The 72,089-nt window shown below is 35.3% G+C and overlaps 2 protein-coding genes and 1 pseudogene across 3 annotated transcripts; all 3 read left to right on the top strand.

Moving 5' to 3' along the window:
* The first annotated feature begins 15,893 nt into the window (after positions 1 to 15,893).
* On the top strand, positions 15,894 to 20,317 carry LOC142615189 (SPX domain-containing protein 3). Its single transcript, XM_075787890.1, has 3 exons — positions 15,894 to 16,277; positions 19,485 to 19,650; positions 19,777 to 20,317. Exons 1-3 carry the CDS (start codon positions 16,032 to 16,034, stop codon positions 20,142 to 20,144), a joined length of 780 nt encoding a protein of 259 aa, XP_075644005.1. The 5' UTR covers positions 15,894 to 16,031; the 3' UTR covers positions 20,145 to 20,317.
* A 6,515-nt stretch (positions 20,318 to 26,832) lies between these two features.
* LOC142617484 (serine/threonine-protein kinase BIK1-like) lies at positions 26,833 to 30,988 on the top strand. 2 transcript variants are annotated; one of them, XM_075790368.1, is made up of 7 exons: positions 26,833 to 27,220; positions 27,357 to 27,895; positions 27,999 to 28,143; positions 28,656 to 28,783; positions 28,923 to 29,046; positions 29,558 to 30,264; positions 30,867 to 30,988. In XM_075790368.1, exons 2-6 carry the CDS (start codon positions 27,671 to 27,673, stop codon positions 29,932 to 29,934), a joined length of 999 nt encoding a protein of 332 aa, XP_075646483.1. In that variant the 5' UTR covers positions 26,833 to 27,220; positions 27,357 to 27,670; the 3' UTR covers positions 29,935 to 30,264; positions 30,867 to 30,988. The 2 variants fall into 2 exon arrangements, with proteins under 2 accessions (XP_075646483.1, XP_075646484.1); XM_075790369.1 differs by lacking the exon at positions 28,923 to 29,046 and having other exon boundaries at positions 28,656 to 28,724.
* Positions 30,989 to 51,751: 20,763 nt separating this feature from the next.
* On the top strand, positions 51,752 to 55,391 carry LOC142616584 (ABC transporter F family member 4-like; annotated as a pseudogene).
* Positions 55,392 to 72,089: the final 16,698 nt, after the last annotated feature.

The raw sequence follows: 72,089 nt of genomic DNA, 5'->3' as shown, positions 1-72,089 counted from the left end.
AGGCAAACATCCACCAACAAAATTGGCAGCAATGGCTACTTCATCCAATTCAATTATTGCACAAGATCAACCTTGGCTTGCAGACAGTGCAGCCATTGATCATGTCACCTTCAGCCTTAATCATCTCTCTTTTCCAAAACCTTACAATTGATAGGAGCATCTAACAGTGGGGAATGGGCAAAACCTACCAATCTCACATATAAGTAATTCACTTATTCCTTCACAAAATTATGTCATTCATCTTAACAATGTCCTAAGAGTTCCTTCCATTGCTTCTAATATTGCATTTGTCTACAAACTATGTCAAGATAACAATTATTGGTGTTATTTTGATCAAAATATCTTATCTATCTAGGCTTTGGCCATAGGGAAAGTGCTCTACAAGGGCAAGAGTGAAGGTGGGGTGTATCCAATTTACCCTCACAAAGCATCTTAGTTGCTTCTTTCTCCTAAACTCTACAACTCAGTTTTCACACACAATCCTAGTTGACTTCTATGGCAGAGTAGGCTTGGGCATCCTTGTTCTTAGTTTACTTTTTCCCAATAAATCTTTGTCTGTTAGTGTATGCCTCTTGTAAATACTTGTACACATTGTCTTTATGGCAAGATGCATAAGCTTCCTTTTCCTGTTTCTAAATTTGTTGCAACTTCACCTTTTGAGCTTGTTCACACAGATCTATGGGGTCCTGCACCTCAAAATTTTGTTAATAGCTTCAAATATTATGTACTCTTTGTTGATCATTTCTCTCGTATTACTTGGTTATTTTTGCTAAAGTACAAATTTGAGCTTTATTCTAAGTTTCCATTTTTTAAACTATGGTTGAAAATCAATTCTCAACCACCATCAACACTTTAAGATCTGATGGTGGGGGTGAATATACCTCAAAAGAAATCACTTCTTATCTTGCATCTCATGGGATTACTCATCAACTTTCATGTCCGTAGACTCCTCAACAGAATGGCCTAGTAGAGAGGAAACACAAACATTTGATAGAAACCACCATTACACTCCTTTCCCAAGCTTCTTTACCCTCTTAGTACTGGTCCTTTGCTGTTCAAACTGCTGTGAGTCTTATTAATCTTCTTCCCACAACTACTCTTGGTCTTGTCTCACCTTGTTACAATTTGTATGGTCACCATCCAAATTTGATGCATCTCAAAGTCTTTGGTTGTGCTTGCTATCCCTTGCTTAGACCTTACACACATCACAAACTAGAAAATAGGACTAAAGAATGTCTTTTCTTTGGTTATTCTATTGTTTCCAAAGGTTATTTGTGTCTAGACTTCACCACTAATCACTTGTATACTTCTAGACATGTTTTATTCAGTGTATCTAAATTTCCCTTTATGTCTTTTAATGCCTCAAAATCTGCTACTAACATTTCACAGCCTTCACATGATACTTGGTTCTCTAATCTCCTCTATCTTCACTCTACCAATCTACCTTCTCTGCTGGGTCCTTATAGGCCCCACTTCTAGTCATCCAATTAGCTCACTCCAATCTGACACCACTGTTGCTCCTCCTAGTCCTATACTCCATCCTGATACAGCTCCTATTCACTCATCCAACCTTGATACCTCTCCCATATAGCCTCCATTTACTACCTTCTCACAGACCATTCCAACACCTTATAGCCCTATATCCATAGACAATGTTATCACTATCCTATCTCTTGCCACCAATACACACCCTATGACAACAAGATCCAAAAATGGTATTACCAAACCTAAGCTTTGTTAGAAGGCCATGCTTGACTACACATACACTGAACCTCCATCCTATAAAATAGCCTCCCAATATCCTCAATGGATTAAAGCCATGGATGATGAACTTGTTGCCTTACAGAGGCAACAAACTTGGTCCTTGGTTCCTGCTAAACCTGGTGTGAATTTGGTTGGATGCAACTGGTTCTATAAGCTGTAGTTGCACAATGATGGCACCATTGCTCGATATAAAGCAAGATTGGTTGCCAAAGGGTTTCATCAACAGGCTGTGATTGATTATACTGAGACTTTTAGTCTAATAGTGAAACCAGCAATTGTCAGATTGATTTTTTCTATTGCAGTGAGCTTCAGATGGCCTCCTAGACAGTTGGATATTTTAAATGCTTTTCTTCATGATATTCTTCAAGAGGAAGTGTATATGCAACAACCACAGGGTTATGTTGATTCTAGATTTCCCTAGCTCGTTTGCAGATTGCATGAGTCTCTCTATGGTCTCAAACAGGCCCCTAGAGCTTGGTTTGAACGTTTTACTTCTCAGCTTCTTCATCTGGGCTTCATTGCCTTTTTGGAAGATTCATCCCTCTTCATCTATCACAATTCTCACATCACCATCTATCTCCTTGTCTATGGATGATATTATTATTACTAGGAATGATTTTCCTTAGATTCCACATCTGGTTATAGCTCTGAGACATTCCTTTGAATTGAAAGATCTTGGTGCTGTTTCCTATTTTTCTAGGATCCATATTGTGCCTTCTAAGTTTGGTCTCACTTTATGTCAGTCTAAGTGTGCCTCTGACATTCTCCACAGATTTCACATGGAGAATGCAAAGCCTACTAAGACACCTTCCTGTTCTTCCACCAGACTTACCCCTTACAATGGCACTTGCTTACTTGACCCATCTAAGTACAGAAGCATGGTTAGGGCATTGCAATACCTGACTTTCACTTGTCCTAATTTGGCCTTTAGTGTTAGTCAGTTGTGTCAGTTTATGCAATGTCCTACCACTGCTCATTTGGAGGCTGCAAAGCGTGTCCTACTCTATGTTAGAGGTACTTTACACTTTGGCATCCATCTCTCTCTAGGTCCCCTTACTCTATCAGCCTTCTCAAATGCGGACTGGGCTAGAGACCTTTCTGATAGGAAATTCATGACAGGTTTGTTGATCTTCCTTGGTTCCAATCCCATTTCATGGTCCTCCAAAAATAGTCCACTGTTTCTCGTTCTTCCACAGAGGCTGAATATTGTGCTTTGGCCTCAACAACTACTGAGTTGTCCTAGCTTCATACCTTGTTCAAGGAGCTTTATTTGTTCCTTCATCACATTCTAGTCCTTTGGTGTGATAATATCTCAGCTATTTCCTTGGCTTCAAATCTAGTTTTTCATTCCAGGACCAAGCACATTGAGGTTGATTATCATTTTGTCTGAGAAAAGGTTGTAAGGCGTGATTTGGGAGTTAAGTTCATTTATGGTAAGGATAATTATGCTGATATTCTCACTAAGCCTTTACCTGGGCCTCCCTTTATCTTTTTTCGTGGCAAACTCTTGGCTGATTCAGCCTCGCGTTTGAGGGGGATGTTGAGACTAAGACTCAATCACAGTCTAAATCACAGCCTACAGTCAAACTAAAGCTACTTCCCAATTCTACACCAACGGCTAGTTAACGGCTACTTTAATTCAAAGCTTAAAACAGAGACCTTCAGAAGACCCCGTTTGGTTTAATGATCTTATGCCATGCTGTTACTCCTGGAGCCTTAGAGGTAGTTATGTTTAGGCAGGAAAGTCTGTTGTAATGCTTAACAGATTTCCCTGATTTGAGAGATTAGTTCCGTGATTTAAGGAACTATAATTATACAGTTATTAGATCCAGTCTCATTGTATGTATATAATCATCTTGTACATTGTATTGATTAAGCAAAGTATTATCTTCCAAAACTCTCTCTCTCTCTGTGTGTGTGTTCTTCATTTCGTTCTTGTAAATCTGAATTACTTGCTTCATTTTAATATTTAAGCTTTGCTTAGCTTTTCTTCAGGAATAAGCATGCATTGCGTTCCCCCCCCCCCCCCCCCCCTTGTTTTTTTGAATAAATATCTAAAGGTTTTTTTTTTTTTAGGGGGGAATAAGGAAGTACATAAACCAAGATACAACATCAACAAGTAACTCTGATCTCTTCAAAATAGCCAGGACTTCACATCTTTTCGCTTCCCTAAAAACGTGCTTGACTTCTGTGTGAGGGATCATTCATAGTGAATACTTGCAATCACCCCCTTAGCAATATCTCTACTTTAATCTCTTTTAGCAGGCCTTTTATAAACTTGCACAACAAAAACCTCAATTCGATCCGCAACCTCGATTCTGTCGTCATGATCATCACACAAACATCTAATGGAGTTTTTGGCTGTTCTCATTTTCATCAACTTATAGAAATACATATTTTGGTCTCAATGTTGTGCCTTTTTTCAATTTTAAGAAGTACATACCTGTGACATGCTACACAGGATGGAGGAACACACTCACCTGAGCTAAATCTCTAACTCAACTTTGTCGGAACACTTCGTATTTTTCCCATTTAGTTTTGCTTTGCATACGGGAAAGACAGCAAAAGAAGATGTCAAAATTGGATTATTTTGTCAGAAACCATCGTAAAAATAAGTTAGAGAAGGAACTCGGTTTCATGGACCGATGAAAAAGCTTTCTCAAATCTCAAGCCCATTTTTCTAATCTCACCCCACTTCAGAGTTAGGCCAATTCCTGCTATTTTACACAGCATTGTTGGTCTTGCTTAAAGGCCCACATAGCTCCTTAGCCAGCCCAGCCTTTTAACCAATCTCTGACTCAATTCCATTTGCTACATCAAAAGTAGCCCAAATAACTTCCTTATCTTTATCATTCATTTCCTCTTGCATCTAGGCTCTTTCAATCCACCTTACTATTTAAAGAAGAGTCACTCTAGATGTATGCACGACACGATGAGACATTTGGCTTCTGAAAATAAAATTGACAAATTGATTTATCAGGCATTAAACTATATCTAAGGTAATTATAATAGGGTAATCATTGTCTGACGGAAGTCACGGAGTGATCAACACCTTCTCTATCCATAATTAAATCCGTGAACTCTTTTTTGTTCGAGATCTGATTTAATCCATCCTTAACTTAGAAGACAACAAACACTTTTTAACCTTAATTAGCAATAAAATCAAATAAGCATAGATTACCAACAACTTTTCTTTAGAATTCTAGTGATTAGTGGTAACTTTCTGCTTCTATCCCTTTGCCCATCTTTTACCCCAAGAATGCAAGGAATAGCCATATAATAGATCGCATTGCTAGCTTAGGGAATAAGATTGAGCATTCATTTTGATGAACAACTTTCACGATGAAATCAAATCCCATGTAAATAGTAGGTGATGACTGGTAATTGCATTCATTCTCCACATACTCTTTCTTGGTAAATCATTCTGCACATTCAAAACTTGAGTTCAAAACCTATCATCTTACTCGAAGCAAAATTAGGTGGATGAATGCTACTTGTATTCATTCTCCACATTCAAACTTGAGTTTAAATCTTATCATATTAGTGGCAGAATTGGGACTTTTTTAGCGGTATTTGTAAGGAAGGAACTTCCAATTTGATACATTGGAAAGGTGTTTGACAAGTAAGAAAAAAAAAAATTATTTTAGTGCTGAGTCAATCCCTAAAACAAATAAACTTTGAACTAGTTTTTCTTGAATAGTTCTGTTTAGACAAAATAAAGGGTAAACTTTGAACTAGTTTAAAAGCTTATGTACGATTAAATTTTCATAATTGGTTTCCAAAACCTAAAATAAAGATTACATACAGATATAAATATAATTCAAACTTAATTTAGACATTGTTAGAGTCTCTTTTTGGGTCGCTAGCTGTGCGTTAACTATTGAAGAGATGGTTTTGCATTTGAATTTCGAGGTTTGAAATATATTTGGTAATTAATAAATTTATGCATCATTTATAGTATTTTAATCGATTTCTTAGAGTACCAATGTCATAAATATCTTGATAAAACAAATCCTTTGGACCTTTGCATGCTAAATTGGCTAGATTAGATAGGGACATATGCAAATGGTTTTGAAACGTACTAAATTTCTTATAGTAATTATAATAATCTTGTGTGAAGTATAAGATGTTTTGTATTCACGTACCCATTATGTATGTGGATTCTAGTTAGTTCAACTAGTAAAGTTTCTGATGGTTAAATAAGATATATGAAATTCAATCCCTTCTTATAACAAAAACCGATTACTGTTTTGGTCTAATGATAAAAAAACTACTATTAGAAGCAAACACCATAGGTTGAAACTCTTAAAAAAAAAAGTACTCATTATGCAAACACTATGGTGTACAGATTGAGATCTTAGAGTATTACACCTGATGCAATTGCTATGAACTTGCAGACATAGACATTGGACCCTGCTAAAATTCTGTGAAACTCTTCATGAGTTTTCATCGTAAAATCTTGTCTTGATGCTGCGTGGTTAAACGTGAGCCCCTAGATAAATTAAGACCCAACACCACTAGGTGATGAATTGTATTATATTTAATAATATGTTTGGGTACGTGAATAATGTGATCTTGATGGTGGCACTGGCTTATATATTTAATAAGTTGTTTGGGTTTCACAAACAATGCTAGAATTTTCAATGTATTTATTTAATCGTAAGCTCACCAAAATTCCTAAACTTTAAAAGATGTTTACCAGATAAAAATCAGATGTGTTTTTAATCAAACTATAAGTCTCATCTCATCCCATACTTGTCACTCACTCACTCTTGATGCATGAATGACTTGATGAGACCTTGAGCTTTTTGAACATGAAGCTCACAATTTGACTTATTTGGCATTTAAAAGAGTGTATGAAAATAGTTATAATAGGATAATTGTCGTTTGATAGAAGTCGTGGAGTGCCTAAGATCCTCTCTTTACAAAACTAAATTCCCAAACTTAGTTTTTTGTTCAAGACCCAATTTTATCCTTCCTTAGGTTAGAGCTTAGAGGATAACAAATACTTTGAGCTTAATTTTAGTAATAGAACTAAATAAATATAGGTGACTAATCATACTTAAGAATTCTGATGATTGGTGAAAGCTCTTTGTTTTTATCTCTTTGTCAACCATTTATCCCATGCATGAAAGGAGTGTCCACAAAATAGTTTCACATACAAGAACAAGCATCGCTAGCCTAAGCGATCGAGCTGTCAATGACTCAAAAATCCCAATGTCGAGAATAGTTGTTTAAGAGAAAGGAGGATAAGATTGAGCATTAGTGACTTTCACAATGATATTATATCAAATATAGTAGGTGATGAATGGTAATTGCATTCACTCTCCACATTCTAAACTTGAGTTCAATACCTATCTTCTTAGCAGCAGAATTAGGTGGATAAATGGTAATTGCATACATGATTTCATTCTCCACTTTCAACACTTGAGTTCGAATCTTATCCTAATAGTGGCAGAATTAGGATTTTGTTAGGGGGTATTAGTAAAGAAAGAACTTCCAATTTGACACATTGGAAAGGTGTATGACAAACAAGCGACCCAAAAAGAATTTGATTAGTTTGGTAACAAATTAATTATTAAAACAAATAAACTTTGAAGTAGTTTAAAAGTTTGTGTAGATTAATACTTAATAATTAATTTCTAAATCCTAAAAATAAAGATTACATACTGCTATAACTATAGTTCAAACCTTTTTTTAGTTATTATTTTATAATCTAGTTCAAACTTAATTTATATATTGTTGGAGTTTTTTGTGTGTGTGTGTGTGTGTGTGTGTGTGTGTGTGGCCATGTGTTAACTATTGAAGAGATGGTTTTGTTGGGTCTGGGTTCACTTAGGTGAACAAAGTTTTTGTTCAAATTATAGAAATCCTTCAAACTCCTCATATATTTTTATATTAAGTGTGAATTTTGAAAATCTAACTGTTGGATTGTATGTTTTTATTATATCCTTAATGCCTGAAAATTTTCAAGAAGATTAAAGATTAATTGCTATGTCTTCAAACAAATGTTAAAATTTCAAATTTTTGTAATCTAAAATTGTGTATAAAAAATAAGTTTATTGATTAAATAGTAAATAACATCTGATTTGAACGAAACTTGATATGCATGTTAAAAATATAAGGAACATGAAATTTAATGATTAGATTTTAAAATTCACACTAGAAAAGAGATATATAAGCAGTTTGAAAAGTATCTCTCCAAACTAGTTTAGAGAGAAACTTTATTTCATTTAGGGTATCAAGCCCAAAACTCACATCAAATTGTGGATGATATGTTGTGAATAGGGATACTTGAAAGATAAATTAATCGATTTGAGGTGCATTTCCTGAACTCATGGTTTTCAAACTCGAACCGTTCACATAATCGAAAAATAGAGAGGTTCAAGGTTTTTAATGTCAGACCACGGTTGAATCGTGATAATGTCATAATTAATTTAGTAATTAATTAAAATACAAATAAAGGTATATTAAATTTGTAAATATTAGCAAAATTGACTAAAAATATCTTAAAATTATGAAATAGACTTTCAAATAAATTTTCATGATATTATAAGGTTAATAGAAAATAATAGAACATAAATAAGCATGAAAAAAACTTGTATAATTATCCTTCAAGTAGAAATTTTTTTGATTAAATAAAAAAAAAAGATTATTGTGGGTACTCAGGATTTTCACCTCTCAGGCCAAGGACTTTTTGCCTTGTAACCTTGTTTGGCTTGACACCTTGTATCCCACATCGAAGAGAACTCCTCCCACTTTCTCACTTAATAACTGATGGTACACTCCTCTCTTCGGCTCAGGCTTATAAGTGAGAAAGTGGGAGGAGTTCTCTTCGATGTGGGATACAAGGTGTCAAGCCAAACAAGGTTACAAGGCAAAAAACCCTTGGCCCGAGAGGTGAAAATCCTGAGTACCCACAATAAAAGGAAACTTCTTTTTGTGGGTACCTGGTATTTTCACCTCGGACTAAGGGCTGGCCTTGTAGTCATGCTGGCTTGACAACCTTTGTCCCACATCGAGAACATCTCCCTCCACTTTCTCACCTATAAGCTTGCGTCATGGTGAGGAGTGTACTATCAGTTATTTTAGTAAATTCCCATGAAAATAAATTTTTCTTAAATCACAAGTAAATTTAGCAAAGAAAACAAATTTAGTAATATTTAATAAATTCAGAGAAGTGATATAATAAGTCGAAAAATTATAAATAATGTTAGTGTAAAATAAATGTAATGATAGATCATTATTAACCACAAGGAATCTAAGGGTATGTTTGGTAATTGTTTTTCCCTTTATTTTCTGCTTCCAAAAACAATTTTCTATTTTTGAGACTAAAAAACTTATTGGCAACCGAAAATGGACAGAAAACAAAAACTGTTCTCAAAACTCAATTTGTGAAGGAAACTGAAAAGGTTGTTTTCATTTTCTAATTTTTAAAAGTCAATGAAAAAGCGCATTTAATTTAATGAATTTGTCTCATTTAATGAGTTAGCATTAGAGTTCAAATCCTAGTAACAACATATTTTAGTATTTTCTATTTTTTTCTTCAAAAAACTATCTTTTTACTTTCAACTAACCAAACATGTTTTTGATTGCAAAAATACAAGAAAATTGTTTTTTCTTTATATTTTCAAAAACAAGTTTTTGAAAATAGAAAACAAAATTGTTACTAAACATAACCTAAATGGTGTGTTGGTTACAATGCAAGTCTTGATTCTTAATTGGCAGTGAGATCTTAGGTTCTACACCCCAAGGAACCCAATTCTCTATTTTTAAGAATAAAACTAGTTCATAGCTCATAGTTCAGATAGTTTTTTGAGTCAAATCGTAGTTCAAAGGGTCTAGTCCGTGTTTGAAAACCTTGCCTATAGTTTAGACAGTTTTTTGAGTCAAATCGCAATTCAAAGGGTCTGGTCCGTGTTTGAAAACCTTGCCTAAGCTTGAGAGGGAGAATAGCCTTCTTGAGTTAATTTTGCTTATTTCTAATTAATGCATTCAATATACATAAATAGCCAAGGATGACATTCTCAAAAAAAAAAACCAAGGATGAGATAACCTTATCAACAAATCTTAAAATCATGGAACTAATCCTATTCTAAAACATAGGAATTAATTTGAATAGAAATAAATAACAATGATTATCTATTTAGGATGCCTTATTCTATCACTAAACTAAATTCAAATAAATTATCCAGTACTCGGGTCATAACATTCCCTTCCCCTTCAAGATGAATCTTGTCCTCACAATTTTGAAACATGGAAATCTATGATTGCTTGAACCATATTTTTCTCCCTCAATTGGAGAAAATTCTACCTCAAATTTTGAAGTATTGAGGGATGAGAATTTGGATATTTGATACTTGTGCCTATATGTAGTAGATTAAGATGAGTATTATGATTTGATTTCAATTTTTATTTAAATTATAATAGTTGTGATAACATTTATCTTATCACTAGTATTTATGTATGTAGGAATTATAAATGAAGCAAGTAGAAAATTAACAAAAAAAATTTCTATTTTCTCTCTCAAGTTAAGGAGATTGGTCATCTCAAATTGATTAACAATCTGTTTAAGTTTAGAAATTTATCTCAATTCACAACAGTTGTTATCAGAACATTTTAATCTGCATCCCCATAAAAAAAAGCCACCAAAAAAAATCTCTCAAATCCACCCTTGTCATCATTGAAACCCGCTTCCCACCGGTACCATAATCAACTCACAACCAAAAAGAAATCACCATGTTTCTTTTTTTTTTCCACAAGGTCATCTCCTTCAAACCAACCTTTTTTCTAACTTGACCCATTACTTCCAAAACTTCACCCAGCCCACTTGCCAAAAAAAAAAAAAACAATTCTTTGTAAAAATCAATCTTTGCATCAAGCTCAAAGTTATTCAGGTCTAGCCCAAATCAAAGCTTCAATTGTAATAAAAAAGAAAGAACAATATCAAAGCATGTCAACCAAATGTTAGAGATTCTCTATGACATGTCCAAAAACATACCAAGGAGGGAAGCAAGGATGCAAGATTTGTGGGATCAAATGATAGAGGTCTTAGATGAACAATCCAATGTAATTTTGGAAATCAAATAACAATCAAAAGTGCAAGGATCCCATGAAATTTTGGAGAATCAAAGTGAAGTACTCCAAGCATCACCAATGATTAATATGATTAGAGAATAATATGTTGGAGGATGCACCCATTATACAAACTGTGTTTGAAGATCAAAGGATCAGTGACGTAGAAAAGATAAATCAAAGGGATTTTCTTGTGATTTCGAATTAATCTACCTCAGTCTCACACATTGACTTTATCATTTTCAATGAGTTCAAGGATGTTGGAGGCATGCATTTTATCTTCTTGGTGCTCACAAAAGTAGTTGAAAAATTGGAAATCCAATGTAATTTTGGAAATCAAATAACAATCAAAAGTACAAGGATCCCATGAAATTTTGGAGAATCAAAGTGATGTACTCTAAGCATCACCAAAATTTTCCACATACAAGAACAAGCATTACTAGCTTGAGGGATTGAGACTGTCACAAATCCCGATGTCAACAATAGTTCTTAAGAGAAAGGAGCATAAGATTGAGAATTCACTTTGATCGGTGACTTTCACAATAAAATTAAGAGAAATGTTAACAAGCATCGAAGGTGCAAAAAAGACAAAAAAAAAAAAAAATAGTCAAAAAAAGTTACAAAAGGCACCAAGTGGTACTTATAAAGCTGAAAAAAATGAGATAAAGTTGTAAAAAAACCAAAAAAAAAAAATTGTCAAAAAAATTTCAAAAAAGTTGTTAACGAGCACCTTGCAATGCCCGTTGACACAACCCTAAAATTAAACTCCATGTAGTAGGTGATGAATGGTAACTGCATTCAAAATTAAACTCCATGTAGTAGGTGATGAATGGTAATTGCATTCATGATTTTATTCTCCACTTTCAAAACTTGAGTTTGAATTCTAATAATGCCATAATTAGGATTTTTTTGGGGGTAATTGTAAAGAATGAACTTCTAATTTGATACATTGGAAAGGTGTTTGACAAACTAATTAGTTTGGTGTTGAATTGATCATTAAAACAAATAAAATTTGAAATAGTTAAAAAGTTTCTGTAGATTAAAATTTTTGTAATTAGTTTCTAAAACCTAAAAAATAAAAATTACAAACATAAGTATAGTTCAAACTAAAGTTTTTGATAATCTGGTTGAAACTTAATTTATAGGGTAAATAGCAAATTACACCCCTAAAGTTTGATGGTGTTTAGATTTTACACTCTGAAGTTTCAAAATTTGGATTTATCCCCTGAAATTTGGAGGTGTTTGGATTTTACACCCTGACGTTTCAAAATTTGAATTTTAACTCCTAAAGTTTGGGATGCTTGAATTTTACACCTCAAATTTTGAAACTTTAACGTGTAAAATTCAAACATTCCCAAACTTTAGGGAGTAAAATCTAAACACTCCTAAAATTTAAGGGGGTTAAATCTAAATTCTGAAACGTTAAGGTTTAAAATCTAAACACCTCAAAATTACAAGGGGTAAATTTCAGATTTTGAAATTTCAAGTTGTAAAATCCAAACACCCCATAATTTAGGTGTGTGATTTACAATTTATATATTCAATATGTTAACGATGGTTTTGTTGGATCCAGGTTCATTTAGTGTGTATTTGGCTTCAACTTAAAAAACCAACTTATTTTGCTAAAACTGAAAACTTTTTACTGAAAGAACTATAGATAAAGGTAAAAGTTAGCTACCCATGAATAGTATCAAAAAGTGCAGTAAAACCCTTGAATAGTAGCAAAAATAAGCTGAATAGTAAAATAAGCTGGCAAAATTAATAATAAAAAGGAATGAACAATGTCAAAGCATGTCAACCAAATATTAGATATCCTCAAAGACATGTCCAAAAACATATCAAGGATGGAAGCAAGGATGAAAGGTTTGTGGGATCAAATGATAGTGGTCTTAGATAAATAATCCAATGTAATTTTGCAAATCAAATAACAATTAAAAGTGTAAGGATCCCATGAAATTTTGGAGAATTAGAGTGATGTACTCTAAGCATCACCCATGATTAATATGATTAGAGAGTAATATGTTGGAGGATGCACTTGTTATACAAATTGCGTTTTAAGATTAAAGGGCCAGTGACATAGAAAAGATAGATTAAAGGGATTTTCTTATGATTTCGATTAAGTCTACCCCAATCTCACACATTGACTTTATCATTTTCAATGAGTTCAAGGATGTTGGAAGCAATGCATTTATTGTCTTGGTGCTCATAAAAGTAGTTGAAAATTGGCAATCCAATGTAATTTTGAAAATCAAAGAACAATCAAAAGTACAAGGATCCCATGAAATATTGGAGAATCAAAGTGATGTACTCCAAGCATCACCAAATATTTCCACATACAAGAACAAGCATCACTAGCCTGAGGGATTGAGATAGTCACAAATCCTGATGTCGACAATTGTTCTGAAGAGAAAGGAGCATAAGATTGAGAATTTGCTTTGATCAGTGACTTTCACAATAAAATTAAATTCCATGTAGTATGTGCTGAATGGTTATTGCATTCAAAATTAAATCCTATGTAGTAGGTAATGAATGGTAATTGCATTCATGATTTTATTCTCCACTTTCAAAACTTGAGTTTGAATTCCAACAGTGGCTTAATTAGGTTTTTTTTACGGGTATTTGTAAAGAATGAACTTCTAATTTGATACATTGGAAAGGTGCTTGACAAATTGATTAGTTTGGTGTTGAATTAATCATTAAAACAAATACATTTTGAACTAGTTAAAAAGTTTTTGTAGAATAAAATTTTTGTAATTAGTTTCTAAAGCCTAAAATATAAAGATTACAACCAGTTATAACTATGGTTCGAACTAATATTTTTGATAATCTAGTTCAAACTTAATATATAAGGTAAATTGCAAATTACACCTCTAACGTTTTAGGATGTTTGGATTTTACACTTTGAAATTTTAGAATTTGAAATTGATGCCCTGAAATTTGGGGGTACTTTGGATTTTATATCTTGACATTTCAAAATTTGAATTCTATCTCCTAAGTTTGGGATGTTTGAATTTTACACTCCAAATTCTGAAACTTTTGAGTGTAAAATCCAAACACCTCTAAAATCTAGAGAGTAAAATTCAAATTCTGAAACATTAGGGTTTAAAATCTAACACTCCAAATTTTAGGAGCATAATTTGCAACTTACCCTAATTTATGCATTCAATATGTTAACCATGATTTGTTGGATCCGGGTTCATTGAGGGTGTCAAACCCAAAACCCAAAAGAACATAAAAAAGAAAAAGAAAATTGGTTTAGTGGTAAAATAATACTGACCTCATTAGTAAAAAAGTTATAGTAAATTAACACTAGTTTTAAATTAAGGTGGAATGGAACAAGATGCAGGTAGTAAAATTCAAATTCTGAAATGTTAGGGTTTAAAATTTAACACTCGAAATTTTAGGGACATAATTTGCAATTTACCCTAATTTATACCTTCAATATGTTAGCCATGATTTGTTGGATCCGGGTTCATTTAGGGTGTCAAACCCAAAACCCAAAAGAAGAATATAAAAAAGAAAAAGAAAATTGGTTTAGTGGTAAAATAATACTGACCTCTTAGCAAAATAATTATAGTAAATTAACACTAGTTTTAAATTAAGGTGGAATGGAACAATATGAATTTACCTGAAAGATTTGCAGGTAATTAGAATATTCGTGAGTGTGATAAGGAAGAAAGAGTATGATACCAGCACACTAAATTGGTGGATACTCTTTGTTGTTTCTGAGTTAGGTTATTGTTTTATATTGCTTAGTTAGTCGAAGACTTGAAGTATCATATTTCATATTATTTCTTCTGTAAACGAAGTTCCTTCTGCCGCCCAAAAAAATTAAAAAATGTAAAAGAAAAAAAAGAAAAAGAAAACGTATTTGATCGTTAACTAAGAAAAAGTACCTTAATCCAACGGTTGGCATTGACTGCTATCTGGGTCCACTACAAGAGTATAAGGCATTTCGTGGGAATTGAAAATCACATATTCCCTCTCTAATCCTGTTTATTTATTCCCCTAATCTTGTTTTACCAAAAAAAAAAAAAAGATCCCATTTGAAAAATATACCAATTTTAATACAAGAATAACTTCATTGTAATAAAAAAAAGGGTCGGCTTAATGTGTGTCCTAATGACACATATTAAGCAATTTATTTTTAAAAATATTTTCTCGAAAATTGAAAAAATTGTCAATACTTTTTCAATATTCAAGAAAATATTTTCAAAAATAATTAATTATTGTGTGCTCTTAGGGCACACATTAGAAAAAAAATTTAAAAAAAATATTTTTTTTTTGAAAATTTTGAAATCATCTCAACCATTCAATTGCTGTGAACAAATAGGGCGCCCTTTAAGATCAATGGTGTGCAATAAAGAGTAGCTGGGCCCATTCTACAAATTCTGGAGCATTTCCTAGGAGTTCAAAAATCACATATTCCCTAATTTGGTTTGCTCTTTCTCTACTTTTCCAAAGTCACATTAATGGGTACCATACTATTTTCAATCTCTATGCTATGCTATGGGTCTCGGGTGTGTGATTCTTAGTAGATTCCTAGAATCATCCTTTTTTTCTCTCACATCTCTCTATTCCCCATTTGTTGTACAATTCTACCGTCACAAGCATTCTCTCACCGCACGCATTTTAATGACAATTCTCAATTATGGGACCAACTTAACACACCGTACGGCCCCACTAGAAACCATTATTAAGCTCACCTTCGTGTAAAACTAGAACAAACCCATGTCCCCCATTTCCCTTAATAATCAAAACCATAAATATAATATCAAAAAAAAAAAAAAATCAACCATAAATATATATAGTAGTAGTACCTATTATAAATTAAAAGTGTTTTTTATTGTTTTTTCTTCTTTTTTTATTTTTTTTTTTAAACCTTGGTCTTAAGTATGACCATACAGTAATCGAATATGCTCAAGAATTCTCTTACTTCAACGACTCGTTTATGCCTTTTCTAACCGCCACTTCATCACGCCAAGCATATGCTCTCTAATATTCTAGTAATCTTTTGCTCATAAAACCCCCTCTTCACCATTTTTCATCACCCATTCATTACACTCTCTTCTTTTTCACAAACCCCAAAATTTCAATCTTTATTGGGTCTCTATTTTTTTTTTTTTTGGAGTGGTGTTGTTGCTTTTGAAAAAAAAAAAAAACACACACACACTTTCATAAGTGTTGCACCGATGAAGTTTGGGAAAAGATTGAAGCAACAAATTCAAGAAACGTTGCCGGGTTGGAGGGACAAGTTCTTGTCGTACAAGGAATTGAAGAAGCTTGTCCGATCGATTTCTTCGGCTCCGACATTGTTGAATGGTTCCTTCGAATATGGGAGGGCTGAGGAAGAGTTTGTGTACTTGTTAAACAATGAGATCGAGAAGTTCAATGCTTTCTTCATGGAACAAGAAGAGGATTTTGTTATCCGAAATAAGGTATTGTTTTTTTTTTTTCGTCTTTCTCCTCCAAACACTAAAACAAAAGTGATAAAAAAAAACTAGTTCATTTCTATAGGTTAGTAAATGGGTATTAGTGTAACCAAACATGTTGTCAGCATTATTTTTTTTTTACTTTTAAAAAAAAAACTATTTCACATTTTTATGTTTTTATTTGTTTAATTTGTTATTTTTCTTGAAAAAATAGTTTGGGGTGAGTTGACTGAGTTTACTCACCACTAAAGCGGAGGTGACTCAGTTGCAGTGGTGAGGGGGAGGGAATTTTAGAGTCACGGGCCAATAGTTGAAAAGTTTGGTGTACCCACAAATGTGGGTCCCACTTTGGAGGTCCATTTTCTTAGCTTGTGATTGGGAGATGGGAAACGATACCTATGTGGGGGTGTGTGGCGTGCGTATTAGGAAAAGATATCCCAAGTATTTTCCCCACTAATCACCTCACTTATATATGTCTAATAGAATTTATGCATTTAGGGAACAAATTCGGGATTAGGGAATTATTTTTTGATGAAGATAATAAAGGAATTCAAGATTTTTTTTTCTTTTTATGGAAAATATTTTGTGGGTTCTAAATTTCTAATGATTTGGACGGAAAGCTAATGATTTGGACAATGGTTTACAAATGTTACAAAATACAAATACATGATGAAATTTAGTGTGACAAGTATTTACATTTTAATCACCAAATTATTGATTTAGTGTGTCAAATCACTTGTTATTTGACTATTTCTTACTCTTCTTTGCTTTCTTTCTGCGATAAATACAAAGGGTATGGAAGCTTTTGATTTTGAAACATGATCCTCTTAATGACCTTAGAATGTTTAGGAAAATATTAAAAACGATAGAGAATTAACAAGAAAAAAAAGAAACATGCATGCATACTTGAAACTATTCAAGAATAAATTCATAATTTGGGAATTATATAACGTAAGAGATAACAAGGTATTTAGTATTATTCGAAAATATGATGTTGAAACTTCAGGAAAATCGTAATAATTTTGATGTTCCATGAGTTTTTGAGAAAAGATAAAAATCAATTATTACTTCGAGTGTGACAGCTAGTTCAAACAAAAAGAATAAAAGTTTTTTTTTTAAAAGAATATGTTGTGAGCTGTGACTAACTATACTTTTTTTATTTTTTATTTTTTATTTTTTCCTTTTGTTTTGGCTAGAATAAGAACTTGTGACTAAGCTTACTTTTTTGCTTTAAAAAAAAAACTAAATTTGATGTTCATTTCTAATACTAATGGATTAGTTTTCAAAGTCGTGTCATCCAAACTTATCAACTTCCCAGTTCCTACACTAGACTTTTTTTGTTTAATAGAGACTAGAACATAGCTTTTGAAGTGATTAGACCACTATTAGGTTCTGTGCAAATAGGTCCAAAACCTCTAGATTTCAATTGCTTCGATTTTATTGGATGTCCCGAAGTAACCAATATCAGAGGATGTAATAGTCACTTTCTGTTTTGTTGGTTTTTTTTTTTTTTAAATGATTTTATTAACGCGTGCCCTAAGAGCACACAACAACATATCATATTCGAAAGAAGTTTTATTGAAATTGAAAAAAATTTACAATTTTTTTAATTTTTCATAAAATATTTATAAAAATAGATTTGAATATTTTATAAAAATAGATCCGGCATACATTAACTGGACATTTTTTTAAAAAATATTAAGAATAATTTAAACAAGAAAGACAATGTTGTGACCATTATCATTGGTTTAGAATTGACATCAAAATCAGTAATTTATAATGTGTGGAAATCGATATCTTGCATTGGAACTCGTAGTAAATTTGTGCCCAAAAAAGTGGGTTTGTCTATAATTTTAAAAAGAATTGGTTGTTTCGAAAAGACAAAAATGTTCTGATTCTAATATGCTACAATTAGTGCATTTTACACAGTTTAGAATATTTGAACGAGGTCCTATATTTTATGTAGGCAAAGATGAGAGAGTTCGTGCTTTATAGCTTGGCCTTTTATAAGTATTTTAATTGAGAAGAAAATTCATGATTTTGAACTTTATTTACTATGTGTAAAATTATTACCATTTGAGCAATAGATGATCTTTAATCGGTTGATTATCTATAAATTAAAGTAAAACACAACCTAAATCTCTAAAAAATAAAATTTCCCTTCCGTGATTTGTTACTAACTTTCTTTTGAGGTAAGTGATTTCTTACTAACTATGTTTTATATTCATTTAACTAACATTATCACAGTATAGAATAATCTTTCAATATTTGGATGGTTTATTGGTATTATCAATTACATAATCAAAGTTAAAATACTCTTCCCTAAAAAAAGAGAGGTTAAAATGCTCATTTTTGAGGTGGATTTAAAATTATATTGAATAATATGCCAATAAAAGAAGAAAATTATATTGGATGGACTTCTTCCTTTCTTTAAACGTATAAGAAGAGTTCATAAATAAAAAAATAAATAAAAAAACATATAAGAAGAGGAAATTTATGGGTCCCAAGTTGGGCCATATTTCGTGTTTCTTGGAAGCCCACAAAGTTGAATTTTAGTACCCTATAAATAACAACAACTATACTGGCTTGGGCCCATTCAAAATGCAATTCACCTATACAGATTATGACAAAGTCTTAAAATACTGCACTATAAACAAATCCCAGGATGCCATGTATACGAAAGTATCATAATCTATACCAAACTTTCTTGACTTAAAGCTCATGAAGAAACAAAACTGCAAGCTGGTTCTTGAGCTGGGTTATGTTTGGAGACAACGGACAATGACTTTTAACAATGCTAAAATGAATTCCATACACGGGACTAATAAAGCTTTAGCATGTTTGACTTTGATTAATGAGCCGTGAAATTCTTTTCAACTCTATGATGGAAAAAAGTATTCAACTATGGCTGCAAACTTTTTTTATTGAAACTTTGATATACATGTCTGCAGGCATAGATAGATGGCATGAAGAAAAAAAATCAAATCAAATTACCACTTTTTGACTCTTATGATCCCCAAATTGACCATTTCTTTGTACTCTGGGGTTGAATTTTTGTCTGTTTGTTAAGGAAAATATGCTCTTGGAACCTGCGAAGTATATAGTACTAGTAGAATGCTAAGTTTTGAGTGTTACTTTCTTTTAATTTGTAATCCTCACAAAAGTTAAGTGAAAAAAGAGTCATGAATTTGGTAAATGTATTTGAAAATTCAGGAGTTACAACAGAGGATCCAAAGGGTGATTGATAAATGGGGACCTAAAGGGAATCACCCTTCGGAGGCAGATTATAAAGAGGAAATGGCAAAAATCAGAAAAGACATAGTTGATTTTCATGGTGAAATGGTGCTCTTAGTAAACTACAGCAATGTCAATTACACAGGTACCAAATCAGGCTAAGCTAACTGCTTTGAGAGACCAAGGCACGATTATTTTTGTGACAACGAAAATGTTGTTTTGATGAGAAATTAAATTCACTCCTAGAATACTAAATGTTTGAGTTTTATAGGGTTGGCCAAGATCTTAAAGAAGTATGACAAGCGAACAGGAGGCCTTTTGCGTTTGCCATTCATTCAGAAGGTATTGCAACAGCCCTTCTTTACAACCGATCTCATATCAAAACTTGTGAAGCAATGTGAAAGCACCATAGATGCTGTATTCCCAGTTGAAGATGAAGAGAAAAAAAGAGAAGCAAGGGAAGCAATAATAGTTGCAGGGGAAGGAATTTTTAGGAATACTGTCGCAGCCCTTCAGAGCATGCAAGAGATTAGAAGAGGAAGCTCTACTTATGGTCACTTTTCACTGCCTCCACTGAACTTGCCTGATTCTGAACTCATTCAGTCAGTACAACTCAATTCTCCTATACCCATTGTGTAATATAGATGAAATGTATTAAACAATAACAATTCTATAACACGGTAGTTGGTTAATAACTTCATACTCTCCCTATGCTTTAGGGGATACATGCTGTAATCAAATTTTAGTATATTTACTCCTGCAGAGTTAAAGGTAGTTTTTGGGAATCAAATTTAGAAATCGTTTGAATAGAATTATTATATATTTAACTATATATTGAATGTGATTTTACTAGATCAGATGATTTGTAAAAGATATTACGGTCCAATCCTAGTCAAAGTCCAAGTCTATCATATAACTTTAATCCATGTTTATTTGTATCTAATATCACTTGAAATTCAAGCAAAGTACTCATAATCTTACTTGATTCTAATCCCACTCGTACTGCAAGTATTTTACCCATGGGTTAGTCTATAATTAGTACCTTTCCATGGATTCATCATAATACATATAAATTAATAGTAAAATGTGGCTATCAAAGGGTTTTTTTTTTTTTTTTTTTTTTTTTTTTTTTTTTTTTTGGGGAGGGAGGGGGGGGGGGGAAGGGAGTGTTAGGTTCTAAATATTAATGAATAAATGTTTAAGTTCTAATTTTATGTAAGTTGGCAAACCGAGTACTAAAACATGTCTAGTTTAAGATTTATAAATCTTAGAACAATGTTAAACATTGCTCATGTTGGTTCAAGTTAAGATTCAAGAAAAGTCAAGCTGTAAATAAAAAAAAAATTCAGCATCTACAAGGCTTGATCGATTAAACGTCAAATTCTGCAGAATTTAAATTAGGCCTAAAGCTCGCGAAATGTTTAGGGTTGGTGTCCAACACTATTAAGTATAAAAGGAAAACCCTAAATTACATTTCAGAAGTTCTTGGAAGCCTTGTAAGTTACTTCTATAAGATTTGTGAGGTTCTGTAACCTTCTAATTCAACAAGCATCTACCAGAAAGAAGATCTATATACAAGAATTGATGAAGATAAGTTGTTGCATACAAGATCAACAACGGCTGATGATCTAAAGTTTTGAGTGGAATCTTAGAGTCACAAACATAGGTATTTGTGTGCAACAAATTCAAATAGAAGAGTCTGTGGATTGGAGTTGTGTATGGCCACATGAGTAAGTACTACAAGAGGTAGCTTTAAATTTAGGGAAAAATCTATTATAAAACTTCCGTTCTATATATTGAATTTTTTGCCTTTAGAATAGTTTAGGTTAAATCTTCCCTAGATTTTTCATTTTGAAACTAGATGGTTTCATTGATTTTCCTAGGTCATCATTTCACTTGTTTTCTTTATTTTTTCATATTAAGTGATATGATTGTTTGTGTTTAACCTAGATTTGAATAATAAACTTAAATATCAAATTGGTTAATTAATTAAACAATCTGAGTGTACAAGGGTCTAAATAATCTAACAGATGGTATTAGAGCCAAGGTAGTTCAAGTTACGGGAGTGTCAATGTGAGGAGGGATTGTTATGGACCACAATTCGACTCCCTACAACCACTTTAAAAACAGGTCCATGGGAGCGTGATGTCGAACGCCATAAAAATTTGAGTATGTTTTTCTTATCACCAATTGATTTTGAGATAGAATGACACAGCTCACGATTCAACGGGGAGACATAATGTGGACTTAGGCTTTTAAGGTCAAATATGTTAATTCCCAATATTTTATCTTTTTTATTTTTCTTTCTATATTTACCATCTTTTATTTTCTTCTTTATATTTTCCCCATGTACTTTAGCATGATATGATAGCTGTCTTATCTTCTTTAACATGGTATCCGAATTATGATTTATATTTTCTAACATAGTATCAAAGTCAAATCTTTAGTAGCCTCCACTAATCCATATTTCTAATTGTTAGGCAGGCATCCCGATTTATCGCCTATCATGAATAGTATCTAAGTTATCTACTTTGCTTGTCTTTGCTAGCCATTCCTAATGGCTTAATTAGTCTCGATTTATCCTCTGTCATGGATAACATCTTGAGAAGTTCATACCAGATATGATATTTTCTGATAAAACAATTTTTGATGATTTCAACTACATTCCATAGGCAACGTGCATATTTCTCTTTTATTGGGTTTTTGGCTTTTCTTCTAAACAAGTGCCCTCTATTATCCAAGCTAAGTATCATGGACCTTGCTGATCTATAGTCTCTTTTATTGACTTTCTTTTTCTTCATGCATCTTTATAATCTTTAGAGTTACTTAGATCATGTCTCTAATAATTTACTTGGGTTTCTTTATGGTCATTCATCGCTGTCATCTTCAGTCATAGTTTTTTCAAACCACGCCTTTAATAAGTATTCTGCACAAGGTTCGATCCATCTTGTGCATTCCACCTTCAATCTAGATTGTCATATGCTCTTCATTTAGTTTGGTCTTACTTGTCCACACATCTAATCATGATTTCCTTCAAGGACTCACCTTCTTTCCAAAGTCAAGATGTCTTGAAACTTCTAAATTTAGTTTGAGGGGAGATGTTAAAATTATCAAGGCTCAATAGGCCTAAGTCTGTTGTCTATATAACAAGTAAAATGGAGTCTTTGCATTTAATTTTGCTAAAACTTCTGTTATGTCACGACACTAGCTACATATTATGTCATGTCACTAGCAAATCAATTTATGTCTTCATAAATTTTTGGCTATTCCATCATTACCAATCCAATTTTTACAATCTTTCTCTTCCTTTTTTTTTTACTATTTTCTTTTCACCCAAAGTTTCACACTCTACCGTTACACTTGCTCCAACCATTTCTCTTCCATCTTAGTTAGTTTGCCGTTACACTTAGTCCAACTTTTTTTCCTCATATTTTGACTCTTTTTCTCCCCTATATTTTCAAACCTTATCATGACTTTACTCTAACCCTTCCTCTTCCATCTTCTTTTTCATATTAATTTGCTCTTACTCCTTGTACTACTCTCTTTCCCATTCCTTCCATGTTATGCTTAAACCAAAAAAAAAAAAAAAAGGTGATTAATCTCTCTATTTTTAAAATTCTTTTTTCTTTTGGTAAATTTTTTATTGTTTCTGTGATCCATGTGATGGATTTTTTATTCTTTCTTTCAACTCTATTTCGGTTCAATGCGTTTTACTGTTTTTGGCAAATCAATCTTAGCATATGTTTGTGTGTGTGCATATGTGTATGTTGATTCACCATCACAGGCCCTCTGGCTTTTATCATTTTCGTTTGATTTTAGTTTGGGATAATATTTAGTTATTATGAAAGTGAGAATATGAGTTTCAAACATTACTTGGCCATGTATTTCAATAGAAGTACCAATTAGCTAAGTAATTGCTTATGCCAAGCTCTACCTATCATGTATGATAATGTTATTTTTGAGGTGTAGTTAAATAAATTTTTTATAAGTTTCATCCCATTATCTTTTATATCTATTTCCTTTTATATATATATATATATATATATATGGGTTGAGTTCAAGTTACACCTAGTGTAACTCTAAGAATGTTACACCACCCAATAACTTGTTATTGAATTAATATTTTGAAAATCCAATCATTAAATTACATATTCTATATTTTCTTAACATGCATGCCAATTTTTATATCAATCGGATATTGTGTACCATTTGATCCATAAATTCATTTTTTATGCATTATTTTAAACTACAAAAATTTGAATTTTAACAATTGATTGGTGAGATGGTTATTAATCTTTGATTACCTTGAAATTTTGCAAGCATGAAGAATATATAAAGATAATGTAATCTAACTGTGAATTTGTCAATATTCGCATTCAATTAAAAAATATTAAGTGGTGTAATATTACTTAGAATTACACCAGGTGTAACTTGAATCATGCCCATATATATATAATTTTTATAAGTTTCATCCCATTATCTTTTATATCTATATATAAAAGCACTTTATGCATGGGTTAAAGGTAGGTACCATGCACTCAAATCGTTGAAGTTATAATACAAAAGCCTATTTTTATGTTATGACTAGATGACTACATGTCTACATCAAATGCTAATCATACATATATTTGAGCGTATGAACTGAAGATTTGCATTTTGTTATACCCCCATCATTAGATTTCTTATGCCTTATTGAGTTTGGCTTATTGGGCAAACGTATCACATAAAATACATTATCACAAAAGGTACACAACTATCTCAGTGTACAACGACTATATAAACCAATATATTATTTTTATGATTATGAATCTTATGATACTAAAATATATATATGATATTCTCTAAAGTGTACCCTTGAAGGCACTTTTTAACAAATATGTAGAATAATTCAGCTTTTAAATTCTTGAAATTAGAGAAACTAAACCTATATGTGTTAACATTTGGTTCAAAAATTTCCATTGCTTGGATTAGCTAGTGGTATAATTTTAATCCATGTTCACCATATGGTCCATATCTAATCTTATTTGGAGTGCAAGCAAGGTAGTCGTAATCTCATTTGCAATGCAACAAAGTGATTTTTATTTTTTATAATGCAACTAAACTAATTCTAAAGCTACTTGTAGTGTAAATATTTAAACTTTGGGTTAGTCTATAGTTACTCTAAGATTTAGCCTACTATAAATACCTTCCAATCGGTTAATTGTAAAATATAGAATTTATTAGTAAAGATATCATCATCAAGAGACTGCCACTGTGTATGAATGCCTCTAAGTTTAAACTACGTTAATTCCCTATGTTTTCTCTTTATTTCTCTTTCTCTGTCTTCTTTACTTAATTCTTTATATTTTCTCATGGTATCGTACCTATGCTTTATCTTTTCTAACATGATTGATATCAGATAAATACTTTTCATTTTCTAATATGATTTCCTCATATAGTAAAATAATAGCATTAAGTATTCAGTCTAGTTTCCCCTTCCCCTATTCCAAATATATATATATAAAAAAAAAGTTTATTGTTTTTACAAAACATAACAACAGGAAAAAGTGTGATTCTGGCATACCTCCTGTGTTAATTCTTCATATTTTCTCATATAATTTATCATGGTATCAGACCTATGCTTTATCTTTCCTACCATGATTGATATTAGATAAATGCTTCTTCTTTTCTAATAAGATTTACCCATATAGTTAAATAATAGTATTAGGTTTATTGTTGTTACAAAACATAACAACGGGAAAAAGTGTGATTATGGCATATCTCTTGTGTTAATTCTTTATATTTTCTCATATACTTTATCATGGTATTGTACCTATGCTTTATCTTTTCTAACATGATTGATATAAGATAAATGCTTCTTCTTTTCTAATAAGATTTATTCATATGGTTAAATAATAGTATTAGGTTTATTGTTGTTACAAAACATAACAATGGGAAAAAGTGTGATTATGGCATACCACCTGTGTTGTTAATTCTATATATTTTCTCACATACTTTATCATGGTATCATACTTATGCTTTATCTTTTTTAACATGACTGATATCAGATAAATGCCTTTTCTTTTCTAATAAGATTTCCCCATATAGTTAAATAATAGTATTAGGTGTTTATTTTTGTTACAAAACATAACAACAGGAAAAAGTGTGATTATGGCATACCTCTTGTGTTGTTAATTCTTTATATTTTCTAATATACTTTATCATGGTATTGTACCCATGCTTTATCTTTTCTAACATGATTGATCAGATAAATGCTTTTTCTTTTCTAATAAGATTTATCCATATAATTAAATAATAGTATTAGGTTTATTGTTGTTACAAAACATAGCAATGGGAAAAAGTGTGATTATGACATACCTCTTGTGTTATTAATTTTTTTATTTTATATTTTCTCATATACTTTATTATGGGATTGTACCTATGCTTTATCTTTTCTAACATGATTGATATCAGATAAATACTTTTTCTTTTCTAATAAGATTTCCCCATATAGTTAAATAATAGCATTAGGTTTATTGTTGTTACAAAACATAACAACAGGAAAAAGTGTGATTATGGCATACCTCGTGTTATTAAGCCACTATGAAGTATGAACCAAGGTTGTTTCATGCTACCTAAATGGCTCTCCCGTCTCATTTCAATCGTTCAAAGCACCAACGATCTTGTTCTGCATTCCTCCATGAACTGAAAAACATGAATGTGACCTCCTATGGTGGTGCACACTACTACACTCAATGCTCACAATCTAAATCCTCACACAAACACACAGATAGAACACTCTAAATGCGCAGAGAGAGAGAGAGAGATTGCTGGACTAGTGAATTAGCTGTTTAATGCAAAGTACCACTATAAAAGGGTCTAATTCTTGTAGTAGTAGATTGGGATTTTAAGTGTGTGCGCGTGTTTAGTGTTTAAGCTTGGTGAGAGAGTATAATTTAGAAGAAAATGTTAGGGAAGATATAAGAAGATATAAGATTCTTGTTCAATAGGCAAAGCTCCTCCATGTTGAGAGTAGTTCCAGAAGTTCCAGAAATTCCAAAGGAAAACAGAGTGTTATGTCCAACGGCTAGTTTTCAAATGAAAACTTGTACATAATGAAACGCTGCGTTTCATGTGTTTGTCATTATGTTGTTGGTACGCTGCGTTTTGTATAAGATATTGTTGGTATTATCTGAGTCTGTTAGGCAGTTATTAACAATTGCTTAGTTCCTAATTTCTCTCCACCATTCACGGATCAATCCCGTGATTTTAGGAACTCTGATCAGACAGTTATTGACTCTTGTGTATATATATATATATATATATTGTGGAATAGTGCAATGATAAGCTAAGCAATTATTTCTCCAGAATTTTCTTCTTCTCTCTCTGTAGCTTCTTCTTCCTCTTATCTGAGTTCATAGCATCTCTCTGAGTGTGTTACTGTGTAAACTCCATTGTTGCATTCTGTTAAGCTTGGGCTGAATCTTTTCACTCCACAAACTTACAAATCCATTTTTAATTTCTTATCTAAGAATCTAAACGCGCATCAAGAGTTCCTATCTCTGTAACAACTGTCAAACTCTGGATCACATTGGTTATGGCTTCAATCTTGTTGGAATTGGTCAACCAGGAAACTTTTGATAATAAAAATGACACGTTCAAAGAGAACAAGCAGGCTCATAATTATAAAATATTGCACGTGACATATTAATGAAAGGGGTTGAAAAAGATTTGAGGTAATATTTAATATGTAATAAGAGTTTTGAGGATGGAACATCGGATATATTTAATATTCTATGTAATATTTAATTGAATTATAAAGTTGAAACATGGATGGTCGTTCTAAACTTGCATTTACTTTTATTTTTCCAGGTTTTCTTCTTCACCACATGGTCTATCACATCCCAAGCCTTGATCCTAGAGGTTCTTTGCTTTATCCGTCGAATTTGACTTTTTGGGTGATGGACTCGATCTAAAAAACAATCTACTTTTTAATATGCTCAAAATTTTGACAATTTCTACTCTCTCTGATACAACTTTTGGCATAGCTTTTGGGGGGAAGAAATGATGCTATATCCTTCGATAATCATATGTCTCAGCTATGTATATCTTTTCTGCTCAAATAGTTGTTTTGTTTTGAGTGGTTGTTCGAAGATCTTTCATGTGCAGAGCTGCATGGCAATAAGATGGATTTTTCAAAGTTAGAAGTGTTTACATCAGAGGACTTAAAATCGTGCACCAACAATTTCAACATCAAGAGCCTCGTTGGAGTTATCCAATTTGGCAAATTATATAGAGGAAAGATTAAAGGAATCATGACTGGAACAGAAGGTCAAGATGTAATGGTAAAGATATGGGATAAGAAATCCGAAAACATGGCTTTCTCATATGATGAGTATTTGATGGTTAAAGTAAGTTCTTGACTTGGTTCTCTCTCTCTCTCTCTCTCCAAGAAAAAATTATTTGACTTTTCTCGTGGTTGTTAATTAGTTACTGGTTTGGTATGTGTTGTAGGAAGAAGTTGAAATTTTAACAAATCCAACTATGAACAGTCATCCCAACTTGGCAAAACTGATTGGTTATTGCTTTGAAGAAGAAATAAAGGGTGTTGTTTATGACCTCAGCCCACTAGATAGTTTGCAGAACATAATGGTGAAAGGTACACTCAATTGATGTTTTGTTTCTTTATTTCCTTAAAAGTTTTGCTTCTCAAAACGTTTGATTGAAATAAATGATGGAATACTTTGTTATATGGGAAAAGAAAAGATCTTTCATCAACATACATCTTTAAAATTCAAAGTATCATGTACAAGCAACTTGTGCAATGTGACACAATCATGAAATGATGGATTTGCTTGTGCGCAGTAACATCTACATAAAATTTACCACTGTAGATGAGAGGCTATGTTAACTGCACACAAAAAAAAAAAAATACACATGGTTGATAATTTTTTTGTTCTTTTTCTCTTTCCGAGGTGGAATTATATGTTGGATAATTGTCCCCTCCCCTGCCCCCCATTTCTTGATACATTACATAGAAGTTGAGATTCTGGTCAAGTTGCTTTCAATAATAGATACTTATTTGAGTTTTCTAGATCTCGTATTGTGCTGTACATGATTTGTTGATACACCACTGCGTAATTGCTAATCTATATGTACACACAAATACAGATGATCTCAACTGGCTTCAGAGGATCAATGTTGTTCTTGAAATTGCACGCCTCCTTAAATTTCTTCATGGTCAGGACAAACCTTATCTGATCTACAATATCAATGCATCTCATATAGTGGTCGATTGGGTCAGGCTTAAATCTTTTTTCTTCTTACACATGAACTAATTGAAAAAAAAAAAAAAAAATTCCCTTAAATTTATTGGTTTCCATGCCTTTGCAGTTTGCCTTGATGATATAAATCTTTGGGTCTATTTTTTTTTTTTAGGATTTCAAGCCAAAACTAATTGATTTTGGACAAATTGGCAAAGGAGCAATTGGTGAAATGAGTAGGCAAAATAAGCAAATAACAATGCCTATACGCTGTCATGATCCATATTTTACTCTACAAGGTGCTTCCTCTACCTCTTATTACTCTTTTCTTTGGTTTCCTATTATTCAGTAATACTCACTCTTGTTTGATTAAAGATATTTTCTTAGTTTAGAATATAATAGTACTGGATTGAGAAACTGATGAATCAGGACAACCTGCAATCTATAGATTTGAAGGGAAAAAGGAATTATACATGTGATAGATAAATAAATTAGCAGCTCAGCTGCAATAAGATAAATAGTCTTAGCTCTAATAGAAATGAGGAATGACATTGTTTCAGCATGTAATAATTAATATAGCCCCATATATTTGTTGAATGAGTCCTTTCATATGTATATGAGGCTTTGTTTAGTTGAGTTTAATCTTTAAAAGTTATGATAGTTCGCAGAGATTAGAAACCCATCAAAATATGCTACATTCTCTTAGTTATATGGCTTTTTTCATCAACTGCTAGCATGCTACTCTTTTTTCGATAGTACACCATTTAGTATTTTTCATAATTCTTAACTCAAAATTGAATGGATGTGCAGGGGGTGATTGGGATACAAGCAGTGAAGTATTTTCATTTGGGGTTATTCTCCTGGGACTAATAGCCAAAAGAACTTGTGAACTGGAAAAACCTGACATAGTATTGGACCATCTACTGCATGTTTGGGCCAAGAAGGAATACAAACCCCAGTGTTCTCTTGTCCAAAACAGCCTGCAAGAAGACTGGGGTTATCATGCTCAAGATGGTATTGCAATTACAGAGTTGGGGATGTGTTGCATTGAGTTTTTTCCAAGGAACCGTCCTACTATGAAGGATGTTGTTGAGCGTCTTGAAAGTTTACATATTTTACAACGTCTTGGTGACTCAAGAGCTCACAAAAGGGGAAAGAAATTTCATGATAATGCAATGTGCTTATGAAACAGATAAAATTTCATTGAGTTCCGTATGCAGCTTTCATATTGCTAGTTTCTAACTTTATTAGGCACTTCATAACTTTAACAGTCATTATTTAACTTTATTAGCATTTGAATATACAAGACATGATTGCATCTGGATAGTTGTACCTGACATTTGCTACAGTTGTGTATTTATTTCTTCATCTTTCTTGGGGTGACAAAGGCAATATGATAGATAATTTTGCTTCATGCCGATAAGGTCAACATCATTTTGTTTTGTTACAGAAAATTGAAGGATTATATAGACAATTGGAAGTGATGACAAATTTAGATTGGCCAAAGAAAAATCAAGGTATAGTACGGAGCATCTTAAAATTTTTCAAATACAAATCCATATAGAACTCTCGATTCTACATTTCTCCCATTGCAGCTAAATTTTTTAATGGATAGCAGAGTGGCTTCTTTATTTACTATATATGCGGGCTAATGGAGTTATTTTAATTAAAAAACATCAAAATGCAGCCCATACTAACAATAATATCTGCTAGTGTCACCTTAAATCTCAGTTGCAACTTGCAACTCAATTTAAGCAAACAAAACAAGATTTCAGACAAGCTAAAGAACCACAAAACACAAGAATATCCAAAAAACAAATTCTTCGAATCTCACACTGGACCTGTTTCTAGGTGTGTCTTTAAGAATAAAAACAATAAGAATTACTTTGGTGACATCTTTACTACAACTTGAATGGATTCTTTATTCTTGCATTCTGGTACAATTTTTAACAAGAAAGTTACACAGGCAAATGTTGCCGCTGCATCATATTACAACCCAGAAAACTATTAAGGATCTTACATACTTGGGAATTTGCTCTCACAATCCATTTATACATATGCTTATATAGTATATATATTAACATTATAGCTAAGATGACCAATATGTTAAACAATCCAGGAAATAAAGTTGATGCTAGGGAGGCTGAAGAAAGAACTCCAGAGATGACAATGACATGGCTGAGAATTTTAGAGTAGCTTGGGCTACGAGTTTGGAGCTCCATCTTAGTTGCAAGTCCCATGCTGAAGATGTTGATTGCCGCAAAGAAAGTCCACATACTTATGGGGTGTGTGTCAAATGGTGACAGACTTTTGCTTTGATAATCCACTTGGATTAGGCCAATTAGTGATGTTATCAGAAAAATGAAGACCTCGTGGCATGGGGCAGAGGATATGAAATCTTGCTCACTTAGCCAATCATAAACAATGAACATGATTGAGAATGCTATATAATCAAAAGTTAAAAGTGAACAAAAACCACAATTATGCATATGTAATCCTCACATTGATAAATAAAACAGAAAAGTTAAAGAAAGTAGGTTCCAATAGTTTTATTAAAGTATTTGCATCAAATTATCTATTCACATTGGAGGATATGAAATTGGACACCCTGCTATCTATAATAACTTACTTCTTCTTCTTCTTCTTCTTCTTCTTTTTTTTTTTTTTTTTTTTTTTTTTTTTTTTTTTTTTTTTTTTTTTTTTTTTTTTTCTATTTTTTTTATTTATTTTTCAAAACACCCTATATTTGATTATTTATTTTCTACTATATTTTATTATAATATCAATTTAAATTTTTTAATTGTTTTTCTTTCTTCACACATAACAACAACCGTCCACCCTCTTTCTTTACAATTGAAATCTCTTTCTTTATAATCGGGATACATAAAGAAAGAATAAAAAATAAAATAAAAATGAATAGTGACAATATGAATTTACGCAATTAATTTAAAAACAATGCATATTTACACAATTTTGGCTTGTTGATGAGGGTAGTTTTTTTTTTTTTTTTAATGTGTAAATTTGACACACTTTTTTATTATTCACCCTTTAATCTGAGTACTCTTAGGAAAATGCTACATTTATAAACTATTTTACAAATTGTTGATGTTATGAGTGGTTATTGGTAAGTTAAAAAGTGATTAAAAACCAATAAAAATTGGCTACAACAATAATTTGTAATTAAATATGTTTTAAAATAATTTATAACTAAAGCGTTAGAGCATCCACAGCAGTGGAGCTAAAATTTTAGCAATTTAGCTCCACAAAAAGTTACTTTATCTATTTTACCTACTCATTTTACAAAACATGTTGCAGTAGTGGATCTATTTTAGCTTTCAACACAATAAAATAATATAAATATCACAATAAAATAATATATCCCACTACCCAAAAAATAATCAACCACAAATTAATTGGAAAGGTGAATAAATTTTTTTTTTTTTATAGCTCTCAGCTATAGTGCTCATGTATTGATACATGAGCACTGTAGCACTTTAGCTAAATTTTTTTACTTTACCTCCACTGCTGTAGGTGAATTTTTTGTGTTTGAGTGGAGTTAAAATAGTTATATAGCTATTTAGCTTCACTGCTGCAATTGCTCTTACTCTTTCTATTATAGATAGGATGGGAAAACACTGTCACATAAAAAATAAGTTGACTTTTTTGTGGAAGGAAAAAATAAGTTGACATTAAGCCTTAAACCATGATTATAAAAATCAGATCAAATCGGACCGTTCGACTAGTTCAACCAAGAACCGGACATCAATCCAGTCCGATATACTATCAAAACTAAAAATTACACAAAAAAGCATAAAAAAGGCAGAAACTACAGGTTCAAGTTCAACTGTGAATACCAGGAACCGGAACAATTTAACGGGTTTTTGTGCGATTTGATTAATTAAATGTCAAAAACGCAGTAGTTTGATTGTTCCAACAAATAAAAAAAAGAAAAGAAAAATACTTGTTCCAAACCATGAAGGCTCCAGCGCTTGTGTGGTGGTGGATTGGCACAGGGTAAGTTACTAGGTTGTACAAGCTTTTAAATTTGATTCAGTAAATGACTTTCAAGTCCAGTGGTTCAGTACACATCAACGATCCCGGTGCTCTAATGGTTCTTTATCTCTATGTTTATTTGGTTGGGTTTCATTTGTGTGTTTGTTACGTGTCTTTGGCTTCTCTTTATTTCTGGAGAAATCATGTGATTCATGTAGGTGCTCTGTTAGTCTCCTGTGTATGTGAAGTAGTGAAAGACTGAAACTATGAAATAAAGTGGGAGTATGAAACTGAAATGCCGAAATAGAGGCGAAGAAAGAGGGGTGGGTGGGGATATATTTATGGAGTGCCAAGTTTCACTTTTCTTGACCTTCTAAATTTCTTTTCCGCTCGATATGTGTTGTTTTTAATGTGCCATTTTGTTGGCATGCAATACAAGTGTTTTTTTTTTTTTTTTTTTGAGAAAGGCATGCAATACAAGTTGTATTTAGGCATTGGCATTTGTTTTTTGGAAAAAAAAAAAAAACATTAGCACTTCAATTCATATATTTATATATACTTATCAATAACCCAATACAACATAAATTCACAAATTTCCTTACATAAATTGTTTTAAAAAATGTTATATATTTTTTAACTTAACATATTTACCACTATTAGTTTATTAGTTATAAAATAAATATCTTATAATTTTTTTTATAAATTTAAAATTATTAATTATTTATTTATGACATCATTAGTTTGACTATTAGTTCAACTCCAATCGGACTATAAAACTAAAAACTACTCCATAATTTGGTTCTTTGACCACTCCGGTTTCTAAAATCACACGTTAAACACAATTGAGCTATATGCAATTATCCCTATTATTATATTATGAAGCCTTTTATTTATTTATTTATTTTTATGTTGTAAGCCAGCATAATCATTATTTTATGTGTTAAATAAATCATAGATTAATCGGAGTTTATTTTTAGTGAGCATTTGTTAGACCCAATAATAAATATAGTCATCATCACATATTGGAGAGAGAGAGAGAGAGAGAGAGAGAGAGAGAGAGGTAGCTAATCTTCCTCTCTTGCACACATGCTCCATTCTTAAACTTGTTAGAGCTTGTGACTTCTTCTCTCCTATGCTGGCTCTTCATCACTTTTGTAATGCTTTCCTACTCCTTAATTTTGATGACAAATATATACTAAGGATTCTAGAGAGTTTTAAGGATTGTTTTGTCCACTTTGGTTTTGTAGTTCAAGTTTTTCCAACATTTTTTTCTTGGGATGTTTTGGTGTATCAATATCCAAGTTGCAGGTAGAAAGTAATAAACTAACAAAAGAAGTCAAATGAGACTTTTTTTTTTCACTAACCTTGCTTGGTAAAGCTGAGGTTGAAAGCTCGGTGTTGATTTCTTTATATACACTTTCTGTATAACTCTAACTCTTCGAACTCTAAACCTCCATAATGGACGGCTAACTTTCCGAGGGTCTCCTACTTCACCACCTCTCCCTGAAGTTGAACCCCTCATTTCTCTAAACTAATAATCTTAACTTTTGCTATTTCTAAGTGGTAATTTGCTTAGCATTTTTTTTTTTTAAATCTTGACATTTGTTTGCATAAAGGGAACACACTATCATTTCGAACATCTATATAGGCCATCGTGGTTCATCAATGTGGAAATTTTTTTTACTGATATCAACATCAAAAAAGCAAACAGCATCGTAGTCAAACATTTGACTAGACATTAATTTCTGGACTTTAATTGCATCGACAACAATTTATCACATGGCTCTTTTCTTTTCCTAAATTTAGATAAAGATTTACAATAATTTTTTACTATTATTATTTCATAAAAAAGGGAAATGTTATATTTACAATATTTTTAAAATATTTTACAACAAATTTTATATGACAAGTTGTTATTAGGTTTAATGTGATCTCACCACAAAAATTACTTTTCTGATCAGTGAAAAATTAAAAGTGTTAGGTATGGAGTTGTGTTGTTACAACAGGTAGTGATTTACTCATATATATGACTACATACAACTCCAACTTTGTTGGGCTCTTTCAAAATGAATTTTGCCAACACAAGCTTTCCACTCGCGACTTCAACAACCACCTCGAAGGTTTCACAGCAGCTTGAATGTGTTGATGTACTATGATTTCAACTTGATTACTAGTCAGCAATACCAATCTTCATATTCACTTTAGAGTCTCTGCTTGTATGTTGGTGAATTCAAAGAGGTTAGGTATAAAAGTCTACATATGCAATTGAGGATCTTTTTTCTTTATTCAGTCAACTCTTATGATCTCTTATATACTTTTGAAAAAATGGCTCAAATTCCAAGTCATGAGCCTATTTAATAGGCCTAATTAAAATTCAGGACTGCAAGACTCGATTGATTGAGACTCTAACAAGAGACTAAGGGGATTTTAAGCAAGATTACTCTAATTTAGATACTAAATTAGTTTTTTATACTTATATATGTGTGCAAACATACATTTTCCTTTTTATTTTTTCCAAAATTTTAATAGGATGATAGTAAATTTAAAGCACACATGTTTTTACATTCATCATTATTTCTTTGTAAATTGTACCAAATGGTTAATAAGAATTAAAAGATCAACAAACTATCATCTTGTCTAAAAAGTGATTTTACCTACTCTTCACGCTTTTACTATAACTACAATATGAGTAATATTTAATGAAAAATATTGTCAAAATTAGGTTTTGCAATATAAAATAATACGGACTTCTAAAGGACTATATAACTTTATACATTGAAATGAAACTTTCCGCAAACTTCGTGCAAATTCTATCAGAGATTATTTTGGGATTTAAATGACTTTGAATTTCATTTTGATAAATAATTGATTTAAATAAAATTAATATTGAATTTTGAATGGATACAAATTTTATTTTATTTTTTATCTTAGAGTCAATTATATATTTAGTCTTTTTTTTTTTTAATAATAGAATTATATATTTCGTTGCCTCCCTATCCATGGTTATCGGAATTTGTGCGACATTATCCAGAAAAAGACATATTTATGAAGCACGTGACCTAAAACTTTCTTTTTCCTGCGACCTCATTTCAAAACGTGTAAAAACTATTCTTTTCTTCGAGTCTAGACTCTAGAGAGCGGATGACTGAACTGACTTCACAGGCAGTCAAGGGGTAAAAAGAAAAGTTAAAGGGAGAGATTTTCATCATATGCTACTCTCTCTCTCTCTTACGGTGGCTGTTAACATTAAACCTGTATGTCAATATTTCAGTTTTAGATAATTTATAGGTCAACTGTATACAATTTCTCTTATTAATTCAATTAAAAAAAAAATTGAGATCCACGTTATTTTAATCTTAATAAGGTCCACAGCAAGCTTAAGGACAATTGAAGGCTATTACCGGGATGAATCTGGAATAAGTATCAAGGAAGATGTGAACCTGAGCTATTAGTGTGGGCCAGTGGAGCTAACATTTGCCATCTCTCACTCTCTTTCGTCAACATCCATAAAATTAATAAGATTCCAGACTTTTCAGTTGTGGGTACTGGGTCCAATTAACCGTTCTTGTCATATGGGTAGCTGTTCAAGACTTTTTTGTGGTTGTTGTTGAGAAGTAGCTGTTCAAGACTTGAAGAGCCGTGTGAAAGAATTAGTGCATAACTATTAACTAATGAATAATGTTCGAGCTTTTCCTATACATTGTATCTCTCTTGCATTTTGATCCATTTTGGGTCTGTATCAAGACAGACTTTGCATTTGCACGTGGCGTCTACAACTAATAATTTCTAACGAACTACCAGTTTAACGCAGAAATTGAAACTTGTACTGTATACCCTGAATAAGAAGAAAGCATGAAGCTAAGGATCATTTTCTGGATAAGATTAACAGAGCAAGTAGCCAAGTATGAACGTTCGTCAAAGCTATTAATTAATTGGATGAAACAGAATATATATTTTGATATTGGTATATTCCTTTGGAGGTTACTGCTAATTTTATTTTAAATATATATTTGCTAATTCTTCATTACATAGTGTTCTCTACCATGTCATTTATCAATTTAAAATTAAATATTACATCTTCTTAATATTATCATTATATAGCATGTCATATATAGTAAGGTAAATGAATTTATCAGATGTAAGTCAAGTAATGAAAAAAACACAGTTAATGAAAAAAGAAAAACATGCCATAGTTGAGTTAAGTAATGAAAACAAAAAAGAAAATAAGGTTAGGGGGAAAAAAAATAAAGTTTTGTTCACAATCCAATCAAAATCATCTTATTACAGAATGTAATTTAATAAAATGGATTGGAATTTAAATCAAGGTAGAATGGGATGTGATTCATACCAATTAACTAATAAGAACAGAAGAATAAAGTTTTTCTCCAAACTAGTTTGGAGATAAACTCTTCAAACTTATCATATATCTTTTTTTTAGGTGTGAATTTTGAAAAACTAACTATTGAATTTCATGTTCCTTATGTTTTTAACATGCATATTAAATTTCGTTTAAATCGGATTTTATTTACTATTTGATCAATGAACTTATTTTTTATACACAATTTTAAATTATAAAAACTTGAAATTTTAACATTTGTTTGATGGCATAACAATTGATTTTTTATTTTCTTGAAATTTTGCAAGCATGAAGATATAATAAGAACATGCAATCCAACGGCTAAATTTTCAAATTTCACACCCAATATAAAAATATATGATAAGTTTGAAGGTTTTTCTCCAAACTAATTTGGAGAAAAACTTTTTCCGGAACAGAATTTGCTTACTACTTCATCCAAAATCTTCTTATTGGACTAAATATAACTAAATGGACCAAAATTTATGCTGAGGTGGAATAGGATGTTATTCATACTAGTAAATTTTTTTAAAAAAATTTATAGAAGAAATACTAGTAAACTAACTGGAATGGAATTTTCCTATCACTCTAGCTGAAACGAAACAGAATTGATAATATTATTGTTAGCATAGGGGCATTAAATCTTCACTACTCAATTCGATGGATGAATCCATATATAAAATGAACTTGTGTAGTGCATTGGTGTTAGTGTGAGAGCCACCAAACCAACGTGGTTCCTTGGATTGTCTTGCCCTATGATAGACTAGGTTTGGGTGTTGAATAGTGTGGACCCATCCTAAAGATGGGCATGGGAATATCCCACTAACTCATGATTAGGGTAGAGAATGACAATCATTTCTAATGTTATCATACTATCAGTTTGACTGTCACTTCGTACCTCCTAGTTGTATGCTAGCAAGGGTTCCCCTAAGCAGGATCTATTCTAAGCATGCAAATTGCTTTAAGAAAATAAAAGTGGACACAATTCAATCGTACACAAGGGATGGGTATCCAATCTCTAGGGTTCAACCTAATCACATATTTATAACATATTTTGAAAAACAATCACAAATACATGTTCACTGAAGAAAGGAGAATGAAAAAAAAGAAAAAGAAAAAGAAAAAGAAAAATAGAAATCCTACGGTTTTGAAAAGTTACCGCATATGCTTGACTGAAGGTGTTGTGTACACAGTTAAAGATAGGATATAAAAAAAGAAATTAAGATGAAAGAATATTAAAAAAAAAAACTAAAAAGAATCATAGAAAACATAAAGGAAGAAGACCAAACTCGAAACAAAGAAAGAACTCTTGAAGCCTGGTCGTTCCCCTCGGTCTTTAGGCAGAATAATTAAACCAAAGAGAGACAAACACAAGTTAGAAAAGTTTTAAACTTAAGATGAACAACCCCATAAAAGTTTTGATTAAAGAAAATGTTGGGTTAAGATAGCTCGACTCCGGTTAATTAATTCAATTACCCAAGTTAATTAATTAAGTTAAATTATATGCAAATTGTGGAGGCACTAACAAATCACCAAATAAACTAAATGCAGTGGAAATTAAATTGATACAGTGATTTGTTGACAAATAGGGAAAACCTCTAGCAAAGCAAAAACCCTACTGGGTAAATCTAATGTCACTACTTCTAAGAATCCACTAATCAATAATCAAGCGGTTACAAATATAGGGAATTTTACCACTACCTTTGCCTATCCCAAAATACCAACCTACAGTTGAACCTTCGCTCCAATGCCTAATTGGACTTGATCTTGTAGTATCATTTTTTCCTTTGTTGTACAAATCTTCAATCTGTAACTAATTCATTTACACGAATCCCAGTACATTTAACTTCAGCTACTTAAATGATTGTTGTTGGCTGCAAAATTCTTCACTTCATAAACGATGAAAATCAGGATGCACTTGATTACAAAACCCTATGGTGTACAAACTCCATAGCTTCACACAGAGTATATGAGTTCTAGGTCTATTGAGCATCTGTCGAGACTTAATGAAACAACTTTTCTTCACTTGTTTTCTGGATCAATTTTCATGACTTTAAAGATACCACTTGATATGTTTGTTCAACATACTTCTTGATATATTAAACCAATCTTAGATCTACTCAATTACAAGTAAAATATATTTTTTTCAAAGGATTAGCCAATTACATAGAAAATATGACTCTAACAGAAAAACCTTTAAAACTAGAGAAAGTGCTTAGGAAGAAGCTCCCCATCCTTTTCACTTGAAAACTCTATTGAGGACTTGATCGATCTTTCGTTATAGTGTTTTCCTCTAAACAATTGTTGATACTTTAGCGTAGTTCGGAAGGCTCTTTTTATAGGTGAAAAATGAGGTGTAGGGTATGGATCTTGCATCAATTCTTTTGAAAAAATATTTCTAAAAAATACTATTCCAGACGTTGTTTGGGTACGCATGGGATAACATCCACACACAAACATCACTCAAACAATGCACATATGGGGTAAGGTGGTATATGACTTCTTGGGTTGGAATGAAGGAAATATTTTTTTATCTTTTCTAATATTTATATTTTGTTGAGTACTTAGGCATGCTTCCATTTTTAGTAAGCTTGCTTCTAAAGATTGCAGGTTGCTAATTGATAAGATTGTTGCTAGACTTAAATAACACATTGTTGCTAGAATAAGCACATGGTCTATCTTAGCTTATAGTTGATTCAATCTATCTTTTTTGGCATGTAAGTGTATTAATTATACTAACCCTTCCATTTTCTCTACAGAAGTCATCAAGGAAATTGAGAAGCTTTTCAATTATCGTCTACGAAGTGTTTCAGATAAGTTAACTTCTAAAAATATCCTGGGGGTAAATATTTCTTCCTAATTAAAGGGGGCTTGGCTGGAAGAAGATTGTGGACTAGAATAGAACAACCACCATTTCTTCCCAATTATAGGGGGATTGGACTGGAAGAAGATTGTGGATTGGAATAGAACAACCACCATCAAGCATATCCGGCATTTTCTAGCCAAGATAAGAAATTTGAGAAGTGAGAAGTGTGTTCCAACTTTTGTGGGCCTTATCTTCTAGAGCTTGTTGCCCATGTATTTTAATAGATCTCGAAACACCTTTTTCTTAATACTTTTTAGTTCAAAATTTTCAATAAAGGATTTGCTTAAAGAATGAGAAGAAGTGTCATTTTGAGTAATGGGATAACATCCATCTCGCATGAAGATGAGTTCCACACTTATAGAGTCTATCTCAAAATAGTTTTTTTTTTTTTTTGAAGAAATCTCTCAAAATAGTTAAACATTTTTTTTTTTTTTTGAAAATGGATCATTCATTCATATAATCATAATAACATAACATCCTAAATCAAGGCCTCTGTAGGCAGTGGAGGAGATTCCTCCATCCAATACACATCATTATCTAAGGAATTTCTAGCATATTAAGCCAAAGCATGTGCAACCTTATTCCCACCCCTCTTAGTAAAACTAATTCTAGCCCACTCTAAACAATGAACCAAGTGGCAAATATCATCCACCACATATCCTAGCGGTGAACAATTAATCCGTGAAGATGAAATGGCTTGCATAACATTTACATTGTCTCCTTCTATGATCAGCTTGGTGAACCCAGCATCCACAACAAATTCAATTGATCTTCAACATGCTAGCAACTCTGCTTCCTTACTAGAGCTCACCTTTGGTCCACTTGCCGTCATTGTCGCCATAACTTAACCTTGCTCATTCTGTGTAATTGCTCCCACTCCGGTTCTGTCCAGCTTAGAAAAAATAGCCTCATCAAAATTCAATTTATAAGCTGTTGATGGTGGAGGTTGCCAAGTGGTGCTTCCATGTTGCTCCATTTGTGCTACTGTCAGTTGCGCCTGGGCTACCTTATACTCTGTCAGAAATTCTTCAGCTCTCTTGTTCAAGCTTCTCGGATCCATCAGAGTTCCACCAAACACTACTCGGTTTCGTTGATTCCATGTAATCCAAGCTTGAATCCAGAACAACTCCAATTCCTATCTCACTAACATGTCAATTAAACATTCCATAAGCTGCATAACATCAGTAGGCATTATGCTCCTCTTCTACAATTTTCGATAGCTTCCTACCCATATATCCTGCACCGCCACACACTCCCAAATTGCATGGATTGTTGTCTCCACTTCCCTTAAGCATATTGGACATTTATTATCAGGTATAACTCTTCTCCGCACCAGGTTTGCTCTTGTTGGCAAAATGTCAATACAGGCCCTCCAACCAAATACTTTAACTTTGTTAGGAATTTTGAGATTCCACAAAGCTTGCCATACCTTTTTACTGGCATTACAATCTGATGACTCAGCTTGATCCTCCCCTTGAATTTTCCTTGCCACCTTATAAGCTAACTTAACAGAAAAATATTCATTTTCATTGTAGCTTCAAATAATAGAATCAGCAATATTTCTTTTGCTAAGCTGAATTCTACATATTGCTTTAGCATCGTCCGGATGGAAAAGTAAATGAATCAACTCATTCCTCCACACATGAATCTCCGGGTTGATCAACTCTAACACAACCATCTCATTCAATAAATCATGATAAGGATGTAACACCTTATTTGTAGGATAATTAGGGATGCACCTATCTCCAATCACCCGAATTGAGCTCCCATTGCCGACCCTTCAACAATAGCCAGCTTGAAGAATAGGTAAGGCAGCCACCAAACTCCTTCAAACATAAGAACAACTTGGGGATTCCTTAGCATCAAGGAAAGATGAGTGGGGAAAATACCACGCTTTGAAGCACTTATATAATAAGGACTCATTACCTTGAATCATCCTCCACCCTTGTTTAGCCAACATTGCTAAATTAAATGCTCTTAGATCCCAAAATCCCATACCACCCTCGATCTTAGAAGTTGATAACTTATCCCAACTCTTCCAATGAATTTTTCTTTCATTGCCTTCTTGTCCCCACCAAAACTTAGCACACAAATTATTCAATTCATCACACGGTTTCAAAGGAAGGAGAAAAACACTCATCGTATATGTTGGTATAGATTGAGCTACAGCCTTTATAAGAATTTCCTTGCCAGCTCTAGATAAAAGCATGCCTTTCCATCCTTGCAGCTTTTTCCATACTCTATCTTTCAAATAAGTAAAAGTATGATATTTAGCCCTTCCTATCAAAGATGGCAGCCCTAAATAGGATTCAAACTTCACCACTTCCTTGACTCCCAAAATCTGCAGCATCTGTTGTTTCTGAATATCTATAGTATTGCTACTGATGAAAGCTGAAGACTTCTCCAAATTAATACTTTGGCCTGAAGCTCTTTCATAGGTTTGAAGAATTTTTGCTACCACTTCCCCTTGCTTTTGCGTAGCTTGACAAAACAACAAAGAATCATCTGCAAATAATAAATTAGTAACTCTGGGAGCTCCTCTACATATTGATACCCCTCTAATCTGCCCTTCCATTTCAGCTTTAGTCAACAGAGCAGTGAAGCCTTCTGCACATAAAAGAAACAGATAAGGTGACAAAAGATCTCCTTGACGTATTCCCCTAGATGGATGTATCATGCCATAAGGTTGTCCGTTCACCATAATAGAAAAAGATGGAGTAGTGATATAGCTCATCACTCTTTCTATCCACCTTGCTGGAAAACCCATCTTTTCCATAATATTTTGTAGGAATGGCCATTCAACCCTGTCATACGCCTTACTAATATCCAACTTCAATGCCATAGTCCATTTCTTGCCTTTCTTCCTCACAGGCATGGTATGTATGGCCTCATACACCACCAAAACATTATCTGTGATCAATTTGCCCGGAACAAAAGCACTTTGGGTAGGGGAAATAATTTCTGGAAGAACCTATTTCAATCTGCTAGCCAGCACTTTGGAAATAATTTTATAAATAACATTGCATATACTAATAGGTCTAAACTCAGACATTTTCTGTGGATTTTTCACTTTAGGAATAAGGACAATGTTTGCGTGATTTATCTCAGGTAGCATTTTCCATTATTTAAAAAGTCCAAAATAGCAGAAACTACATCATCACCCACTATGTGCCAAAATTTTTGACAAAATAGAGCATTCATACCATCAGATCCTAGAGCTTTTGTAGGTCCCATTTGGAATAGAGCTACCTTAACTTCCTCTGCAATAAACTCACATGACAAGACTTCCTGCATGTTATCAGTCACCTGATTAGGAGCTATATTCAGAAATTCCTCCATTTGATCAGCTACACCTATAGTAAAAAGATTATTAAAATAAGCTGAAGCTACTTCAACCACCTCATTTACCTCATCCACCCACTGCCCATGTGAATTTTATATGCCACTTATATGATTTTTCTTCCTCCTTTGTGTTGCTTTAGAGTGAAAAAACTTCGTATTCCTATCCCCATGCTTCATCCATGAAATTCTAGACCTTTATGCCTAGTAAACTTCTTGTTTTTGTAAAAGATCATCCAATTTTTTGCTCACATCCAGTAATTTAGTTCTACTTTCTTCACTAACTTTGGCTTCAATTACCTTGTCCAACCATTTTTGGAGCTCCTTTATGGCTGCCTCATCAGGTTGGCCAAACCCCAACTAACTAATTCCAACTCACATGCATGAATTTTATTTTTAAGAGATAGCAGCCCGTATGATCCATCCACAGACCTTCCCCACGCCTCCTTTATAGTTTCTTCACACTCATTAGAGAGCAACCATGCTTCCTCAAATTTAAAAGACCTCCTACGCCGCTGCCTTTGCTATTGAAAAGATTGAACTTGCAACATAATTGGTAAGTGATCTGACACATGTGTCGATAAATGAGTAATTGTGCTCATGTGAAATCTCACTCTCCACTCCTCATTTGCAACTCCTCTATCCAATCTAATTTTTGTATTTGCTTCACCCGGTCTCTTATTGTTCTAAGTAAACAGATATCCCCTGTAGCCAAGATCTTGAAGATGATAAGAATCCAATGCATCCCTAAAAGCTTCAACCTGTGCATATTGAGGTGGCCTTGTGCTTTGTTTCTCCGATGCATGTAAGAATGCATTAAAATCTCCAATTGACCATCCACAGACCCCCTACAAATATCTTCAAATATTGTAACAACTACCATGATTTTTGCTTTTGCTTTGCCTTCGGCCACCCATAAAACCCAGTTAGATGCCATTTAAAACCATCCTCCTTCGTTATAAGAGCTAATATGTGGTTTACAGTATAATTAATGATCTCCAAATTAATAGAATTTTTCCACAAAAAAGCTAACCCACCACCTCCATTAGGATGTTTAACAATAACCTTGTTCTGAAAAGGTAAATTGCTATATAAATTTTCAAAACCATCCTTGTCTAGTCTAGTTTCCATAAGAAAGCAAACCATGGGATCTTTTTCCCTCACAATCTTGCGAAGACTTCGACCTGTCCAAGGGTTCCCAAGCTCTTGATAGTTCTAACTAAGTAGCCTCATTGCTCCCGGCAAGGGTGGCTGTCCACCCCGCCGATATATCAACAGAGCTTACTTCCTCCTCATCTATTTTACTTCTTTTATTCTTCTGTTCTTCATGCAGCACAACATTCTCATCTCTCAATTCACGTTTACCCAATCTTGGAATTGCAATGGCTTTAGTTAGACCACCAAGCCCAAAGTCCATTCTGTTTCCTAGTCCACGTGGTCTTGGGCTGAATAGATGATGTCCCATGAGCCTCCAAAGTCTTGGCATTCTTATGATTATTAATAATCATGTGACTATCAGCTACATCTATCATACCACTTATTCTTCCCTCGTCAACGCAACGCAAATTCCACCTTATCTGTTAACATGATATCCGGCCCTATCCTTGCTTCACTAGAATCCTTGTCCTCCATGTTAGGTAGAATTTGATCTTTGTGCGAAATTATCTCACCTAGAATCACGGATTCACCCTCATCCACTGTCCTCGGAATTTCTAGAACTTTCATCATCTCTGCCGCCGTCTTCAGTGATTCAGCCACCACCGGATTTATATCATTACCCATACCCTCCTCCAAATTGGATTTGGGACTAGCATATTGGTTTGGCACAGCCCTTGCTCGACCCCCTACTGCCTTAAGAAAATCTCCGTATTGATATTCCATAATTTCACCATTTTTCTCCACTGCATAATGCGCTGCATAGTGTTTTAAGTCGTGACCTAAAATTCCACAAAAATGGTAGAATATAGGAAGCCTTTCATATTTAAAAGACACCCAATCACGCTCGTTCTCAGACCCAACAACGAACCCACCTCGTCTCAAGGGCTTCATTATTGGCAGAGCTACTCGCACTCACATAAAAAATTTAATATCATCCTTCCTTTTTCTCCTTTCTATTTCCTCGACCTCTCCCAATTTGCTTCCAACTTCCTTCGCGACCTAAGGAGAAATCCTATCAAACGAGGCCCCCCATATTTGAACCCAAAGTGATGCTTTCTCCATTCAAATATTTCCTACGTTCGTTCCTTTTTTCCATCACTGTAACATAAGGAGCTGATTATCAAATGACCAAGGACCGCCTCTCAGAACCCTATCCAACTTGAATTCAAATTGAAACTTGAATTGAAACAAATTCGGCCCCACCTCTAAAATCTGCAAAGAGTCATCCAGACCCCACGCTTGAGTATGGTTAGGAACTACACAAACTCCCTATCTCTTAATTCTTGAATTAAAAATTAATTTTTATCAAAATATAAATAAAGTTTGCTATGACTATCACATGCAGTTTATGTACTTTCCGTTTGTCTAAATTAACTGAGACTAATGGAGGGGGGAATAGTGACATCTTTGGAATCATGGGGTTTTAGTTGCAACAATTAGGAACCCAAGTTTTAATTTGAAGCCACTTTGAATTTGTGGGATTACTATGTATTATCCTTTCTTTTTCTTTTTCTTTTTTTAGTTATTGACTTATTGTTAAACAAATTTGAAAGAATTAGAACATGAGTTTATATTTTGGTTCAACATTATAAATTTTAGTTTTCAATGAGCTTTGATTGAAATGGTACTTACTCATGCAATGTGGAGGGTGAGGATATGAGTTCAAAAGGATGCACTAGAGTGTATTAAAAAAAAGAAGTTGCACCAGTTATTGCTACTTGTTAGTGCATACGGTGAAAAATAAAAATGCTATAACCATAACTTTTCTACACAACTTTTGACACCTCCACTACTCACAAAAAGTTGTGATCCTAACATTGTTTGGTGCATATTTGAAATTTCTATGCAGAAGGGAAAAAAATGTTATTTTGTTATTGCTTGTAGTATATGGACGGTGTTTTTTGAATGTTTGCCACTTCTCTTGTTGTTATGTGTACTAGCATGTAGAAGTAAGTTTCAGAGAAGCAGAGTTAATGACTCAATGATGGCATGCTTGAATTTCTATGAAGGATTCTACTCAATAATGAGACAAAAGATGTGTTTTGTATTACTTTTAAGTTCTTATGGAATTTGGATTATCATTAGTATGAGACAAATGATGTGTTTTTCTATTATTTTTAGGGAATTTTTTTTTAAATGTTTGTGTGGAAGATGCCTAAAGAGGGACAATTATTTCCATGTGTTTGGCACCTTCTGGGAAATTCATGACAGATAGACAGTTATTCCAAAATCATCAATACATATATAAGTTCTAAGGCAAAAATGGTCAAATACCACCTTTTTCCGAAATTTGTAGCAAAGAAACATTGTTTCGGAACTTATTAGTGATCTATCACTTTTTTGGTACTCGAGCTCTACAAACTCGAGTTCCAAATGGTACTTGAGCTCTACAAACTCGAGTTTTGCCTAGTTTTGCCACCATGGCACTATCTGACATGGCATTCGGGTAATAAAAAAATCCACTTGGTACTTGAGTTTCTTAGACTCGAGTACTGTATTAGTCTGGTACCCGAGTCCATTAAACTCGAGTATCAATCTGTATGTGACTAAAAGTGCAAAAATCATGTTGATTGATACTCGAGTCCATGAAACTCGAGTATCAATCTGTATGAATGGTCCCATTCTTGAGTGGAAAGCAAAATCATGCAGATTGATACTTGAGTCCGTGAAACTCGAGTATCAATCTGTATGGGAGGCCTTTCAAGCCTTCTTCATTTTTTGCCCTTGAGTTGGCCACAACTTTGAGAACAGTCCTCATCTAAATGAAAGTCCTTCGTTACTGTAAAATTGCAAAGAGAAAGATTAAGTTGATTAAGGTAAGATCTTCTTTTTTTGAAAATGCGAGTATATTTTGTTTCAATTAGTAAACAAATTGTATTGTACAAATGAAATTCACAAGGTGTGGGTTTTATATTTTGGCTGTAATGGTGATTGATGGAATTTGCAAAAGATTTCAAAATGTTATTTAATTAATAAAAACCATAAAATTGAAAATTTCTAAGATATTTTACTTACTCATTTATGTCCAATGCGTAAAAAATAAAAATATTCATTTTTAAGTATTATTCCTCCAACAAATGATGTCCATTGTTCTCTTGATCCAAATAAGGTTTATAAACATTGAAGGTTATGCCAACTTGTAAAAAGGTATTTAATTTGAACAATTTTTTGGCAATAATTACGTGAAACAATCTATTCTTTTCAATAATCTAAGAAATTAACAATATGCATTTTTTTTTATTGCAATGGATTTCCATCATTGCATTTAAAATATATTAATGATTTGCATATATAATTATCGACATTGTTTCACTCGAAGCTAACATATTGAACCTAACATGTAATTTCATTAGTTACAAAAATTTGTTACAGTGCTTAATTACTCAATCACATGCTTAATACAACCTACTGGGCAAATTAGTACTCAACTGGTACTTGATGCTAGCAATGTGTGACAATTACAATGACTAATACCCTAACACAATCAAGTACACAGTAGCCACTTAGTCAATTACATTCAGGTAATAGTAGCAATAAGCTCAAGCCACTGAAGTCTCAACGCAGCAACTCAAGCATCACAGGCACAATAGCTCACAAAACCAAACTCAGCAAAAAATCATCTCAGCCTCACATACGTATTGGCATGCTTTCCATAATGATCTAACAAAAGGACAACTTGAAATTTAAGTATAATAATTTCCATAATAACTCAATCAACCATGAACTCATGCACACTCAACTAGATCTTATACCCATTATTTGAATATAATAATTTCCATAGTAACTCAACAAAGCTTATACTAATATAAGAAATGAGAAATTCTACCTTAAAGGAGACTTGGGAAGACACTGTTTCATAAAATCAATTCAAATTGATAGGGATCAAATTCAAAAATTAAGAGTATGAACTATGAACTATGAACTGAACCTACCACAAGCAAGGAAAAAAACATAAACATTCAAATTAATGGCCCATTAAGTGACTACTGGCCGATTAGGTCAAATGCAAAGCATAAACATTCTAATTCTTTTTTTAAGGAGCATGACACATGAGGAAAATTTACATAATTGAGTTCCTACTTTTTCTTTCTTTTTCTTTAATAAATTTCTTTTATAAGCTTGAATTTCATTCAAGAGAGAGTGACTATATACCTTACAAGCAAATTCAATGATCTACTAGACGAAGAAAAAAGTGTTATTTGTGTTATAGTTTATTGGCAAATTTAAAAGAAAGAGAATTGCATTAGGGTAAAGTGAAGCCATTTGTTTTGGATGTGTTTATGCCTGGTAGGTAAATAGAGTCATGGCATTACAATGGGCACGGTGTCTAAACTACAAGCATGATCTTTGAAATTGGTATGGCATTTCACAATTAGAAGTTGAAAGTATTATGCATCTTTTAATAGGTATTATGCAATCCAAACACACATCTTTTACTTGAACATCAAGGGTTATCATGCATTTGGTGACAACAGCAATCAGGGGAAAATTCACTTCAAATACATAAACTTTCTTCTTCTTCTTCTTCTTCTTCTTTATTTATTTATTTATTTTTAATTATAAACATATTTGACTGAAAATGGAAATAATATATATCTAATGTAGCCTTCACTAATTTCATATAAAAAAATCAATTAAACTTTAGAATGTTAAGTAGATTATTGCATATTCAGTTAATAGAAATAAAATACATCAGCATACAAGATAAAACATTTTCACCCCTAAATAAATAAATGAGAAAGCCACAAGTTTCAGATGGAAGAAATTTCTAAAATGAAAGTCTCTCTACATTATTAAAATCAACCCTCACTTTAATAGTCCAAACATCCTACTAAATATTCAACAACATCAAGCCCCAAAAAAATTTAGGCTCAACTATGGATCCTCTACACACTAATATGGATCTGCCGCATATATTCTAAGCAACCTACTCAGTCTCACAAATCAAATATGGCCTCAATGAGAATGCTAACTATGTCCTACAATGACTGATTGCTCCAATAACACACGAAAATGTTCATTAAAAAAAAAATCAAAAACTATGTTGCAAATACCCACAAATACCAAAATATACCCACAAATAACCCTAACCTCCCAATGCTCAAACAAATATTGAGGTGTGAAACCATACCTTGTCATTCCAAACTGAAGATGTAGACCGAGAATGAGAGTACAGAGCGTGAGCAAGAGGGAGAGTACAGAGCGAGAGCGAGACTAAGAAGGAGACTAAGAGCGAGAGGGAGAGAGAGAGCAAGAGCAAGACAGAGAGAGAGAGATCGAGAGCGTGTGGAAGAGTGAGAGTGAGATGATAGCGAGATTGAGAGGGTGAGAGGGAGATTGAGAAAGTGAGTGATGAAAGAGTAAGACTGAGTGGCAGAGAGGGAGATTCGGTAAAAATAGGGGCCATACTTGAGTTTAATAGACTCGGGTACCAGACTAGCACAGTACTCGTGTCCAAAAAACTCGAGTACCAAGTGGATTTTTTTATTGCCCAAATGCCATGTCAGATGGTGCCACGGTGGCAGAACTAGGGGGAACTCGAGTTTTTAGAGCTCGAGTACCATTTGGAACTCGAGTTTGTAGAGCTCAAGTATCAGAAAAGTGGTAGATCACTAGTAAGTTTTGAAACAGTGTTTTTTTGCTACAAATTTCAGAAAAAGGTGGTATTTGGCCATTTTTGCCTAAGTCCTAATCATAATTTTGTATCAAATGGACTATCATTCCCTTGTAAGAACAATTTGGAGTGTAGGTAATTAGGTCGTGTCAGGGGTTCAGCATTAAGCAGATGTGTTTGTAATCCACTAATGAAAATAGTTATGAGCGTGGATCCTTATGTTTAGTTTTAGGACTTGCCTTGTTGAATAGCCATGTCCTTGTTAAAACACAACACTTTGCTACAAATCATAGGTCTTTTCCTTTCTATAGAGCTTCATACAGGTTATAACTTAATTAGAATAGGAGAAGAGATCACATTGTATACAGCTCATTGCATATTTCATTCTAAAAACCTGTATAATAGGTGCCACACTTATTTTTTGTTTGCAATACAATGATCTGATTATTTTATATTATTTTCTTTTCAATCCATTTCTTTCCAGTGCCGTGTCCCTCGACCATTTCCTATTTTATGAAGGGAAAATATCATTTTATACTCATTTACATCTACTATTGATGTGGAAATGTCCATATTTTAACACTTGAAAGTGGATTGAAATAACAAGTGTGAGGGTATGAAAGCCCTTTTACTTATGACTGTAATAGTTTTCAAGTATGTTTCAATTTATAAGTAAATTCTATGTTTTGTTGCTATATCTCTATTGTTTCTTTTGAAACTAATGTCACATATCCATCATTCTATGTTGTCTTAATCATGTTAGCTGCCCTTGAAATTCTTAATATGGATCAATGAATATGTTACGATGCATGGTGTACTTAAATTACTCAAGTTGAAAAAATTTATCACCTTTTAATTCTACTTGAGAGTTTTTGTCATTTCTATATGACTCCTGTGCACATTTGTAGGGGGAGAGTTTTTCCATAGGGGAGATGCATATACTAAGGGGGAGAAGACATTGTGTTTATAAGAAAACTTTTTTTTTTTTTGTTTGTGTTTCTTTATGTTTGTTTTCTTGTTTGCTTTATGGTGCTTTGAGTTATGTTTATTATCTACGCTTTGTTTGTGTATTGGACATGCATACTTCCTTATGCTATTGTGCTTCATTGATTGCATGTTCGGATGATCATTTGCTTTGCTATGTGATCATTGTAGTCATTTTCATATGACTGTTATGTGTTTGATCAAGTTGCTCATATGTTTCACAACATGTTTACTTGATCGCTTTTTACTTGTTACATTACACTTAACCTTTTATTACTTGCTTTACCTTGAGGGTCTAATGTGTTTTGTGCAAGTGTTTCAGGTTACAAGTATATATGTTCCAAGTGCATCACAGCTTCTCATCATTTTGAGGGGAAGAAACTTTAAGCACTTTTAGTTTATATTGTGCATTTTTTTAGTACATCATATCTGTACCTATGTTGCTTTTGTAAGCTTTTAGGGTTTGTTCTGTAGGCGTTTATGGTTTGTACCATGCTTAGACAGCCTTTATGTTTAGTACCTATGCTTTGTAGCTTATGTACTTGATGTTTTGCTATGCACTGCTTTTAGTACATCACTCTTGTGCCCCTGTAGGATCTTGTTCCTAAATGCATATACTTCTTGTATTGTGCATTAGTTAAGTGTTGGACATGCAAATGATTCTTTGCATTTAAGCTTAATAGCTTGCATGTCCGGATGCTCATTCCAAGTGTGAATGAGCATTGTGGTCACTATTCTGTAGTGATTGCTTGTATGGTCAAGCTTTGGTTTATTACTTTACTCCATTGTGCTTAATCGCATTGTGCTTGTCTCATATGCATTACAAGTTTTTCTATATGCAATGATCATATTATGTTGTTGTATTTTAAGAGACACTTTTCCTTATCATTAAGAGATACATAGATTCTAGAGTTAGGTGTGAGTGAGTTTTGTTCAACTATTCCCAACTCACATGTTAAGTTTAGAGTTTGTTTTAGGGTTTTGTCACGGAACAGCCAAATGGGGAGATTGTAAGGTTGAAATTTATCAACCATTGTGTTGGCTTTATTTCGTGCCAATTTTCTTGTAGTTCAGCACTTAGAAATCATGTATTTAGGTGGGATTCATATAAGGGTAGAGTGTGAGAGAGTGTGAAGAAATGCTTAAAAATGTGCAGTAAAGCAGGGACTCGCGGCTGGATCTTGCGGGTGGGTCGCGGCTTGCAAGCCGCCAGATGATGCACACGAGCGAAGCATGCTGAGAAGTTGAATAGTCACGCCAACTGGAGCACTACAGGACAAAAAGTCCAGTCTGGCCATTCTGTTTGCTCGCGGCTTGAACTTGCGACTCAGTCAAGTCGTGAGGCCAAGTCGCCAGCTAGCCCTGTTTGGAAAAATATGACTCTTCGCATTCATTTCTCACTCCAGTATAAATACCCCTTATACCCATGAAATGTAGAGAGCTTTCAGAGAGAATTTTGAGAGAGAAACCCTAGAGAAAAACAAGATTGACTCATCCACAATCTTCACTTAGAGCCTTTTCAAATTCCTCTACTCTCTTCTTCTCCATTGTTACATTCTTGAGAGGTCCATTGCCAAAACATTTTCTCACCATACCCATATCTGTGAGAAGGCTGTTTGGTGCTTTGGGAAGTAGTCAGGAAGCAGTTAGGAAGGGACTAATTTCATGTTAGTAGATGCTATGGGCTATAGCGGAATCCGGTAAGCTAAAGAAGAAATAGGTTCAGCACAATCTCGTTGAAGTAGGAGCTTAGACGGCTTAGGTACACTATGTAAATTAGGCTTTGAGGGCCTTCTGTTGTCCATATATCCTAACTACATTCTTTAGTGGATTATTGAACACTTGCAAGGCGGTGGAGAGGTTTTACGTAAAGGATTTCGGTTTCCTTTTCGATAACACATCGTTGTGTTGTCCTCGTGTTTGCATCTCTCTTCCCTTAATCTTTGCCATTTAATTTCTGCTGTGGATGTGATTTTATTTGGTTTAGATTATGTTATCAATTATGTTTTAGCTTATTTACATTTTCCACATATACATTGTTTGTCTATAAGCTTGAATTGGTAATTTGTTGTTTGGGAGTCTACACGTTCAAAGGTGTTTTACATGTTTTTTGAACTTTCACTTCTCACCAGTTGTTGCAATTGAAAAGAAGAAGCCAGAGGACATTGGTGCAACCTCGAAAACTATGGTGTGTGGCAAAGACATTTCAAAAGAGGGTAAGCAAGAGAAGCTTTCAGTCTTGGAGACGATCGCAAGTATGGACCAGAAACCTAATAAACCTAAAAAGGGTTCTTCCTCTTCGTCACTTGCTTCTTCTAGAAAATCTAAGACAAAAGTTGCACCAAAAGTGTCATCTTACACCTATGACATTGATCTCCCTCCATCTGATGATGATGATGATGATGATAATTATGCCTCTGAAGAAGAACTGCCTGATGTCCAGAAGCAATCCATTCGACAGAGGAGGAGTGAATTTAAGCCACTTGAAATGTCCATAAGTGATAAACAATTGAAGAAAAGAGAAAAAAAGGACACGCTTGCTGCCTATGCAGTGGAGCAGGCAAAACAGGAGGCCCTTAAGTATGACCATGATGCTTTTACTGTTGTTAACAATAGACGGTCTTCAGTTCTTGATGGAGATGATGAAGCTAATGCCAACGTTAAAGATGTAATTATAGATGATCTCTCTGTTTCAGTTCGGGGAAAAGAACTCTTAAAGAATACCTCAGTTAAGATATCTCATGGGAAAAGGTATGGTTTTGTTGGAACCAATGGAATGGGAAAATCTACGTTGTTAAAGCTTCTTGCTTGGAGGAAGATTCCAGTACCTAAGAATATTGATTTGCTTTTGGTTGAACAAAAGGTGGTTGGTGATGATAGAACTGCTCTTGAAGCAGTTGTTTCAGCTAATGAAGAGCTGGCCAGGCTCCGAAAAGAGGTTGAATTTTTGCAAAATTCATTTTCTTCTGCTGTGGGTGAGGATGAAATTGATGATTGCAATGGGGATGATGTGGGAGAGAAGCTTGCTGAATTGTATGAAAAATTGCGGATCTTGGGGTCAGATGCAGCTGAGGCTCAGGCATCAAAGATTCTTGCTGGGATGGGTTTCACCGAGGAAATGCAGGGTCGTCCAACCCGGTCATTTAGTGGAGGTTGGAGGATGAGAATATCACTGGCTATGGCGCTTTTTGTGCAACCTACTCTTCTGTTATTGGATGAACCCACAAACCATCTTGACCTTAGGGCTGTTCTTTGGTTGGAGGAGTACTTGTGTCGGTGGAAGAAAACTCTTGTTGTTGTCTCACATGACCGAGATTTCCTTAACACTGTCTGCAATGAGATCATTCATCTCCATGATCTTAAGCTTCATTTCTACCGTGGAAATTTTGACGATTTTGAAACTGGATATGAGCAGCGTCGCAAAGAGATGAGCAAGAAGTATGAAGATTATGTGAGAAAAGATAAAGCAGCCAAGAGATCGGGGAATCAGGATCAGCAGCAGAAAGTGAAAGAACAGGCTAAGCATAATGCTGCAAAAGAAGAAGAACAAGAAAAAGGGCAAGGTTGATGAGGATGAGCCTCTGCCAGAGGCCCCAAAGAAGTGGAAAGATTAAAGTGTGGAGTTCCACTTCCCTGAACCAACTGAGCTCACACCGCCACTCTTGCAGCTAATTGAAGTCAGCTTTTGTTACCCGAACACACAGGATTTCAAGCTCTCAAATGTTGATGTGGGTATTGATATGGGAACACGTGTAGCTATTGTTGGGCCCAATGGAGCAGGAAAAACTACTCTACTGAATCTTCTTGCTGGTGATTTGGTTGCTACAAATGGTGAAGTAAGGAGGAGTCAGAAGTTGAGGATTGGGACATTTTGTGGACCTACTAATAATGGAGGAAACACCAGTTCAGTACCTTCTTCGTCTTCATCCAGATCAAAAGGGGCTTAGCAAACAAGAGGCTGTTCGTGCAAAGCTTGGAAAATTTGGACTCCCCGGCCATAATCACCATACTCCAATAGCAAAATTGTCTGGAGGGCAGAAAGCACGTGTTGTCTTCTCTTCAATTTCCATGTCAAAGCCACATATATTGCTATTGGATGAGCCCACAAATCATTTAGATATGCAGAGCATTGATGCGCTGGCTGATGCACTCGATGAGTTTACTGGTGGAGTTATCTTGGTCAGTCATGATTCTAGGCTTATCTCACGTGTCTCTGAGGATGAAGAGGAGTGAAATTTGGGTTGTGGAAAATAATACTGTAAGCACATTCCCTGGAACATTTAATGAGTACAAGGAGGAGTTAAAAAGAAAGATCAAAGCAGAGGTTGATGCTTGATTTGTTAGTCGTAGCATGGCATATCTTGAAATTCTGCGCAAACAATGCAGTTTTCCTTGCTTTGTATTGTCTATACTCAATTTTATGTGCAACAAAACAGATGCACCTTTGTTTTACAACACTTGAGAGTAATTTATTTGCATTTATTCATAGCTCAACAAATTAATAGCTTAGCTGCAATAGAATAAATAATCAATTGTCAAGTTAATAGAAACTGATCAATTGGCAAGTTAATATTAACGATTAGCCAATGAGTTATAGCCCAATTGGCACTTTTTTCTCCTATAATAATGGACTGAAAGTGAAGTCATGGGTTGAAGAGTCATAGGATGCATGTGTAACTCATCAATAAAAAAAATGATCGATTGAGACTTTTCATATTTATATTAGGATTAAAAAAGTAATCGATTGAGACTTCTCATATTTACATTAGGATTTTTTAAGCTCAGTTGAATTCTAAAAGTTAATGGTTGTACACTGAGATGAAAAAGCCACCAAATTATGCAACTTAGTTTGTCTTCACTTAAAGCTAGCATGTTCCTCTTAGTTAAACCTAACTATGAAGTTTCATTCGTGAACTAAACTCACTTGTTATAAGATCTTAATAACCTCAGCATTGGAAAGTTACACTGAACAAAGTTACCAAAAAGTACAATGCACACCCCCTCACTGCATTACATTTTAAAGATGATTGGACTTGAACTTTGATATATTGTTATATATATAATATCTAAAAGGTGAAAGCTTGTATTTATTGTTCTTACGCTCCTATTGAGCTACATTAGCAAAGTATTTTGGTCCAGTTCGGTTTAGTCGGCTCTTTTCAGCGCATTCAGTCCACTATTGGCCATTCAGTTCATTTTGGTGACATTCTGCAAAGTTTTTCATTTGGTGTCATTCTCCTAGGACTAATAGGCAAAAGAACTAGTGACTGGAGAAACTGGAAAAACTTGACCAAGTATATAAACCGTCAAATGGACGTTTGGGCCAAGACGGAATACAAACCCCAATGTTCTCTTGTCCACAAAAGCCTCCAAGAATACTGTTTACAGAGTTGGGGATGTGTTGCATTGAATTTTTTTCCCATGAACCGTCCTATGAAGGATGTTGTTAAGCATCTTGAAAGTTTACATATTTTTCAACGTCTTGGTGATTCAAGACCTCACAAGAGGGACAAGAGATTTCATGGAAATGCAATGTGCATATGAAACAGACAGTAGGTTTCATTGACTTCCATATTCAGTTTTCATATTGCTAGCTTCTAACTTTCTTTAGTCACTTCATAACTTAATTAGTCTCTATTTAACTGATTGGAAATTGTTAGGTAGTCCCAGAGCATTTGGGCTCTTACATGAGGGGTGAGCCCACAGCAAACTATAGAGTATAGACCAAACTATTTGTGTTATATGTTAATTATTGTCATCCTAATTCTCAGTTGCAACTCAATTTAAGCAAACAAGATGAGAATGTCCAAAACAAAGTTCTCCAAATCTCAGATAGGACCTTGTTTCTAGGTGAGTCCTTAAGAAGATAAACAATCGGAATTACCCTTGACATCTTTGCTAAAACTTGAATGGATTCTTGCATTCTGGTAATAGTTATTTTACAATGTTTCAACAATAAAGGGGAAATATGTTTTGACCAGAAGGCCATCTTTGCAATATAAGGAATTTAGGGTGAGGAAATTACCTAATTAAGCTAGGCAATGATCTAGACCCCAAACTTCAAATTTTACAACTAATTCTATTTTAAGCTAAATTAACAATTAAAGCCAAGTGTAACTGTCTAAGTATTACTCAATTAACTAAGCATGACAAACAAGCATTGCATGGATAAGCTAAATAAGCAATTAAAATGCAATAAAGCGGTAGGTAAAGAAAAGCAAATCCAAGATAACATTAGACATGTTATTGAAGAGGAAAACCTGAGTATCAGGCATAAAGATCTCCTAACAACCAGCTGCCAAAACAATCCATTAAAATGAGATAGTTGCAATACAGAATACACTACAAGTTCTTGCTCACAACTAGCTATGTTGAGCCATTTCTCTAACTTAGGCATCAAATTTGTTACCAAGTACTAATTGCACTTTCAAGCCTCTTTTTATTTTTATTTAAAAAAAAATATTAAGTATTTTCATACACACGGATAGAGAGGGGAAGATTTTAAAGAACTGACAGTGATATATATTCAAAAAGGTCTAACTCTATAATTGAAATTGGCGAACTCCAATAGTTCTAAGGGTCCAAACAACACTCACAACACTCAGGTAGTGATGGGTGTGTAGTATCTAATCTCCTCTCAAATATATGGCTATGGAGAGAGGGAAGAGTACAGATAATGAATGGTGTTTGTGTCTCACAACCATGGATTCAATTCTCTCAACTCTCAGATGGGTGCTTCACACTTAAAATCGAGGGGAATGATGCGTATATATTTATAGTGTGAAGGGTTGGGACAAAAGGTGATCTATCTATAACAGAGACCCACGAGTCTGTCTCGCAAATTTAGTCTCAAGTCTCAACTGCAAAATCTTGACACGTGCCAAAACTTGCGGGTGCCAAACTCCATCTCTCGTGGGTGCGTTGCATCTTCAGTAGCAATAACTTGGACTCATAAACCCAACCCAATTACAAGCCCACAAATACAAAGGATAAAGCGTAAATTACAAAGAAATTGACACACAATAAAACCAACACAAATTGCAACTTAGTTAGCACAGGGTCCACTTGGTTTTGCTAGAAATTCCACTGTTGGACACAAACCATGAGTGTGACCAGAAACAAGTACACTTAATTTACTTTTCTTTTGAAAATTGAAGGCCATAGAAAAAGTTTGCACTCACAATTCCTTGGTAAAGCCATTTAGACATTGTGTATTTAGTATATATGCAAACATTGTAGGAAAGATGGCCCATATTATAAGGGATCACCACATAAGCAAGTGTGGGGTAAAGTAAAGTTGATGCTAGGGAGGCTAAAGAAAGAACTCCAGAGATGAGAATGACATGGTTGAGATTTCTAGAGTAACTTGGGCTACGGGCTTGGAGTTCCTTCTTTTGCGAGTCCCAGGCTATTAATATAGATTGCCCCGAAGAAAGTCCATATACTTATGGGGTCTCTATCAAATGGAGATATACTTTTGCTTTGTAACTCCACTTAGATGAGGCCAATTAGCGATTGTATCAGAAAAATGAAAACCACATGGCTTGGGGCAGCGGAGATAAAGTCTTACTCACTTTCCACAAGTTTAAACAATGAGCATGTATAATTGAGAATGCTATATAATCACAGCAGCATCTGAACAAGAACAGCAATTAAGCATATGTACGTTATAATCATCGCATAAATTACTATATAAGTTGCTTTTTATTTTAGTTTTATATTCTTAATGCAATTAAGTAGGGAAGGAGTATTCGAAACTTGAATGTTTTTGTTATAATATGCAAACGTATTATTTGACATAAAGATCATTGACATCTAACTTAGAGAATGTTGGATCCCGTTCTTCTATTGGTCGTATGTGCCTTTTGTGGAACATAATTATCCCATAAATATAAGTTGAATTTTAAGCCTTCACAAAAAGTTTGCAATTAAGCTATATTCAATACTTCCAATTCTTATTATACTAGTCATGGTCCCGCGCGATGCGCGGATTGTGCTTTAAGCTATTATGTGAAAAAATTATATAGAATATCCAAAATATTTTAAAGTAATAACATGAAGTAATGTTGCAATAATATGAAAGATTTTTGTTAAATTAATGATGTAATACAAAATTAAGGGGATGGAGAATTTAAACTATAGAGAAAAAGTTACATAAATTAGAAATTAGTTGTGATGTGGTGTAATATCTTTAAAAAAAATGTGGTGTAATAAGTTGATTGTTTTTTTAATCATTTATTATTTGCTGAAATTTTAATCACAATTTTTGTTTCTACATTGGCTTGGAGTTAGCATAAAAAATTTGTAATTTCATGTAAATGTTTAGTTTAGTTTTTTTTTTTTTTTTTTTTTTTTTTTGAGAAAAATGTAAATGTTTAGTTGACTTATGGAAATATCATCTAAAATTTATGATGTCACGTTTTATGTTATTGAAGTATGATAGTGGTAAGTTAAACACTCAGTAAAAATAGCGATATCCTATTAATAGATTTTTATTATAATCCAAATATGTAAAGAAGTTGAGGTGTAAAGCTAAATGAAAAATTATTCCTACAAATCGCTAAATGACAGAATCGCATGATCTCTTACGTGATGTTTTTTCTTTCTTTTATATATATATATATATATATATATATATATATATATATATATAATTAGTGCATATTTACCAAGGAAGTTAATACCGTATTGGAGGTTGTACCGGTTTAGCTAGGGGTACGATAAATTTCGGATACCGGTCAATACCGGTGTACCGTTTCGGATTTACTGCTATTTTTTACTATTTTATACAGTATACAAAGTTATATTTCTAATAACTCAATATATCACTTTGACAACTTTTATATTTTTTGGTGGAGTTAGAGCATTAGCAGCAGTGAAGCTAAATAGTTATATAGCTATTTTAGCTTCACCAAAACACAAAAAATGCATGTTACAATAGTGGAGTCATAGCTAAAATTTTTTAAAATTTTATTTTAAAAATTATAATAAGTTACTAAAACAAATATTAATATTCTTTTTTTACTCATTTCTCTTCTACTTTGTCAATATCTTTTTTTTAGCCCTCTTTTATTTTTCTTAACTCACTACTCCCTCTCCTTTAATAATTGATATATTAAAAACTCATAAATATTAAAAAACTAACTGATAGAATTGATAAATTAAAATACTTTTCTGACAAAAAAGAAAAAAGAAAATTTGAACCTTTAAAAAAATTGATTTACGTTAACCCATAATTTCCAAGTCTTACACCCACTCAGTCAACTATTGGAAGTCTAAGTGTCTAACTCATTAGGAATTTTTTTTTTTTCATTCTTTTTTCACCACCACACATTTTGCTTACAGTTGTAGCCCATTAGTCTCTCATTATAAGTTTATTTATCTATTTTTTTTCATTCCTTTTTTCACCTCCACACGTTTTTCTTTGAAGTCTTGACTTATGCTTCTTGTCTGACTACTTTTCTACTTTCAAGGGAGTGTACCAAAACTAAAAAGAGAGATAGATACACGTTGAGAAAAAAATTAAGAGGATGAAGGGGCTGTAGAAACTAGAAACAGAGGCCGGTGAAACAAACGAAAAGGAGAAGAAATGCGTAACAGAGACAAATACGAAGAAGTGGAGGAAAAACCAAGGTAAGAGTGAGGAGGTGGATCTTGAAATTTGAGGGATTTTCTGAGTTTTTTTTGTTTTGCCCGGTATTTATTTTCCGGCCGAAACCCGGTATTTATCCCGGTATGTCCGAAACGGCTCTGGTACAGCCGGTATTTAAGCCGAAACGAAACAAGAGCATTTATGTACCGGCCTAAGCACCGATACGGAAAATTCCGGCGGTACCGGCCGGTACGGTACAAAATTAACTTCTTTGATATTTACAGATAATTAATGTGTATTCACTTCATTGACAAAATCAATGAATTAGAAGTTTTACATAAATTTAAACTTTGATGGGGTGGAAGCCTAAATGAGAGAAGCTCAACAAATGTGCCACTTGGCAGAACCTCATGCTCTCCCATATGAGGTCTCTGCTTTTATATATATATATATATATATCGATATAGATTACCCAATACAGCGTAGTGAGCTGATGTTGTACATGGCTAATTATTGATATATATATATATATATATATATATATATATATATATATATGTAAGTGCACAATTGCACCTGGACCCAAAGACTATTATGAGCTCAGGCCCAATGAGCCTTAAACAATGAAATTTGTAGAGTGTGGACTTGAAATCTAGATTAGAAGTACCGAGAACTTGATAACAAGCTATGGTGTGCAAACACTTGTAAATAATGAATGATAATTGCAGATGGACCTCCTCGGACGTGAGCCGAGGACTACTTCTGTATTATTTCTCTTTTTTTCTTAAAGATTACAATTCTTAATTTCTTTCTTGGTTACTGACTGATCCCCCCTTTTCCTTTGGCCTTCACCCCCCTTAAATACTTCATTTCCTGATGCTTTATCCACGTGTTGCTCAAACTCCCTCCCCTCTAGATATTTCTTCTCTTAGTGCCTTTGAATAGTGACCAGAAGTTTCAGTTCTACTGTTCAGGGGTCACTTCCCCATTAATGCGGCCAGGGAGGTAGGTGCAGAGTTTTTAATGTGGAGGTGGCAGCCTTTGCTCATGATATTTTTCTAACACCGGTGTATCTAGAAGGTTCAGGGTTTCCCCCTCTTAACCAACAATCTTTCCGGAATTCTGCCTTGCCCTTCGTAGTGAATCTCCGTGTTCTCTTGGGTCTGTCCAAGGAGAAACTGACCCTCGGATGTGTCCTTGGACCCTCGGCGTATGGGCCGATTCGCAGTACTAACAAATTCTTAGCTCAAGAACAGATCAGCCCTCCTTGCTAGAGCCCAAAGGCCCAAATGCCCGCTGGGGTCCTTTTACTCCCTACAATAGCCCCTCAAAATTATATTTTTCAACATCCGAGGAGAAAAATAGGGTTTTGATCCAACAAGCACTTACCCCACACGTTTTGTAAATAACTGCGCGTGTGGAGTTCGTTTCGTGTTCCAGAGGATGCCACTTGGCGGTTTTAATTTCAAAAACGCGCGCATTTATTATCGTAAGTTACACCTTGTCCCCCACGTTCGACGGTGAGATGAGCATCTAACGGCCCTTGTTACCCCTTGAAAATTTGGGCGGGACGAATGCAATTTCAAGGCCGCTTCCCGCACGTCGTGACGCTTTGGGAACCTGCGCCTTCATTTATTTCTTCAGAGGCTAATCCCATCAAAACATCAGTAATCACCTTTTCTCTGCAGAAATCCGTGGAAACTCGCACAACTTCAAACTTGTAAGTTCCTATTCTTTTTCTTTAACCCATTCTCCTCGAATCCTGTCCTCGGCTCCCATTTTAACCGTTATGTCCCTTAAAACTTAATCTTTCGTTCCTTTCTGATGGGTAGATTTAAGTGTTTAGTTGACACCGCCGCTAGGATGGAAGGTTTTAGAGCCAAATACCACATTCCCAGCGACGTAAGTTTAAGATACTGTTCGGCGGGGGCCGTAGCTGGGTCTAGGAAAACGGGAGAGGTTATCATTCTCATGATTGCCTTCATAGAAGGTGGGATGACCTTCCCTATGAGAAGCGTGACCAGGGAATACCTCCGCAGCCACCGGTTGTGCCCCGACCAGTGTGCTCCTAACGTCTTTAGAGTCTTAGGAAGCGTTGACGCTCTAAACGAGCAGATGGGTCTGAACCTTACCTAGCATGACGTCGTCTTTATGTACGAGTGCCATAAACTTACTAGGGTAGGCTATTACATCAAATCCCGCTCTAGCGTAGTTAGGTTGATTTCTTGTCTGCCTAAGTCCAATAAAGGCATGAAGGACGACTACCTCATCGCCTCAGGCAACTGGCACGACGGCCCCCACTGCCCAGTCGAGTGGGGAGATCCAGGTATGACTCCTTAGGATCTAACTTCCCGCCCCATAGCTCCATCTAAACATGTTTAAACGTCCATTTACGTTTACTAAGCATTTTAACTTTAGTTTGTTACATTTCCTACAAATCTGACCAAGTTTATCTGTTCTGGTGTCTTTCTTTGCAGATAAACAATACGTCCGCCCGCTCCTGAGCCATTGCAACGTTGCCGATTTGAACCGAGTACTACGCTCAGAGGTATTCGTGAGTGAAGATTTGCAACTGAGAGCGGCTCATTTGATATTGGGGTACGAACCTATCTCCTTGGACTTCCAGGAGATTGAGAACGCCATCGTTGCGAGTGACCGGAGGCGAAGAAGGATTCACGTAGCCAGACCGCACTTCTTAGCCGACCACGACATTCCTAACGACCCCCACACTATATTGTACACACAGACCATTGCAACAATCCCCCTTGCCACGCACTCTCAGGCAACAGTTGTCCCAGAGGAGCAAGTGTCTTCGTCGAACACGTTGGACGAGGAGATAAATAACTTTCAACTTGAGGACGTCCAAAGGCCTCATGGAAGCCCGTTTGTCGTCCTCTCCGACGAGAAAGAGGAAGCCGCCGAGACCTCTGGGATAGCCGATCTAGTGATAGCACGTCCAGACGACAGCTCCATTGAAGAGGACATGGACGTGCTTAAGGACCTCCTGACCGCGAGAAGGGAGAAAGTTTCCAAAAAGGGGATGAGGGGATCCTAAGCTCCCCCTGCCTTGCCACCACCCCCCCCTCCAGCCGACCCCAAGCCTCCTGCCGACGATCCGAAGAAGAAAAGGAAGGTGGAGGCCGAAGGGGCTGGTGGCAAGAAGCCAAAGAAGCTGAAACAGCAGCCACTGCCGACTTAGCAGCAGAAGCTGGACAAGGGCAAAGGGCGCGCCCGTTCAGTTGAAAGCGGCGAGATCAGAGACGTGGCCGAGGTGCACCGAGCACCAGCTATGTGGTCTCCCGAACTGAGACTGGATGGAGCGCCAATTCCCCTCCAGTCCAACATCAGGCTGTTCCAACAAGGTCATGCCCTCTACCTGGCCGAGGCGTTGGAGCGTCCTCTTCTGCTGCCCAAGGACATGGAAGCCTTGGAGAAGATGAGCCAACCGTAGCTGTTCCTTTCATTGAAAAGGGATTTAGCTCTGGTAAGTTCCACCTCACACTTATACTCTAGGTTCATTTGTAAACACTTTATCACATTTATCCCCCTAACATTTTTTGCAGGCCATCCAAGAAGTTTTTGCGGCCGAGAAGTTCGTGGAGGATTCTCGAAAGCGAGCTAGAATGGAGCAAAAGCTACGGCAAGAGACAGAAATGTCCCTACGCCAGGCCCTAGCAGAAAATGGGAAGATCACATCGCAGCTGGCCGATCTAAAAAGAAAGAAAGATGGTGCCGAGGCCAGCTTAAGGACGATGGAGAATCAGGTGGAGGGGCAACGTAAGCTTCTTCGCCAAAAGGACGACGAGATCTCCCAAGCCCAACGGGCACGCTCTGACTTGGAGAAGGAGCTTGCGCGGATGAAGGAGGAGGCTCGCACCCACAAGCACTCACTAGAGGCCGCCAAACAGGCCAGCTATTAGGAGGGAGTAACTGCAACGCAGGAACTGTTGACAGAAGCCTTTGCGGCCTTGTGCCGAGAGTACTGTCAACAGGTCTGGGGAGAGGCCTTGAACGCAGCAAGGGTTCCTCAAGCTTCCGAGCTGAGGAAGCCCGAGAATGTTTGGCTTCCCCTAGACATACAGGAGATAGAAGACCCTCCTGTTGTTGCCTCTCTTGCCCTTCCTTCCGTGGTGCTAGAACTCGTTCCTGATCCTACAGAACCTGAAGGTTCCCATAAAGAGAAGGACGGGTGTGAAGTTGCCGAGCCGGAGCAAAGCCAGAATGTGGAGCCTATCCTTCCTCCAACGGACAAAGGGAAACAAGTCTTGTCTACCTTTGAGTTGGAGCTGAAGAGCACAGAGGCTGGCAGCAGCTCCCTCCAAGACCCCCCTTCCAAAGCTTAGGGCCTAGCATAGGATTTTTTCTGTACTTGCAGTTTCTTTACATAATGATGTATTCTGCTTATAATTAATGAAGAACAATTTTTATTCAATTTTCATTCATGTTGTATTTACTTGACTTTATCCTATTTATACTTGTCATGAAAGTTATTACTAGCACGTAGCTAAAGAAAGAATGGAATAAATAAGTCTAACTCCACTCAGTTAAACAATTATAACTTTTAAACACCCATATGCATACTGGCTTTGCAAAGTATATTATTCAAGAATCTGGCAAAAACTAACTTAGCTTGGATGGTATGCAGTGCCTTACTTAGAAAGCCCATATGATAGTTAAACTTTGTAATTCGAGATATCAATTTTAGCAGAGTGTAAGGTTCGAAGATCATACCTTACAGAATCTTTGTTTCGATATTTACAGCTGCTTACCTTAAGATCCAATTTAACAGATAGTAAGGCATTTGACTTCCACAAAGTATGTGATAAGAATAAGAACAATGTCTAAACAATAAGATATTAAGGTTCTGTTTAACAAATGATAAGATATCAATTTCCACAAGGTTTGTGGTCCGAGGACCATACTTAACCAAGTTTCTGTTTGACACTTAAGAATAGTAACTTCAGATGTTAATTTCCCCTAAGTAGGAGGTCCGAAGACCCGGCATAACTGAGGTTCTATTTAACAATGATAAGATATCAATTTTCACAAGGTTTGTAGTCCGAGGACCATACTTAACCAAGCTTCTGTTTGACACTTAAGAATAGTAACTTCAGATGTTAATTTCCCCTAAGTAGGAGGTCCGAAGACCCGGCATAACTGAGGTTCTGTTTAACAAATGATAAGATGTCAATTTTCACAAGGTTTGTGGTCCGAGGACCATACTTAACCAAGTTTCTGTTTGACACTTAAGAATAGTAACTTCAAATGTTAATTTCCCTAAAGTAGGAGGTACGAGGACCCGGCATAACTGAGGTTCTGTTTAACGAATGATAAGATATCAATTTCCACAAGGTTTGTGGTCCGAGGACCATACTTAACCAAGTTTCTGTTTGACACTTAAGAATAGTAACTTCAAATGTTAATTTTCCCAAAGTAGGAGGTCCGAGGACCCGGCATAACTAAGGTTCTGTTTAACAAATGATAAGATATCAATTTCCACAAGGTTTGTGGTCCGAGGACCATACTTAACCAAGTTTCTGTTTGACACTTAAGAATAGTAACTGTAAGCCCCAGAGGTATTTATAACTTTGAACTGTTAACTAACAAAAGCACATTTTATTAATAATAATACCTTCGAAGGTTATTTACATTCCATGGGCGTGGTACAATTCTTTCATCTAGGTCAGCTAGCCGATACGACCCTATGCTTGCTACTAAAACAATGCGATAAGGGCCCTCCCAATTTAGTCCTAGCTTCCTCCAAGCTGGGTTCTTAGAAGCGCCCACAACTTTTCTTAGTACAAGATCCCCAGGTGCGAGTGGCCTTAGCTTCACGTGGGCATCATATCCCCATTTAAGTTTCTGTTAATAATAAGCCATTTGGACCATAACTGCCTCACGCCATTCCTCAACTAAATCCAGGCCTTTCTCCAGGAGGCTATTGTTATTCTCCGGACTAAAAAAACTCGTCCGTAGGGTGGGAAAACCAGATTCCAGAGGTATCACCGCCTCAGCTCCATAAGTCATAGAGAATGGCATTTCCCCCGTGGACCTGTGCGGTGTAGTCCGATACGTCCACAGAACATGTGGGAGTTCTTCTACCCATCTACCTTTCGCATCGTCCAACCTTTTCTTGAGCCCACTGACTATGACCTTGTTAACGGCCTCAGCTTGCCCATTTCCCTAAGGATTAACTGGGGTGGAGTATCTATTTATGATGCCCATATCACCACAATATTTCCTGAAAGCCTTGCTGCCGAATTAAACGCCATTGTCCGAGATAAGTGTGTGTGGTATACCGAATCTAGTGACAATGTTTTTCTAGACAAAATTCTTGGAATCAACGTCTCTGATATTTGCTAAGGGCTCGGCCTCAACCCATTTAGTGAAGTAGTCTGTCCCCACGAGAAGCCATCTTTTGTTTTCTACAGCCCTCAAAAATGGCCCCACTATGTCCAATCTCCATTGTGCGAAAGGCCAAGGACTGGAGAGAGGGTTGAGAACCCCTTCAGGTTGATGAATATTAGGGGCAAACCTCTGGCATTGATCACATTTTCGGGCATAGTCCTGAGTCTCTCTCTGCATATTGGGCCACCAATAACCCTGAGTCAGAGCTTTGTGGGCTAAGGATCTTCCCCCGGTGTGGCTCCCACAAATCCCTTCATGCAATTCTTCTAGAAGTGCTTCCGTTGATTCAGGGTGCACACATAACAAGTATGGTCCTGAGAAGGATCGCTTATACAGTTTTCGGTCCTCGGACAACCAGAAACGTGGCGTCTTTCGACGTATCTTATCTGCTTCAGACTTGTCCTTAGGAAGGATGTCGTTCTTAAGAAAAGATATGACCGAGTCAATCCAACTAGGTCCAGGCCTTATCAGATGGATGCGAGCTGCATTGACAGCGATAAAAGTTGGCTCTAGCAAATCCTCCACGAGGATAATCCTGGGCAAACCCTGAGTCGAAGACATTGCTAACGTGGCCAAAGAATCTGCATGGGTGTTTCCACTCCTAGAGATGTGAGACAAAACAAAGGAATCGAATTTAGCTTGCTGATATTTGACCTGGGCTAAGTATTCTTGCATTCTTAGGTCCCTAACCTCCATGGTCCCCATGACCTGGCCGACCACTAACTGGGAGTCCGAGAACGCATGGACTTCCTTTCCACCCATCCTATGTACCATGTTCATTCCCACCAAGATTGCTTCATACTCGGCCTCATTATTAGTAACCGAGAAGGACAGCCTCAGAGATTTTTCGAAGACAATTCCCTCAGGGGATATCAGGACAAGTCTGATACCAGACCTTCTCTGATTAGCTGCCCCATCCACATACACTTTCCAAGTCAGAGGTGTTGCGGCTGTGATCACACCAACTGATTTTTCATCCATGTGTGCTTCTTTCAGAGTTTCTTTTAGTAATGGTTCGATAAACACCACCTTGAAAGGCAATTGGGTAAGAACCACCACAGTGTGGGACTGGAAATAATGAGGAAGCTTCCGCGTGGCATGAACTATGGCCAGAAGTGCTTTCTCCAAGAGTAGGTAGCGCACCTCGGCCTTATTCAAAGACTTACTAACGTAGTAGACAGGTCTTTGCACCCCGCTTTCATCCCTTATAAGGACCAGGCTGACCGCGTGGACGGCCATTGCCAGATAAGCAAACAAGACCTCGTCAGCCTTGGGTCGAGACAAAATGGGTGGCCAAGAAAGATATTGTTTAAGCTGTTGGAAGGCTAACATGCAGTCCTCGGTCCATTGAAACCCCTTCCATTTATTCAACAATTGGAAGAAAGGACAGCATCGGTCAGCTGACCGAGAGATAAATCTGCTTAGTGCAGCAATCATTCCGGTCAATTTTTGGATTTCTTTTGGGTTCCGAGGCGGCTGCAAATCCTGAATAGCCTTAACCTGCGCTGGGTTTACCTCTATGCCTCTATGAGTAATCATATATCCCAAGAACTTTCCAGATCCCACGCCAAAAGAGCACTTTGAGGCGTTAAGGCACAACCTGTACTTTCTTAGCACTTGGAAGGTGTCGGCCAAATCTTTAACATGTGAAGGTATTATTTTACTCTTCACTACCATATCATCCACATATACCTCAATGGTCTTCCCAAGTTGCTGTTCGAACATTCTGGTCATCATTCTTTGATAGGCAACCCCAGCATTCTTCAATCCAAACGGCATGACCTTATAGTGGTAGTTTCCTGTTGGAGTAATGAAAGCAGTCTTCTCTTGATCCTCCAATGCCAATGGGATCTGATGGTAGCCCTGGAAGGCGTCCAAAAAACTCATACGAGGATGTCCGATAGTGGCGTCCACAAGCTGATCAATACGCGACATTCGGAACGAATCCTTGGGGCAGGCCTTGTTCAAATCTGTGAAGTCCACACATACTCTCCACATTCCATTCTTCTTTTTGACCACAACCGTATGCGCCAACCATTCAGGTAGAAAACTTCTTTAATAGCCCCAGCCCTCTTGAGTTTGAGCACCTCCTCCTTGACAGCCTCGGAATGTTCCTTGGAAGAACACCGAGGTGGCTGCCTTCTCAGAACAATGGCGGGGTTGACATTTAAATGATGACAAATGAAGCTAGGATCTACGCCTAGAGCCTTATAAGGGTCCCATGCAAAAACATCAATATTGCCCTTCAGAAATTCCAACAACTCCATCTTCTCCTGATGTGGCAAACATATGCCGACTTGGAAGAACCTCTCTGGGTCATCCGCTATCAAAAACGTCTCTAACTCTTCACAAAGAGCCTCCTCTCCTGTCACCACTCCAGGTGCATCCGGAGCTGTTAATTGCTATGAGTCTTTGATGAGCAAAGCCGATGACTCGGCTTCTGTCTGATGAAGCACTGCAGCCGATGTCCATTGCCTGGCCACCGATTGGCTGCCGAGGATCTCTTCAACATATTCCCCAGAGGGGAACTTAACCTTAACATGCAAGGTAGAGGAGACGGCTCCCAGAGCGTGCAGCCATGGCCTGGCGAGGATGGCTGTATATGGGGAGTACGTGTCAACCACAATGAAATCCACCTCAACCGTTTCTGAGCCGGATTGAACGGGCAAACGAATATGTCCCTTCGGCACAACGGCCTTTCCTTCAAAACTTATTAGTGGCGAGTCATAAGGAGTAAGATCTTCTAGCTTCAACCTTAGTCCCTTAAATAAATCAGGGTACATGATATCTGCACCACTGCCCTGATCAATCATCACCCTCTTCACATCATAATTCCCTATCTTAAGAGTGACCACAAGAGCATCGTCATGGGGTTGAATGGTACCAACCTCATCCTCCTCTGAAAATCCCAAGCCGGGTAAATTCACCTTCAACCTCTTCAGCCTGCAGCCTGCCTCTTCGGCCTGAGAATGGGAAACCGCCATCACCCTAGTGGGACCTGAGCCAGTCCTGCCAGGTGCAGCGAAGATAACATTAATTGTTCCCAATGCCGGCCGAGATGGATTATTCTTCTGATTGTTTGAGCCAGATTGACTGCCCTGCCCATTAGGTTGACACAGGTGCTGCTTCAATTTTCCTTCACTGATAAGCTGCTCCAAGTGGTTCCAAAGGGTCTGACAATTCTCAGTAGTGTGGCCCACGTCCTGATGGTATTGACAAAAGAGGTTCTGATTCCTCTTTGCGGGGTCTTCTGCCATCTTACTAGGCCACCTGAAGAAGGGCTCCTTACGAACTTTCTCTAGTAATTGGTGTACTAGCTCTTGGAACACAGTGTTCACGGTCTGAGGTGCTGCCGAGCCAGATTGATCGACGTAATCCCTCCTCGGCTTGTTGTTGCGGTATCTGTCCGACTTGAAATCCTTTCTCTCTTGCAGGATAACCTTCTCCTTACCCTTTCCTTGCTGCTAGTCTTCCTTTACCCTTTTGTATTCATCAATACGATCCATAAGGCGACGTACGCTGCGGACGGGCTTTTTGGTCAAGGACTTCCTCAAGTCGTGATCAGTAGGAAGGCCTACCTTAAAGGTATTGAGCGCCACCTCATCAAAATCACCATCTATCTTGTTAAACATCTCCCAGTACCGGTTGAAGTATGCTTTCAACGTCTCCCCTTCCCTCATGGTTATGGATAACAGCGAGTCCAATGGCCGAGGCACTCTGCTACACGTAATAAACCGCGAAGCGAATGCTCTAGTAAGCTCCCCAAACGAACCTACAGACCCCGATTTAAGGCCGTTGAACCACCTCATAGCAACAAGTCCCAAGCTAGAAGGGAAAACTTTACACATCAGGGTCTCGTTGTGAGAGTGCACCACCATCCTCTGGTTAAAGTGACTCACGTGCTCCACCGGATCAATCCGGCCATTGTAGATGGTACAGGTGGGCTGGGTGAACCTCCTAGGGAGCCTCCCCTTCTCAATCCTCCGTGAGAATGGAGATTTGGAGAGTTGGTGCAACGTCCGACTCATAGCATCATTCCCCAAGCCCCTAGAAGGAAGTTTCTTATGTCTGCGAGCTGGCGGGTCGTCCTCCTCACAAGAGGAAATTGCCCTGGGGGGTGAGCATGACCTCGAGCTGTAACTACCTCCCCGGACCTCCACTGAAGAAGGATTAGATGAGGACGGTGAAGGCTTACATCTAGAGCGGCGCAGTTTTCTTTTCAAATGATTAATCTCCTTTTGCATGGCTTTAGCACCATCCTCGTGGGTGGTGCTACCCCCGCCATGCGTATGGCTACCCCTAGGATATTCTGTATGGATGCTTCCCTCTCAATCGATTTTACGCTCAAGACGCTAGAAAAGATCCTCCGGTTGTGATCCTTGAGATTCTACATGGTGTGAACCTACTCCTACCATAGTATCCCAGCTTCTTCCAGACTAGATCCTCACAGACAACGCCAATTATAAGTGCACAATTACACCTGGATCCAAAGACTATTATGGGCTCAGGCCCAATGAGCCTTAAACAATGAAATTTGTAGAGTGTGGGCTTGAAATCTAGATTAGAAGTACTGAGAACTTGATAACAGGCTATGGTGTGCAAACACTTGTAAATAATGAATGATAATTGCAGATGGACCTCCTCGGACGTGAGCCGAGGACTACTTCTGTATTATTTCTTTTCTTTCTTAAAGATTACAATTCTTAATTTCTTTCTTGGTTACTGACTGATCCCCCTTTTTCCTTTAGCCTTCACCCCCCTTAAATACTTCCTTTCCTGATGCTTTATCCACGTGTTGCTCAAACTCCCTCCCTTCTAGATATTTCTTCTCTTAGTGCCTTTGAATAGTGACCAGAAGTTTCAGTTCTACTGTTCAGGGGTCACTTCCCCATTAATGCGGCCAGGGAGGTAGGTGCAGAGTCTTTAATGTGGAGGTGGCAGCGTTTGCTCATGATATTTTTCTAACACCGGTGTATCTAGAAGGTTCAGGGTTTCCCCCTCTTAACCAACAGTCTTTCCGGAATTCTGCCTTGA

Source organism: Castanea sativa, chromosome 11 (assembly GCF_040712315.1).
Source record: "Castanea sativa cultivar Marrone di Chiusa Pesio chromosome 11, ASM4071231v1".
Classification (NCBI taxonomy): domain Eukaryota; kingdom Viridiplantae; phylum Streptophyta; class Magnoliopsida; order Fagales; family Fagaceae; genus Castanea; species Castanea sativa.
The sequence above is the reverse complement of the archived record's forward strand: the minus strand, read 5'-3'. Positions and strand labels throughout refer to the sequence as shown.

Bases quoted from the DNA above. Each gene is read 5' to 3' on its own strand.
- LOC142615189 (XM_075787890.1), top strand. From the start codon at position 16,032: ATGAAGTTTGGGAAAAGATTGAAGCAACAAATTCAAGAAACGTTGCCG. The intron at 16,278-19,484 runs GTATTGTTTTTT...TTGAAAATTCAG, and splicing joins ATTTTGTTATCCGAAATAAG to GAGTTACAACAGAGGATCCA. The intron at 19,651-19,776 runs GTACCAAATCAG...TGAGTTTTATAG, and splicing joins CAGCAATGTCAATTACACAG to GGTTGGCCAAGATCTTAAAG.
- LOC142617484 (XM_075790368.1), top strand. From the start codon at position 27,671: ATGGATTTTTCAAAGTTAGAAGTGTTTACATCAGAGGACTTAAAATCG. The intron at 27,896-27,998 runs GTAAGTTCTTGA...TATGTGTTGTAG, and splicing joins ATGAGTATTTGATGGTTAAA to GAAGAAGTTGAAATTTTAAC. The intron at 28,784-28,922 runs GTCAGGCTTAAA...TTTTTTTTTTAG, and splicing joins CTCATATAGTGGTCGATTGG to GATTTCAAGCCAAAACTAAT.